Genomic DNA, 70,795 nt, shown 5'->3' on the forward strand with positions numbered 1-70,795 from the left:
TGTGTCTCCCCGTGAGGTCAGCTCTTGCTATCCTTCCCACCTGGGCTCCACAGCTGTGATTAGCTGGATGATGCCCCACATCCAGCTGTCCTAACCCCCAAACCTATGGCTATGCTGCCTCCCATTGTCAAAGTGGCTTGGCAGGTGGGATTCAGCCAAGGACCTGAAGATGGAGAGATTGGCCTGGATTGTCTGGTGGGCCCAATGTGATCACAAAGGTAGGTCTTCCTAGGAGAGAGGCAGGAGAGTCAGAGTCAGAGAGGAGGAAGCAGAGGCTGGAGGGGTGCGGGGCCAGGAGCTGAGGGATGCAGGTACCTCTAGAAGCTGGAAAGGGCGAGGAATGGATTCTCCCCTGCGGCCTCCAGGAGGAACCACCCCTGCCATCAGGTACCCCGCCTTTAACCCCATGAAGCTGATTTTATACTCCTCACCTCCAGAACTGGAAGCGAATACATTTGGGATTTATGATGCCATGAGGTTTGTGCTGCTTTATAACAGAAGCACCAGGAGACCCCGCAGGGGAGGCGGCAGGGGCAGGATTCTCTCCCCGAATCCTCCCAACTCCCCCACCTGGGCTCACATCCTGTTCTATGACTTGCCAGCTTCACCGTCTGGGGTAGCCCCCCATCCCCTGTTCTCAGAGCCTCGATGCCCTCTGGAAAGTCGGGCTTTGGTCCCTCCCTGCAGTGGTAGGTGGGGCACCAGGTGTCGGCGGAGATGTGTGAGTGGACCCCAATAAACGTCACCCTCTCCCTGCCCCCATCTGAGAGTCAAGGGCTTGGATTAGCTGCACCTCTCAACCCAAAGGAGGTGGGCGTCTCTGCCAGCTGGAGCACCGTGGCCACTGCCCGCAGAGGGGCACCGTGGTGGTGCCTGCTCCCCACTGCTTCCCGTGTGCCGGCTGCTGCCTGCTCCTTTGTTTCTGCCCCTGTATCAGCGTCTCCTTCCCATCTGCACACCCAGATGCAGTGAGCAGGGCCTCCTGGTGCCAGGGGGAGGCCATAACAGCAGGATGGAAAAGGAGGGGCACCCCTGCTCCCCTCTAACCTGCCTTGAGATTTTTAGCTCTGAAGTTGCCTGCAAATACAGCCTCAAAGAGCTGCAGCCACAATTTGGAGGTTGGTTGCCTGGAGGGGGTGCTGGGGTCTCAGAGTCTCTGGGTGAGGACAGGGGACTGAGCTGGGGGCCTGCCTGCTGCAGAGGAGGGCAGGGCCTTGCGAGGACTTGGGCCGGCAGCAGTGTGACCACAGGCGGGACAGCCCAGCAGGATGTGGAAGAAGGTGTCTTTTGCCTCCCAGTTCATGGAGGCAGTCGGGCAACTGTGGGCAGACAAGGACGCCAGCCCCACTGTTGGGGGTGAGCAGCTCCAGTCCGGGTATGGGTCCTCACTTATCCTAACCGCAGGCCCGGGAAGGAGGTATGACTGTTTAAGTCTCTGCTGCTTCCTCCTTGCATGGCCAGGTGGGGCGTCCTCTCGGGAGGACCTCAAGTGGGTGAGGGAATTGGCACTGACAGAGGGAGGCTCCTGCAGTCACAGCCATGCCTGGGACCCTTCCACCACACCCCAGGCCTAGAAGTCCAGGCTGGGCCCCACTCTTGGCGCTGGGTGACCTTGGGGACATCTGGCTTCTCCCTGAGCCTCAGTGTCCTCATCTGTGCTATGGGTGTTGTCTTCTCCACCGTGTTAGCATGCAGTGAAGTGAGATGGGCTGGGCACAGGGGTGGTTGTCCCAGCTCCTCGCCTGGGTCTAATTTGGTGGCCCCGCCTCCTGGTGACTTTCTGACACTTGACTTTCCTGGTCTCCTCTTGCTGGGATGCCAGCATCGGAGGCGCCTCACCAACTCCTCAAACCCAGCCCTGGAGATTTCTTCTCCCATCTCCACCTGCCTTGGCCCAAGTGTGACTTCCAGTTGCTTCCAGCCCTTGATTGCCCTAAAGCATCCGCTCTCATAGGTCATGGTGTGCCTCAGGCTCTGCAGAAGGTTCTAGATAGGGGGACATGGTAGTGGGGAGTGGACAATTGCCTCCACCAGCCTGGTGTGGCATCACTGATCTTAGAGCTGGTCCAGGAATTCTCACCACCAGGAATTCCTCAGCTCGAAGGGACTCAGCCCGGGGCCCTGTGTGGTCTTGATCCACCTCTCTCAAAGCCCCTGTCTCCCACTCGGTGGTCTGAGCTGTTGTCTTCTCTTTGGCCCTCTCAGGAGCCTCTAGGAACAGACCTCTGGGAAAGCCACACTCTCACCAGCCGTGGGTAAAGGGGGTGTTGGCAAATCCTGGTAGTCTCCCTGGAGAGGAGCTCCGTGACCAGCTTTCATACAACGGCCCCTTTCCTCCCTCCCTTGGGGCCTCTTGACATGCCTGGCGTCCCACAGGGTGCCGGCTGCCTTGCCTGCAGCCCCTTAGCCCTGGGCCAGTGCTGCCCCTGCCCACACTCACAGGGTGGCCTCGGCAGCCCAACCCCAAGGTCTACCTGGTGGTCCTTTTACCACCCAGAATACACCCAGGTCCTGGCCTGGAAGCTGTCTCAGCCCCAGAAGCTCTCTCAGCCCTGGAGCCATGACACTTTACATCCATCCCAAGAAGCTGGCTGCCGTCATGAGGGATGGAGAGACTTGGAGACCAGCTTGGAGCTTGAATTTGACCTCACTTACTTGCCATATAGCCTTGGACAAGTTGGCCAGTCTGATGTGAGCTTTGCCATTTGCCAAGTGGGGCTGCAGCCCCTGCATTGTGAGGTCGGCTAACTGTGCAAGACGGAGCAGACGCTTGGTGCCAGTGCTTACATGGCTGGAGGGCCCAGAAGGTCTGGCCTGAGGTCTGTCTGGCCTCTCTACTAACTTGAGGGTCCCCTCTGGGACTGTATCAAGCGTCTGCAGATGCCACGAGTGGTCGGTGGCTGGTGGTCAGCGTGGCAGGCTTGGTCCAGCAGATGGACTTAGGTATCTATCATGGAGATTTTGTGCTGAGGTGGCAGTGGCCTCTTGAGCTATTACTGTTGATTTCATTTCATGAAAATAAGTGTTTAATGAAAAGAAATATGAAAACTTCAAAGGACTAACAAGGATGCAAGTTTCCACCTCACAAAATTAATTACATTAACATTTTGGCATATTTGCTTCTAATTTTCTTTCTCTCTCCCTCCTTCCCTCCTTTTCTGCCTCCTTCTCTCTCATCCTTCTCATTGGAAAAAAACAAAACAAAACAAAACACTCTACAGTTTTTAATAAAGCGATCCATGCTCATTGTATCAGTCAGGAGAATGTGGGTTGTGTTGCAGTAACAAACAGCCCCACATATCAGTGATTTTAAAGCCTCTCCTCTGAAGTGACAGCTCTCATTTTCTCACATCTCATTTCTACATGCATAGGCCAAAGCAAGCCACACGGCCATGCTTGGTGTCAAGGGGGACAGGAGGTGCATGACCCCATCATGTGCCCCAGGGAGAGATCTGGACACTCAAGTGATCACCATACTCAGCAAACAGGACACAAATAAGGGAGGAAAAAAGCAATATTGAAGGTGTAGAAAGTACCCACATCCTGCTCTCCAGAAGTAACCATCTCTGATAGCATTTGAGCATCACTCTGGACAAATGAAGGGAGAGAAGGAGACTTTTTTGAAGATGTTATCTCACTATAAAAGATGACTAATGGGCCAGGCACTGTGGCTCATGCCTGTAATCCCAGCACTTTGGGAGGCTGAGGCGGGCAGATCATTAATCAGGAGTTTGAGAACAGTCTGGCCACATGGCGAAACCCCATTTCTACTAAAAATACAAAAATTAGCCGGGTGTGGTGGTGTGTACCTGTAATCCCAGTTGCTCGGGAGGCTGAGGCAGGAGAATCACTTGAGCCCAGGAGGCAGAGGTTGCAGTGAGCCGAGATCGTGCCACTGCACTCCAGCCTGGGCAACAAGAGGAAAACTCCATGTCCAAAAAAAAAAAAAGATGATTAATGAACATATTCTATTTAATTTTTGCATTCAAGTAAAATGAAGAAGAATTTGAAGAAATTGTGAAACTTCAAGTAAACTATTTCTTCAAAGATCTCTCTATGAATTTTTTTTAAGAAAGCTTCTGGGCCGGGCGCAGTGGCTCAAGCCTGTAATCCCAGCACTTTGGGAGGCCGAGGCGGGCGGATCACAAGGTCAGGAGATCGAGACCACAGTGAAACCCCATCTCTACTAAAAATACAAAAAATTAGCCGGGCGCGGTGGCGGGCGCCTGTAGTCCCAGCTACTCAGGAGGCTGAGGCAGGAGAATGGCGGGAACCCGGGAGGCGGAGCTTGCAGTGAGCCGAGATCGCGCCACTGCACTCCAGCCTGGGCAACAGCGTGAGACTCCGTCTCAAAAAAAAAAAAAAAAAAAAAAAAAAAAAAAAAAAAAAAAAAGAAAGCTTCTGAAGAACATTAAAGGATGAAAATCATGGTCAGTATTTACTCTCTGACTTGTGCTGATTTCAGGCGGGGTCCGCAGGCTCCCTGGAGGGAATGTGAATCCAGAGCCCTCCTTCCCCTCCCCTCGCCCCTCCCTTCAGTTAATGGTTTTTATAGTTACATTATCATCATTTTACAATATCTTACTCTAATACATTTGCACTATTTTTTGTAACCACAATTCCTATAATTTTTTGTTATTAGTTGTATCATTTTTGTTTTTTTCTTGCTCTGTGGCCCAGGCTGGAGTGGTGCGATCTCAGCTCACCACAACGTCTGCCTCCTGGGTTCCAGAGAGTCTCTTGAACGCAGGGTTGGTGCACACCTGCATGGTCACACCTGTATGCAGTGCCACCCCTTCCCAGGCTGGCTGTCAGGGATTTGAAATCACTCCTGGCCCTAGGAATGGGCGGCTGAGATCAGGTGGAGGAAGGTTATGAGAAGAGAGGGTCCCAGGAGCCCAGAGGCCAGGCTGTTGGGAGGATCAAGCCTGTGGCCATGACGGTCACCAGGAATTCTATCAGGAGTGGTGTTGAGGGGGTGACAGTGACTGTAATCCTGAGTAGCTGGGATTACAGGTGGCTGCCACCACGCCAGGCTAGTTTTTGTATTTTTAGTAGAGATGAGGTTTCGCCACGTTGGCCAAGCTGGTCTTGATCTCCTGGCCTCAAGTGCTCCACCTGCCTCAGCCTCCTAAAGTGTTGAGATTACAGGCGTGAGCCATCATGCCCAGCCACGAGTTGTATCTTTACATGCATTGGACATTCAGCAGTTCTTTAGCTGGTTGAATTTTATTGTGGCTTATTTATTTTTTTCCCAGAAGGGTGCATGGGTGTGTGCTCCCTAATTTCTTCTGTCTGTTCAGTTTATTTACCATACAGTAAGTGACATCCCGGAAGTGAATAATTTTGCAAGCCGTGCTTTCTTTCCTTCAAAGCCTGGTGCCTCATGGCCTTAGGAAGCAAAGGTTGCTGTGCAGAGCCTGAGGCAGGGAGTTCTCCTTGCAAACGATTTTCTCGTTTATCCTAAATGCTGGAAGGATTCTTTTTCCTTGAAATTCATAACTTTACTAAGAAATCTGTGTGGAGCACTCTAGCGGATTTTCCTGAAATGTGGAGTGCTCGCTCTAATTTTGGATCCAATGCCTCCTCCCTTTCCAAGCCTGTCTCTCATCTGCTGTATTTACTGCGTCATTTGCAGCACGTATCAGGGGCTCTGAATCAGGGACGCCAATTTTCTTTGAGTTGTGCTCATTCCCCAAGTCTAGGAACTGTTCTCAAATTCCCTTTTATCTCTGTCTTTTCAACTGCAATCACTATGGTTATCTCAAGGTTTTCCTCTATACCAGTAATTCCACGTTCATCAGTGTCTAGTCGTCCATTTAGTCTTTCACTAAGTATTTATCAAGTGCCGGCCAGGTGCCAGGCAAAGATGGTATTGGGGCAAAAGCATGGCAGGACAGGGAAGGCCTCCCTCTTGGAAGTGGTGGGGATAGAGAGAGGACTGGTGAAATAAACAGCACATCCAGCACGTGAGAGGTCCACAAGGGCTGTGAGGAGCATGAACCGCGATGGGGAGGGGGGCCGGGAAGGCTCCCTGGGAAGGGTATGTTTGAGCAAAGCCGTGAGGGAGGTGAAGTCCTTTGCTGCTTCTCGTCTGTTAGGTCCACAAGGATGGACTGTCCCACATTTCTTTCCTTGGGTTCCAAATCTCCCTTTTAATCTCATTCTGCTGGCTTCTCACCTCTGGGAGTGTTGCTTTTGTGGAATTCATGTCCTTAGCCGTTTGTTCTCCAGCGTGAAGCCACTGGGAGGCCACACCTGTTTCTGGCTGATGCGGTCTGGGTTGGGCTGTTTGCCTCGCTTTTGCTTACGAGATCCCCTCTTCCTTCTCCCTTCCTCTTCGGTGCCGCCTGCTTGCGCGGTTGCCATGGCATCGTTTCATTCCGCTCATGCTTGGGCAGCTTGGTCCTGACCATCTATTTGTTCTGGGGAATTGGCATATTTGGTTCCGGTTTCTCTTTTGATGTGTTCTCTCTTGTTTTCCTTTGAAAATCGCATCTTAGAGTTTGCAAAATGATGCACACTTACCATGGGTGACTTTGGAGGCACCCCTGTGATTGGCCCCCACTTTTCCGGAATGCCTCCAGCTTCTGCCCACGGTGGGTGTCTGGCTGCAGCCCCTGTCTCCGAGCACAGCGGAGGAAATGCTGGCTGGACTGGAAAACCCGGCTTGGTTTTCTCTCTTAAGATGGTGTTAAATGTCTACACTGCAGCTCACACACCTGTGTAGGAGCCTCTGTGGGGATCCCACAGAGTGCCGTCTGCAGTTCCTAAGTCTTCACGCCGTGTGAAGAGGCTCAGCCCACAGTTCACATTCGCCATTCTGGGTGCCCGTGCCAGAGCCGGGTTCACTCCTCTGTGGTCAGAAAGCGGTGAAACTCAGAACACCACCCACCTTGCTGTGTTTGTTCGGAATGAGGGGGCAAGGATGGTGGGGGCTGGGGCATGAGAGCGCCGAGCTGGAAAGGCGGGGCTGGCGGTGAGTGCTTTCCACTGAGCAGGAGCTCTGTGCTTCAGTGGCTACGGATGGTGAGGCACAGGGCAAGGTGAACGCAGGGTTGGTGCACACCTGCATGGTCACAACTGTGTGCAGTGCCACCCCTTCCCAGGCTGGCTGTCAGGGATTTGAAATCACTCCTGGCCCTGGAAGTGGGTGACTGAGATCAGGTGGAGGAAGGTTATGAGAAAAGGGGGTCCCAGGAGCCCAGAGGCCAGGCTGTTGGGAGGATCAAGCCTGTGGCCATGACAGTCACCAGGAATTCCATCAGGAGTGGTGTTGAGGGGGTGACAGTGACTGAGGAGAGGTGTGACCTGGGGGTGAGCCGCAACTGTTGCAGGGAGGGTAACAAAGTCCACCAGCATGAATTGGGTGAGTGTGGGGCGTTCAGGACAGAGGGAGGGAGAATGGTATAGAAGCCACAGTGAGGGACAAGGAGACCACCATGGCCAGTGGGATGTGGCAGAGGGAACAGCCCCCTGAGAGCAGACCCCATGGGGGTGGCAGGGTCCTTGGAGACGGACTGGATTTAACTCGAGCAGAGTCTAAAGGTGTAGGTGGTTTTGTTGACAGTTGACTGAAGCCCGGGGGGTGTCGTGGAGGGGAAGGGAGAGGAGCCAAGGGGGGCACTGTTAGGGGAGGGATGTGCAGGGCCTTACAAGGCAGAGGGTGATGGGGTCCCTGGCTTCTCGTGAGGACTGATGCCATCAGGACATAGGGCAAGATGAACTTCATCTCAACGCCCAAGTCAGATGACGATGGCGGCGGGGTGCTGGAGGGAAGCTGTCTTGCCCCAGCCCATAGGGCTCTGAGGCAATCTCCCGGCTCCTGCCGCTGGAGCATGGGCCCCTGAGGACAAGCATCTCATTCCTAGTGGGTGGGTTTTCTTCCAGCCCTGACGATGGTCGACCCCTCCATGGCCTGCAGGGCAGGGCAGGCACTTGGCTTCTAACCCATTTTATCTTTAGCTAATTAATGCCAGTTTACGATTCCCCTGTCTCTTCTCCTTCCTGCCCTCCCTCCTTTTCTCCGGTCCTGCTTTTTTTTTTTTTTTTTTTAAATTACTTTTTTTTGAGATGGAGTCTTGCTCTGTCACCTAGGCTAGAATGCAGTGACTTGATCCTGGCTCACTGCAACCTCCGCCTCCCTGGTTCAAGGGATTCTCCTGCCTCAGCCTCCCAAGTAGCTGAGACTGCAGGCGCCTGCCACCATGCCCGAATGATTTTTGTGTTTTTAGTAGAGATGGGGTTTTGCCATGTTGGGCAGGCTGGTCTCGAACTCCTGACCTCAGGTGATCAGCCCGCCTCAGCTTCCCAAAGTGCTGGGTTTACAGGCATGAGCCACCGCACCTGGCCTCTCCGTTCTTTCTTTTCCTAGAGTGACTGTTTTCTATCACCGCATCTTTATTCTACCCGCCATTTGTGAATGTTCTTTACTAGCAAAGCTGTAACTTTTAGGCCTAAACCCTACTGAATGTGTTATTTATTAAGAGAGAATAAACTGCTGTGAAGTGTCAGGGCTTACATGGTTTTGAATCTTGGTCCACTCATTATCTGAGTGACCTTGAAGGAATCGCTTGGCCTCTCTGAACCTCAGTTTCCTCGTCTGTAGGAAGGAGGCAGTAGCAGTGCATAATTTGTGCAGCTGTCATAGGGATTCGCTGTGCAGTCCTTCACACGGGTGTGGACCAAAGCTTGTGCCCAGCAGAGGCCAGCTGCTCCCCTGTGGCCACGTGCCAGACCCTCTTCCTCACTGACCTCACCAGGCACTCAAGTTCCACATGGCAGGCTCTGTTTGCTCCACACCAGCCTCCCCTAAAACCCTCTCCTCCAGGCAGCCTCCGGGCTTGCTGGCCAGGTTCTTAGAGGTGCCAGAAACTACCACACTCAGGGCTACAACCCGTCAGTCTCCAAAAGGCACCCTCCCCTCATCTCCTTCTTCATTGGGTCAGAGAAGATGTGGGCTGCCATTTGGTGCCAGGCACTGTTCTGGGGGCCTGAGGGAGGTCTGAGATCAGGACAGACAGAGCGCCCCCCACCCTGTGGAGCTGCTGATCTAATGGAGGAACCAGACTACCCCGCATACAAATGCATATCTATATAAAGCATAGAGCAGAGGGGTGGAAATGGGTCCTGGGAAGAAACATGATGCAGGTGATGGCGGCGGGCGGGAGGACCAGGATGCTAGTGGAGCTGGCAGGTTTAGACAGGGCGGTCAGAGAGGTGACACTGAGCAGAGACTTGCAGGAGGTGAGGGAGGGGCCCTGCCAATACCCAGTACCCTGGACAAGTGTCCAGGTGGCAGGAACGGCTAAAAGCAGAGACCCTGAGGCTGGCGCGTGCCTGGAGCCAGGTGAAGGGGCGGTAGGGGGTGGGTGTCACGTAGGATCTCCAGGGAGTGGGGTTGGAGTAGAGGCTTGTACGGGGGTGTGACAGGATGGATGTGCTAGGATCTTAGCAGCTGCTGCATGGAGAGGAGACCTGTGGTCTGGCTGGGTCGGGGGCGGTAAGGGGCGATGGCGGGGAACCGTTAAGAGCTTGCAGCATCATACAGAAGAGCTGCTAGTGGTTCTGCCTGGGGCCATCGTGGGGGGATGCAGAGAGAAATAAGGGGGGAGGGCCGATCATGTCTGAAGCCTGTGACACTGGCCATGTCCTTGATTTGTCCCCTGGGAAGGGGTCTTGAAACAGGACCCCACAGAGTGATTGAAAGCAGATTTCACCTCTCAAGGCTCTCTAGGAAGTAGACGGTTGCACAGGTCCTTGCCCCTCATCCTTCCTGCCCCCCTCGCGACCCTGGTCCTAGCCTCAGAAGTGCAGTTCCCGGCTGTGCACTGATTTGCTGAGTGACATGTGGTGGGTCACTTGCCTCCTGGGATAATCAGTTTCCCCACTGGTTCCATGAGAGGTGACTGAGGTCCTTCCAGCCTCCCTGGTGCCTATGACAGGAGGAGAGGAGTCATCAGCACCAATTTCCTGTTATTATGTGTCTGTTATTACTGGAAACAAAGAGCGGCGTCTGTCCCTGTCTCCGACGATTAATGAGAGCCCATCCTTGTTCATTTCCAAGATCAAAACACAAGCAGACCTCCTCCTGCGGCCATTCTCTCTCTCTCTGCTTCCCTGGGCATCAGGGCAGAGAAGGAAATGGCGCCATCTCTTCTGGCTCTGACTCAGCCCCTGTCAGTGGCTCAGTTCAGCAAGTGTCCACCGAGGCCACTTGGCTGGGTGCTGCGGACACAGCCAAGCCAGACGCGGTCCCTGCACTTGACAAGGGGCTCATCCAGTGGGATAAGCAGGCAGTGCACACGATATCACAGTGGGTGGGTAAGAGGTGTGCAGGTGGCCAGTAATGGGGGTCCACCTTGGGGTGGGAACATGGCTTTTTAGCTGAGTCTTAAGTGATGCTTTAGGTTTGGACAGTGAGTGGGTAGCAGGGGAAGGGAACTCCAGGCAGGAAGCAGCAAGAAAGGCATCAAAGAGCAGGAGGTGGAAAGAAGTTGGATTTCAGAGGGGCGGAGGGTACATACGAACAGGAAGGTGTCCACACCAGCCTCCCGAGAGCTGTGATGGGAGGCTTGAACCAGAGGTGGTGGCTTTGAATGACCTAGTCCAATCCCCTTCCTTACCTCCCTGTAATGTAGAGACTGGAAAACAAAACTTTCAAATTCCTAGGTTCCCTTACAGCCAGACACATGCAACCGTGTAACTGAGCTCTGGCCAGCGAAAGGTGGGTGGAATTCGTTGGAGAGAGCTTCTGTCTTCTAATAAAAAGACAAAGCCTTCCAAGGAGATGGTTTGTAACTTTCAGCCTTTAGCTTTTCTCTTATTTCTGCCTGGAATGTGGATGTGATGCTTGGATGCACAGCAGCCATCTTCTGACCATGAAGACAGAGACAATCTTGAGGCTGGTGGAGCAGGAAGCTAGAAGGAGTCGGGTCTGTATGAGTTTCCTGAGCACCCCACCAGCCCTGGGCTGTCTCTTCCTGAGCAGCCACATGGTATGACTGACCACACAGGAGCTGGTGGAGGTCAGAGAAGTCCCTGCCCTGCTCTGGGAGCAGCCTGTGCCTGAAGGCTATTTAGGGATCGTCCAGACTCCGAGCCTCCTGCTAATGTCTGCCACCACTTTCTCCAGGGACCTGGTTTTGCTAACTGGGGTACCCTCAGGGCCTGGCCTGGGGAGGGTGCTGGATACCTTTTTACTGCAAGAGGGAAGGATGGCAGTAGCACCAACGGGATGAGGAGCTTGGGAGCTGGAGCGGGAAGGGGAGAGGTGGTGGGGAAGGCTGGGTTTCAGTAGCAACACCGTGGGTCTGCTGGATCAATGGGTGGGGTGTTGGGGTCTGGGCTGGAGAGGGACATTGGGATTTGTGAGTAGAGAGTGGGCAGGAGAAACAGTGAGGAAAGGAAAGGCTGCCATGGGCTGCCCACATTTAGGCTCAGGAGGAGGCTGGGGAGCCAGGAGAGATGCTGTTGGCGGCAGGAGGTGACTGAGCGCTGTTCCCCCAGGAAGGCCTTTGCTGGGCGAGACTCTGGAAGTATCCTGGGGCTACAGTCACAAAGGAGCACACACCTGGCCCTTAAAACAATGGATGTTTAGAACTTCCGGTACTATGTTGAGTGGGAGTGGTGAGAGAGGTCATCCTTGTCTTGTGTCAGTTTTCAAGGGGAATGCTTCCAGCTTTTGCCCATTCAGTATAATATGGGCTATGGGTTTGTCATAAATAGCTCTTATTATTTGGAGATATGTTCCATCAATATCTAGTTTATTGAGAGTTTTTAGCATGAAGAGGTGTTTAATTTTATCAAAGGCCGCTTCTGCATCTATTGAGATAATCGTGGTTTTTGTCATTGCTTCTATTTATAGATTACATTTATTGATTTGTGTAGGGAAGGAGAGCATGAAGACAAATAGCTAATGCATGTGGGGCTTAAAACCTAAATGATGGGGTGATGGGTGCATCAAACCACCATGGCCGTGTATACCCATGTAACAAACCTGCACGTTCAGCACGTGTATCCCAGAACTTAAAGTAAAATAAAAAACAAAAACAAAAATGGATGTTTATTCTCTCAATCTGCTGGAGGCCAGATGTCCAAAGCCAAGGTGTGGGGAGCGCAACGTCCCTCCAAAGGCTGGAGGGGAGGAGCCTCTCTGCCTCTTCTGCCTCTGCTGCCTCCAGGCGGTCCTCGGCTGGAACACATCACTCCCATCTCTCCTCTCTTCACACGGCCGCCTTTTTTGTGTGTCTGCGTCTTTTATCCTCTTTCCATAAGGACCCCAGTCATTGGACTTAGAGCCCACCCTAGATGCAGGATGCTCTACAGATCTTGAATCCCATCTGCAAAGACCTTATTTCCAAATAGGGTCACACTCTGAGCTTCTGGGTGGACATGAACCTTTGGGGCAGGCTGTTCAACCCACACAGGGACCCCGTGTCAGGCGTGGGCCCCGGGGGTTGCCGCCCCCAATCCTGCGTGGCAGCTGGGCTCCGAACCTCCCCACCCTGGCCACTGGCTTTCTGGGTTCAGCCCCTGCCAGGAGCCACCGTCCACTGACGTCTGTGCCGACTCTAGCTCTGTTCCACTGTTTCCCATAATTAAGCTCCCAGGCCTGAGAAAATCTCCCCTGCTCTTCCGGAGAAACGTGGACAATGCTGATAATGAGTTCTGCCTTCCGAAATTACTTGTTTCTGAGCATTAGAAGTAATTTTCTGTCTGGGAATAATTAACTCAAAGACCTGGGTGAAGCAAGCTAAAAACAGGGGAAGTGGGTGGTTGAAAGGACTGTCTGGAGAGGACCTTGAACAAAGCCTTCTGCACTGGGAAGGCACGTCTGGGCCACGCAGAGGCCCCAGGGACCCAATTACCCCTGGGGTCTCCTCCCTCTACCACTCACCCGATGGTTCCGTGGGTTCTGATGCCTTCCAAGGGCTTCCACTCTCCAGTGCCTTCGGGAGGAAGGGAGGTGCTCAGGGTGACCTGGGGATTGGGACTGAATGATGTGGGTTCAAATCCTGACTCCGGCATGGCTGGCTGCAGCCTCAGCTTCCTCTTCTGCAAAAAAAGGATAATGGGACAGGCCACCGGGGCGGTTGGGTACGAGGGTCATGTGGAACAATGCGTGTGATATGTGAGCCAGGGCCCGGTATGTAGTAGGTACTTAGGAAAAGTGGCAGAAGTGTGGGCTGAATGAAGAGAGGAGTTAAGACGAATGGGAAAAGGTACAAGGTCTGGATGCGATTCGATTCCAGCTACTTGCTGAGCAAGCCACAAGACCTGGGGCAAGTCCTGTGATATCCCTGGGCAAATATAAAATGAAAAATAATACGAACAGAGTGGCGGAGAGGTGAGATGAGATGTGAAATTATCTTGCAAACTGTAAAGTGCGATCCTTCTGTGTTTTACAAATAACAATAGGAAAATCCCAGTGTCCACACCCTTCCTGCTAGGCTAGCCTTTTCTTGTTACCCTGGTGGTTCTCAAAGTGGGGTTCCTGAGCTAGCACGCATCAGCTGGAAACTTGCTAGAAACGCAAATTTTAGGGCTCCACCCCAGAGCCGATGAATTTGGAGCGGGGTGGGCAATCTGTGTCGTGGCAAATCCTCTAGGGGGTTCTGATATGTGCCAAAGTTTGGGACCCACTTTTATCATGTGGGTCCCCCTTTTCCAGCTCGGAGACCCCCAAACGCATTTGACTTCTCATCTTAACCCTCTTCTGAGCCTCCAGGGCTTCCTAGAGGAGGTGGGGCAGGAACCTTGTTCTGAAGGGTGATGTGGCTGAGGTTGCCTGATGTCCCCCCAGCACCCACTCTCCATTCTTCAGGGGTCAAACAGGCCTGGAGCTTTGGAGAGTCATACGGCTTTGGGAATAAAGCACTGCCTTTGCCAGCTCTCCTTACAGACAGACGTAGCCTCAGGATGACGTTTCGGCTAAGAAGATAAGCAGACTTGATGCTTAAAGGGAATTGGCTCAGCTGGGGGAGTGGCCCTTGTTTACTGTCTGCTTTTCCTCTTCCTTCCAATCTACAAGGAGAATGTGATGGCTGGAGCTCCAGCAGCCATCTTGGATCATGAGGTGACCTTGAGGACAGAAGCCATGTGTTGAGAATGGTGACACAGACGTAGCAATGCCAGCATTCTGGATAAAGGACCAGCCATCACTCCAGTTCTGAAGGGCTCATTTCTGAGTTTTTAAGGATGGGGAATGAGCTATTTCATTTAAGCTTCTCTTATTTCGGGTTTTCGTGTTATGTAGCTAGACCTATTCTGACTGGTGAAGTAGGGAGAGAGAGCTTCCTGTGGGCAGTGAGGTGCCCCTGGAGGATGCCAGGTGCCTGGGGGCTGTAGCTCAGAGGAGAGATTGAAGGGAGCAACTAGAGTCCAATGAGGGGCTCTGCAATGCCCAGGCCCGAGGTGATGGGGTCTTAGCTGGACATGATTGTGTGAACATCTTCTCCTGCCTCTGAGCCAAAACTGTCCAGCATGCAGTGTGGTGAAGACTACAAATGAGATTGGGCAGGGATTTGTCAGGGGATCGCATAGCTCTGTTGACATCATAAGCCGTTAGGTGGTACCTCCAGGTAAAGGAAAGGGGAGGCGCTCTTGTCATCAGCTTCCCAGAGAGACAGAGACCAGCTGAGTATCAGGGAGATCAGGAAGGGACAGAGAGAGCCAAGGAGGCCACAGGAAATCTCCCAGGAGTCCCCAGGCTGGATGCCCCAGGGAGTGTTAGGGATGAAGCCAGGCTTCAGGGCGGGGAGTTATGCTCTCAGGAAGGATTCGCTTCTTTATTTCTTCCTTGATTCAGGCCCCAAACCTGAAGAACAAAGCCTTCTCTGCTGCCCCTTGCAGGCAAGTGGCCCGATGGGAACGTCGGCTCATGTCTCCTCTGCTCCCTAAGGTTTGACCCAGGGCTTAGGAAGAGCTGGCCCAGGACAATTACTTAGAAATGCTGAGACCTGGAGAATCCAGAGCCCAGGCTCTTTCCTCTCACTCCTCATTCTACAGATGAGGAAACTGAGGCCTAGAGGGGGACAGCAACTTGCCCAAAGTGCCCGCAATGCTATAGGGGTGCCAGGACAGCACCTGCTCCCAGCTCCCCCTCCAATGCTCCTGGTGTGCTGCAGGCTGTGACCCGGCTTTCCTGGAGCCTGTCTGTACAGGCAGGGGCAGGTGACACCTGAGACCTACAGAGGGGTCTCTGCTGGGAGCCAGGCCCCGGGAGGGAGGGGCATTGAGTGGCGGGGAGGGGCATGTGCGGGAACCCACCACACACAGGGACTCTGAAAAAGATTTTGTAACTCCCGTGGAGCCCTGGCGTCACTTCCCAAAGCTAGGAAGGGAAGGCGTAGACGCCAGCGAGAGTGGGGAGCCAGGCACAGCAGTTTCTGCGGAGCTTCCGACTTGCACTTTGGGCCTCAGTCAAGTTCAGGCTCCGAGCACTGCACATCAGCAGTGGGAGGGGAGAAGAGCCAGGAATGGGGGGAGCCCAGCTGTGAAGTCTCCACGGGGAGTGGTGCACGCTGGCTGGTGGGTGCTGTGGCTTGTGGTTCCAGCTCCTTCTGGTCTAGGCTGTGCCAGCCACTGGTTCCCTCTGCCAAGCTCAGCCTTGGTCTATGGCATAGTAGCCCTGACCGGGGACTTCGGGGGTGTGGAGGGATTGGGGCAGCGGCCGGCATGGGGGAAAGGCTTCTTCAGAACAAGGAGAGCACGTCAGGACGTGAGACACATGGGCAGCGATGGAGACGCAGGGAGAGTGGGGGCTGGAGTTCCACGCCATACCAGGGAGGCAGACAGAAGGGCCGGGTTTGAATGTGCCACGACCTTGGGGTGAGGTGGCCCCGACCACAATTAACTCTAAGGGGCATGGACTGGAGGACTAGAGGGTGTTCCAGTCCCGGGACCTGAGTCAGGGAGCGCAGAGGCCATCCTGCCTGAACTCAGCTCATGCAGGCAGCCCACTCCAGCCCTGCTGGCATCCTCCTGTGATGGGGAGCTCACCTCCACACAGGCGGTCAGCCCCTCATGGGGTCCCCCAGTCCCTACTGAGCTGAAGTCTGCCTCTGTGTAGGATGCCTCTGGGATCTTAACTTCAACCGGCCTGGAGTTATTCCCAGGACCCAGCAGAGGAAATGGACGCGCCTGCCACTGTTTAGTCGTTTGCTGGTCTCCCCTAGGGTTCTGTGTGCTAATGACAATGGCCTGCACTTTCTGAGGGCTCTGGGACAAGTGCAGGGCTGGGCACCTCTCCTGTCTGAGGTTGTCAATTCCTCACAACAAATCCAAGAGTCTGAGATTTCCTCTCTGTTCCGTAGAGGAGATCGTGGAAGCACAGAGATGGGAAGTGACTTGCTCAGGGTCACTCGGCTGGTCCACGGAAGCAGGATCCCAGCCGGGGTTGGGCAGCGCCACCCCCTGTGCCCTGGTGTGATCTGATGCCCATTTCCCCTGCCTCTATGAGGACCAGGCTCCCGCTGAGATTGCCCATTCAGTCCCCACATGCTCTGCAGGGAATGTGCTCTTAGTTCTGGACAACCTCACTGAGTGGTTCTGGCCCATCTTCCATCTTCAGGCTGGTGCCTCAGGGTTTCTAGGGCCTAGACTGCACCCCCAGTGAGAGAGGATCCCCCCAGCTTTGCACTCCTTTCTAGCAGACCGCAGCTGGCCACACAGCACCTGGCTGCCCTACAGCTCCCTCGGGCTCCAGCCCAGCTGGCTCCCAACACGCTTCTGCTCGGGGCTTGGCAAAATGGCCCTGCTCGTCCAAAGCAGGCGTCCTGCTGAGCCTCAGATGCCTGCAAGGCCAGTGAGGAGCTGTTCCTCCCACACACCTGGCCACACAGGACCCTCACTGCACAGGCCAAAGCCATCACAGGCTCCCCTTTCCCAGGGCTGGGGACTGGCTGTCTCTCCTCTCTGCTCCAGCCACGGTGGCTTCCTGGTGTCCAGTGCATCAAGCTCACTTCTGCCTCAGGGCCTTGGCACCTGCTGTCACCTCTGCCTGCGATGCCACTGCTCCAGCTACTCTCACGCTCACTTCTCCTAATTTGAGCATCTTCCCAAATGCCACCTCCTTGTAGGGCTTTCCCTGGTCACCCCATCCCCCGTGGCCTCGCACCACCTCACATCTCTTCTGACCGTTATCCTGTTCTAATCTCTTCTTAGCACGTGGCAACACGTCCTCTTCCTCCCCCCTCCCTCCTCCTCTTTCTCCCTTTCTCCTCCCTCTCTTCCTCCCCTTCTTTCTCCTCCTCCTCCCCCTCCTCCTCTTCCTCCCCTCCTCCTTCTTTTCTTCCTCTTCTTCCTCCTCTCTTCTTCTTCCTCTTTCTCCCTCCTCCTCCTCTTTCTCCCCTTCTCCCTCTCTTCCTCCCCTTCTTTCTCTTCTTCCTCCTCCCCCTTCTCCTCTTCTTCCCCTTCCTTCTTCCCTTCTTCCTCTTCCTCCTTTCCCTCTTCCTCTCCCTCCTCCCTCCTCCTCTTCCTCCCCCTCCTCCTCTTCCTTCTTCCTCCCTCCTCCTCCTTTTTCTCCCCGTCTCCTCCCTCTCTTCCTCCCCTTCTTTCTCCTCCTCCTCCCCCTCCTCCTCTTTCTGCCAACTCTTTCTTTTCTTCCTCCTCCCTTCTGCTTCTTCCTCTTCCTCACTCCTCCTCCTCTTTCTCCTCTTCGCCTCCTTCTCTTCCTCTCCTTTCTCCTGTTCCTCCTTCTCCTCCTCCTCTTCTTCCCCTTCCTTCTTCCCTTCTTCTTCTTCCTCCTTTCCCTCCTCCTCTGCTTCTCTCTTCTTCCTCCTCCTCCCTCCTCCCTTCTTCCTTTTTCTCCTCCTCTTGTTCCTTTTCCTATCCCCCTTCCCATCCCCGTCTTCCTCCTCCTCTGTGTCCCAGCAGCACATCAGCTCCAGGAGAAGGTGCTCTTGTCCGTTCTGTCTGCTGCTGGCTGTTGGGCCCTAGAATCATGCCTGTGCACAGTAGGCATTGGGCGAGTGTTTACTGACTGTGCAGTTACATGTGCCTGGGGGTGTCGTGAGATGGAGGAAGAACGGATCTTGGTGCCAGACTCTGTAAAACCGTGTGATCTGGATGACTCGCAGGGCCTCCCTGAACCCCAGGATCAACTTCGGTAAAACTGGGGAAAGGACACCGATCTGCCTCGAAGATTCCACTCCAGGTGGGATCTAGGTGGCAGACGCCCAGTGCAGGGCAGCTTACGATGCACCCCAGCTTCTCAACCAGAGCCTCCCAGGCTCCCCACCTAAGCCTTCTGTACACCACTCAGGCGTCCACAACACGTTTAATTTGATTTAGGGAGGGAAATCTCTATTTTTTTGGTGGTGTTAGCATTGACCGTCTATTTCCTGCTTGGGACTCAGTGCCGAGTTGACATTAATGTAGAAAAATTAGTATTATCAGGGCTGCCTTCGGAGCCATCTCTCACACTGCAGTCTGCGACACGTTAATTAAACTTGATAAATGCTCTTGTCTAAAGATAACTTTTGAACAAAGGATCCAGTCACCTACTTATTAGCTGGCTACATGCTCTGGTAAATTGCCTGGGAGGCTTTTGGAACTCCCTGGGGACTGCGGCTGGGGACTGCAGGGCTCTGTCTTGGGGAGAGGGCTTCTCGGCTCTCCCAGCTCTGGGGACGGGCAGTGGCACTATGACAGGGGCACCCCACACGTCCTGGGGGCTGGGGAGGGCACTGTGGACCCGGAGGGCAGGATGGGCATCTCAACCCAGCTCCCACCAGGGGCTCTGTCCTCTTCTGATTTGCATTTCCCTTCACAAGCCCCTTCCGGCTCAGCACCCTGCCCTATCACCATAACAACCCCATCCCATATGGACCATCCATCAGGCAGCCCATCAATATGACTGCTGCCCCTGCTGTGGTGTGGTCCTTGGGGCCCATCCTGCGGTGGTATCATCTCCATGCCATTCAGCTACCAGTTCTCCTCTCCCTCCTTCTCTTTCTCCTCCTGCGTCCTCCTCCTCCTCTTCCTCCCCACCCCCAGTGATCTCGGCTCACTGCAACCTCTGTCTCTCAGGTTCAAGAGATTCTCCAGCCTTAGCCTCTCAAGTAGCTGGGGTTACAGGCAGGCACCAGCATGCCTGGCTAATTTTTTTGTGTTTTTACTAGAGGCGGGGTTTTGCCATGCTGGCCAGGGTGGCCTTGAACTCCTGACCTCAGGTGATCCACCTGCTTCGGCCTCCCAAAGTGCTGGGATTACAGGCGTGAGTCACCACACCCGGCTGGCAGAGTCAGTTTCTAAGGAGAGGGAAGGAGGGGCACTGGGCAGGCCCTTGGCAGCCTGTGCCAGGAAGGCTTTCCCGTCTCTGAGTAATTCTCTTTGTAGCACGAGTCAATCGCAATTTTATATTTGCTTTATTCTTGACTGGTTTGATGACCGTGGGCTCCACAAGGGCGGGGGTTTCTGTGTTTTCTACATTCCCCAGCAAACAGTAGGTGTGTAATAAAAATTTGTTGAGTGAATGAATGAATGAACACTTATCTCTGTGTCCCTAGGCAAGCTCCTTTCCTTCTCTGGGCCTCAGTTTCCCCATCTATAAATCAGGCCATCTTTAAGCCTCCTCCTGCTTCTCAACCTTATGATTCTGCCCTCACCCAGAGCTCCAAAGATCAGACAGAGTAAGGTGGAGGGAACCTTTACTAGGCACCACCTGTGTGCCAGGCCCTGTGCAGGGCAATGGAGTTTGAAGGTGGATCTGACAATGTTCTGGTGCTCCAGAGACAGGGTAAGCAATTCCACAGTGCAGCTTGTGGCAGACACAGGGAAGCCCCTGGGTGGTGGAAGCCGAGAGGAGGCACCTGGCCCTGGACGGAGGGTCAAGGAAGGCTGCAGGGGCCTGAGTGATGGGTGCAGAAATAATAGGAGGCAGGCCAGGCGCAGTGGCTCACGCCTGTAATCCCAGCACTTTGGGAGGCTGAGGCGAGTGGATCACCTGAGGTCAGGAGTTCAAGACCAGTCTGGCCAACATGGTGAAACCCCATGTCTACTAAATACAAAAACTAGCTGGGCGTGGTGGTGGGTGCCTGTAATCCTGGCTACTCAGGAGGCTGAGGCAGGAGACTCGTTTGAACCTGGGAGGTGGAGGTTGCAGTGAGCTGAGATGGTACCACTGCACTCCAGCCTGGGTGACAAAGTGAGACTCTGCCTCAAAAAAAAAAAAAAAAAAAAAAAAAAGAAAGAAAGAAAGAAATAATAGGAGGCAAAGTTTCCAGGCAAAGGGAGCTGCCTGTGCAAAGGTCTGGGGCAGGAGAGAGCATAGGTCCCATTCTGTTGGTGTTGCCTTGAGGTGGGGGATAAAAGAGGACATTGAGGCCTGAGAGGAAAGTCCAGGATAAATCAGAGAGGCCCAGAGGGCAGTGGGGAGCCATGGGTGAGCTTAAAGCAGGGGAGTGGCGTGCTCAGAATTGTGCTTCAGCGTGAGCAGGTTGACTCCTCTGTGAAGGCTGGCCCAGAGGGCCAGAGGCTGAAGGGTGGGACGCGGTGCAGAGATGGCACCTGGACTCACCAAGGCAGCCTCCATTGGTGACTGGATACAGGAGGCCTCTGCGCTTGTTCATCATGTGTTTTCCTGGCCCTTAATCCACTTACTCCTCTAGATTATAGTCCCGGGGGTAGGCATTGGTGCTAGGTCGCAGTGATGGCCCCACTTTTCTACCTTCCCTGGAGCTGCCCGTTTCACCAGGGCTGGGTTGGCCTGCCCACTTCTCACTCTGGGCCTGGCCCTGTGATCCATGTTGGTCAACAGGACAAAGTGGAAGTGGCTGTGGCCCATCTTGAGCTGGAGTCTCAGGGGGCTGTGTACCCTCTGGTTGCTCTCCTGTGCCTCTGCCATTGCCACAAGGACACACCCAGCTCAATCTGGGAGGGTGAGGAGCACTCAGCCTCATTGCCAGCAGCTGGCTGCCCACCAGACATGTGGGTGAGCTCCGCCAAGACCAGAAGAATCGCACCACAGAGCCCAGCCAAAACTGCTGAACTGTGAGCCAAATAAACACTTATTTGAAGCTCCCAAGTTTGGGGTAGTTTGTTACACAGCTTTATTGTGGCAATAAATACAGTTTTCTGTCTTCATTTTAAAGACTATGTCTTTTGAGTTCTCATGGCCAGGGATCCTGCTCTGAGGTCTACGTGATTTGCCTGCACTGTGTGACATCCCAGCACCAATCTCAGAGGCCTTGGCTCCTGGGGCACAGGAGGGCAGTTTTGCCCAGCCCTTGGCTGCAGCAGTGCTGCAGCCTCACCTGTATCAGTGTGGCTGCTCCACTCTGCTGGCTGTTCACTCATTGCCACTCCTGTGGTTCTGGCCCGGAGTGACAGCATCATTATCTTCAAGATGCAGCAGTAGGAGTCTTCATTTGATTGTGAGCCTCACGTCTCAGAGCAGAACTGACTCCTGCTGGGAGGCAGGGCTGCATCCTCTTTGTGAAGCTGAAAATGAAAAGGAAAATGTCGTTGGGGGTTACGAAGAATGCGGTGGCATTTGTGACAGATGGCAACGCAGCAAAGTTTCCAATCATCGGGCTTGAAGCTGTTCTTTATTTGTAACTTTGCCTTTTCAGTGCAGATCAGTTTGGGCCTCGTTATTTCTCTCCAGGCTGATGGCAGAAAGCCGGGTGTGGTCCTGGTGGCCACAGGCAGGGTTCGAGCACCCTCTTTTAGCTGGCCTGTTCAGCCTCACCTCTGACGCCGTCTCTGCTGTGCTATGGTGTAAGGAAGAAGCCAGAAAGCAGGCGACGTGGGTTCCAGCCCCAGTTCTGCCTATTACTGGCCATGTGGCCGTGGGCATGTTATACTCCTCTCTGGCCTTGAGGTTGTCATTTGCCACCCTCTACACCGGCTGCCTTTGGGGCATGGGGGAGGAGACAGAAGATGTTGGTGGGAGCCAAGCCATGAGGCTCAAAAACATCAAGGGTGCAGAGAGGTCAGAGGGGGCTGAACACATTGGCCAGGACTCCCAGCTGCAGGAAACTCACCAGTCCAGCCTGCTCTGCTGACAAGACGTCCCTCCAGATGTCCAGAGGAAGTTCCAGAGGAAGTCTGCAAGCTTGATTTTCTGAGCCTCGGTTTCCTCTTCCATAAAGTGGGTAGGGCTGTGGCAAAAGTTCCATGGCACGAGGCACAAAGAGTGCTCACCTAGGCCAGCACTTTGTGGGCTCTCTGGGGACACGGGCCATTTTCTCCTCCTCCCGAGGCAGGCCAAGCTCCAGGAACCAGAGAGGGTACTCAAGGGGCGGCCCAGTAGGGCTGAAGGTCTTCCCAGTTGCCCTGTGCAAACTTGGGGGCAGGTGGGTGGTGCATGGCAGACCTGGCGTTCCTGGACATGGAGGCAGCCCATGGCCACAGCTGTGCTGAGACTCAGGCCACTCAGTCCATCCCTCTGCATCCCTCTCCCCCTCCTCCCTAAAGCCCTGCAAACCTGCCTTCGTGGCCCTTCTCTTCCCTGATGAGGCTTTGGAACGAGCTTCTTTTTTTAGCTTCTCCAATCAGGCCGGCATCGTGCTTGGCTATTGTTAGCATCTCAGCTCGACGTCTCCTTCAGAAAGTGATGAGATCATCCTCCCAGAGGTCCACGGTCACCTTTCCACAAGGCTCAGCAACGTGCAGACCTCCCCTCCCATCCCCTACTCTGGTCGCAGGACAGGGACAGTGACGGCACTGAGAAGAAGAGTCAGGGACTGAACTAGGAGCAGGAAGGGAACTGGGAGTGAATGATCAAGGAGGATCTACCGTGGGCTCCAGTGTCCTCTCTGCCTGCCAGCAACCCTTCCTCGCCTCTGGGGCCAGCACTTTGTTTTTCTCTCAAGGAACCAGCTCGCCTTCTGTGTCATGCTGTACTGACCCCCACGCCCCACCAGCCCATCATGCACTGTGTTCCCCGCTGGTTCAGTGATTGTCTCCCAAGCAGGATGTGTAACTGTCCATTCTCCTTAAACAACCTGTTTTGTTGGAGTGAAAAGTTTGCCCTCTTAAAAACAGGAGTTACCAGGTTCGCTTGCAGCTAGGAGTGGCCATGGACATAAGAGAAAGTCTGCCAGTTTGATTTCCCATCAAAGGGGATGGTCTCAGGGCACACACCCTTCTTCCTTCCTGGAATGTGGATCTGATGCCCAGAGCAGGAGCAGCCACATTGCAACCATGAGGATAAAAGGTGCAAAGACTGGACTTACTGAGAAAGATGGTGGCAGACACACACACACATACATTTGCCTCTTCTTGAGATCCCACTAAAATGATGGTAAAGATCACTTTACAGACACTACCCTCAAGCAGAAAGAGAAAAGGGGAGGAGGCCCAAGCACCATTTGGGAGACTGGAAACCTGGTGGATGAGCCGTAACCCACTAGGTGAGCTTGAGAAGCTGAAACACGGCCAGCAGCATGCAAAGCTGAGAAGCAACAACGGGCTGGGAGGCTGGAGATGCCAGATACTTCTGGAGGGGAGTGAAGGGGGATTGTTTCAAACAAGAGCAGTTAGTCTTCCTCTCATGGGAGGGATAGGGACAGAGACAGCTCTCCACTCCCACTGCTTGCACAGCTGGGAGATTGCCCCTCCCTGAGCCTGGCAGAAAACCCCAGATTTATTTTAAGAAAGGGTCGGGCAGAGGCCTCTGGATTGGGGGATGCCACTCCAAAAGCAGGGCATGTACTGAATATTGGAGACCCCCGCCTCTTTCTCCTTGCAGCCCCCGGAACACCGGCAGCCAGGCCTCACATGCAGCAGGCGGGAGCTGGGAGATCATTTTGGTTGGGGTCAGTTCCACTGACCTTCCAAGTGGAAATCCTCACACTCTGACCCCCAGTGACCCCGCGGGGAAGCGCTCTGCCAGATCACCTGCAGTGGAGACCACAGTCAGAAAACGCTACCCAAGGGCTCAGCACTTCCAATCAGCTTCTTTGTTTTTTAAATGAAGTAGACATTTAAATGATGTTTATATTCAGTGAAGTGCACAGATCTTAGCACAGTTTGATGAATTTTGGCAAACTTACTCCCGTGTCACACGCCTCTCTCAAGGTAGAGGACATTTTCTACAGCTGTAAAATCTCTCACCAGGTCACCCTCCCAGTGGATCCCAGGCTCTAGCACCTGCCCTCCCCACCCCCCACAAGCCGTGCTGTTCCAATTTCTATCAGCATAGAGGAGCCCTGTCTATTCTAGAAATTCATATAGATGACATCACACAGCACATACTCTTCTGTATCAGGCTTTGTCACCTAGGAGAATGTTTTTGAGAGTCATCTATGTGTTGCAGTTTGCTCCTTTCTGTGGTTAAATGATATTCCATGGTTTAGAATGGAATATTTATCCACTCTCCTGTTGATGGATGTTTGAGTTCTTGATAGTTTTTGGCTATCACAAATAAAAGTGCTATGAATATTCTTGTACAAGTTTTTATGTGGACACATGCTTTCATTTTTTAATTGAATAAATAACTAGACATAGAATTGTGTGGTCACATCGATTTTGTTTAACTTTATGGGAAATTGCCATATTGATTCTTAAAGTGGTTGTACCATTTCACATTCTTACCAACAATGTATGCATTCTAGTTGCTCCATATCTTTGTCAACACTTGTTAGGGTCTTTAAATTTTAGGTATTCTGGTGGATATGTAGTGGTATCTTGCTGTGATTAAAATGTGTACTCCCCTCCCCCAATGACTAATGGTGTTGAAGATCATTTTAATGTATTTATTTGCCATTTATATATCTTTTTTGGTGAAGTGTTTGCTTAAATCTTCTGCCCATTTTTGGGAAGTTTTAATTTTTTTTTTTTTCAGACAGAGTTTTGCTCTCGTTGCCCAGGCTGGAGTGCAATGGCGCGATCTCAGCTCACTGCAACCCACACCTCCCAGGTTCAAGCGATTCTCCTGCCTCAGCCTCCTGAGTAGCTGGGATTAAAAACATGCACAACCACGCCCAGCTAATTTTTATATTTTTAATAGAGACAGGATTTTACCACATTGGCCAGGCTGGTCTAGAACTCCTGACCTCAGGTGATCTGTCTCCTCAGGCTCCCAAAGTGCTGGGATTACAGGCGTGAGCTACCCTGCCCAGCCAGATTTTTAAAATTATTGAGTTGTAAGAGTTTTTTTTTTTTTAACCTCTGAACTTTTTATTGGCCTTCTGCTCCTCAAAGGGTACCCTGATTCTGCTGCCTTAATGTCTCAGAACTTTGGTGTCATTGGTCTCAGAAACCACTTTGCCATCCACTATCTGGCGGGTGGTGGTCATTTGGATGGTTTGCATGGACGTGCTGCTGTCCAGGGCATGGAGATTGAAGTCCTCGCCATGTTCCAGCAGGTGGCAGTAGGTGGCGATCTCAGCCTCCAGCTTGACCTTGATGTTCAGCAGGGTCTCGTACTCCTGGGCCTGGTGCTGTCCCTCTGCCCGGGTCTGTGCCAGCTGTGACTCCAGGTGCAGCAGGATCCCGTTGAGCTGCTCCATCTGCAAGGTGTAGTGGGGTCTCCACCTCCCTCAGGCTGTTCTCCAAACTGGCCTTCAGACTTCTCATCGAGTCCAAGTGGATCACCGAGGACTGGACTGTACATCGCAGCTCCATGAGCGTCATCTCAGCAGTTCCAACCTTGGCAGACTGTGTGGTGACCACTGTGGTGCTCTCCTCAATCTGCTGAGACCAGTACTTGTCCAGCTTCTCTCCGTTCTTCCGAGCCAGCTTGTCATTTTGGGCCCGGAGAGCTGCCATGATCTTGGCGAAGTCCTGAGATTTGGGGATCTACCTCCACGGTCAGCCCAGAGCTGGCAATCTGGGCTTGTAGGCCTTTTACTTCCTCTTCATGGTTCCTCTTCATGAAGAGCAGTTCCTCCTTGAGAGCCTCAATCTCTGTCTCCAGCTGCAGCCGAGTGACGTTGGTGTCATCAATGACCTTGCGGAGTCCATGGATGTCGCTCTCCACAAACTGGCGCATGGCCAGCTCTGTCTCATACTTGACTCTAAAGTCATCAGCATCAAGACAGGCGTTGTTGATTTGCAGAACAATGCAGGCATTGTCCACAATAATTGCCAAGCTCTGAGCCCTCAGGTCCTTGATGGTCTTGAAGTAACGGCTCCAGTCTCTGACCTGGGGTCCCTTCTTCTCCAGGTGCTCCCAGATTTTGCTCTCCAGCTTCCGGTTCTCAGTCTCCAGGTGCCTCACTCTGTCCAGGTAGAAGGCCAGGCGGTCGTTCGGGTTTTGCATAGTCTCCTCGTTCTGGGTGCCTCCCATTCCTGCCAGACCCCCGGTCATCCCCGTGGCCAGGCCCACGGACCCTATGCCGGCCAGGAAGCTGGTGGAATGGGACACGGAGATCCTGGAACCAGAGCTCCCAGTGCCTGTATAGACGCTGGCTGCACTGCTGACTGGCCGGGCACTATAGCTGGGCTCCTGGGCAGAGCCCAGGGACCTGTAGTTGGTGGAGAATGTGGAGTGAGTGGTGAAGCTCAAGCTGTCCGGGGAGGAGGGCGAGAGGACAGGACTCGGGCTTCGCCGAGCAAGAGTTATTTACATAATTCTAGATACAAGCCCTTTGTCCGATGCGTATTTTGTATGTACTTTCTTCTAGTGTGTGACTTTCCTTTTCATTTGTGGAACAGTGTGTTTTAGGGAACAAACACTTTTAAGTTTGATGCAGTTCAATTTATCCAATTTTTCTTTTTATAATTTGTGCTTTTTGTAATATATTTTGCCAAACTTGAAGTCACAAAGATTTTCTCCTATATCTTCTTGAAAAAGTTTTACTTTAGCTCTTACATTTAGATCTACAATGCATTTCAAGTGACTTTTTGTATAAATGTGAAGTTTCAAGTTTCATTTTTTAAAAACATACGGCTGTGAAATCATTTCAGCACTTTTTATTGAAAAAGTTTATTTAAACGTTTGTTGAAAATCAATTGATTATATATGTGTGGGTCTATTTCTACAGTCTGTTTTCTATTGATCTATATGTTCATCTTTATGCAAATTCCACAGTCTTGATTATTGTAGCTTTATAATCAGTCTTGAAACCAAGTGTATAAATCCTCCAACTTTGTTCTTCTTTTTCAAAACAACTCTGGTTATTCTGAGTTGCTTGCATTTTCATATTAATTTTAGAATCGGCTTGTCAAATTCTACCAGAAAAGCCTGTTGGGATTTTAATTGGGACTGTGGCACATCTATAGATCAATTTGGGGAGAATTGACATCATAACAATTACGTTAGTTTGGGTTTTCTCAGGGTTCTTCTGTTTCCAGAGAAACAGAACCAATAGTATATCTATGTATCTGTATACAGCTAGTCAGATGGATATGAGAGAAGATTTATTGTAGGGATTGGCTCATGTAATCATGAAGGTCAAAAAGTCCCATGATGTGCAACCTGCAACCTGCAGATGCAAGAGTGCAGGTGCTGTCATTTAGTCTGAAGGCCTGAGTACTGGGTAGGGGCAGAAGAATGCTGGTGTCTGTTTCAGAGTCTGATGGCCTAAGAACCAGGAGCTCTAGTGTCCAGGGATAGAAGAAGATGGATGTCCCAATTCAAGGAGGGCGGGGAGAGAGAGAGAGAGAGAGAGAGAGAAACAGAAACAGAAAGAGAGAGAGAGAATTCATCCTTCCTCTGCATTTTTGCCTACCCACATTTATAAAGGTGGATGTCTTTACTCTGTCTACTGATTTAAATTCTAATCTCGTTCAGAAACACCCTCCCATATACACCCAGAAATCATGTTCTACCAGCTACCTGGGCATCCCTTAGCCCAGGCAAGTTGACATGTAATAGTAACCATCACAACAACGTTGAGTCTTTCACTCCATGAACACATTGTATCACCCTATTTATTTTGGTCTTTAATTTCTCTTGCCAATGTTCCATAGTTTCCAGTGAACAATTCTTGTTTATATCCTCAATAGTTCATGTTATGCTATGTTAAATGGTTATTTTCTAAAATTTCAATTTCTGATGGTTCATTGCTGGTATATAGAAAGCAATTAATTTTTATCTATAGATTTTGTATCCTGAAACCTTGCCAGACTCACTTATTAGTTCTTGTGGGTTTTTGTAGATTTGTTTAGATTTTCAACAGAAACAGTCATGTTGTCTATGAATAAAGATAGTTTTAGTACATCCTTTCCTATCTGGATGCCTTTATTTCTTTTTATTTTTTGTGCCTCAATACACTGGTAAGCACCTCCAATACGATGTTAAGTACAAGTGGTAAGAGTAGGCATACTTGCCTCATTTCTGATTTGGGGGGGAAGGAGGAAGCATTTAGCTTTTCATCATTGACTATGATATTAACTGTGGATTTTCCTTAGATGCCGTTTTTCAGGTTGAGAAAGTAATCTTCTATCTCTAGTTTGTTGAGTTTAAAAAAGGAAAATCAGGAATGGATGTTGGATTTTGTCAAATGCCTTTTCTGTATCTATTGAGAGGATTATATTGTTCTTTGAAAATATTTTTAACTAATCGATAAATAATAGCTGTGCATATTTTCGAGGTACAGGTGATAATTTGATACATTTACATAATCAAATCAGGGTAATTGCAATCACAATGGATGGATATTTATCTTTTCTTTACACTAGGAACATTCAAATTACTCCCTTCTAGCTATTTTGAAATGTATAATCAATTAACATTAATTATAATCACCCAACTCATCTGTTGGACACCACGTCTTATTTCTTCTATCTAATGTTTTTCTTATTTAGCCTTTTAAGATGGTGAATTACATTGATTTTCAGATGTTAAACCAAGCTTGCCCTCCTTGGGTAAGCCCCATGCTAACAAGGTGCATTATTCTTTCTATCTGTGTGTGTGTGTGTGTGTGTGTGTGTGTGTGAATTTAAATTTGATATGCTAAAATTTGTTTAAGAACTTTTGTGAGAGATGTTGGTTTGTAGTTTTTTTTTTTTCTTGTAACATTTTTGTCTAGTTTTAATATCAGGATATTGCTGGCCTTACAGAATGAATTGAGGTGTGTTCCAACATTTTCAATTTTATGAAAGAGTTTGTATAGAACTGGCATTATTTCTTCTTTATATGTTTGGTAAAATTCACAAGCGGAGCCATTTGGACCTGGAGTTTTCTTTGTTGGAAGGTTTTTTTTCACTACAAATTAAATTTCTTTACTAGGTATAAAGTTATTTAGGTTGTCTATTTCTTCTTGAGTGAGATTCGGCAGTATGAACACTTTCAAGGAATTTGTCGAAAGTTTATCTAAGTTGTGTGACGTATTGGCATCACAATGTTCATATTATCCTTTTAATGTCTGTAGGGTCTGTAGTGGTATCTCCTCTCTCATTCACGATGCTGAAAACTTGTGTCTGCTCTCTTTCGGTCATGATTAGTCTGGCTACAGGTGTATTAATTTTAACAACTTACTTAAAAGAGCAAACCTTTGTTTCTATTTATTTTCTTTGTTTTTCTCCTGTTTTCCAATTAATTAATTTCTGCTTCTCATCATTCCTTTTTTCTACTTACTTAGCTCTACTTTGTCTGATTTCTTAAGATGCAAGTTTAAGTCAATTTGAAAACTTTCTTCATTTCTAATAGGAGCATTTACCAATAAAAAAAATTTCCCTCTGTGCACTGCATTAGCTGTATCCCACATATTTTGATATGTGAAGTTTTCATTTTCATTTAGTTAAAAATGATAATTTCACTTGTGATTTCTTCTTTAAATAGTGAATTATTTAGAAATGTGTTTTTTAGTTTCAAAATACTTGGACATTTTCCAGGCATCTCCCCATTATTGATTTCTAATTTAACCCAATTGTGGTCAGAGAATATACTTTGTCTGATTTAAACCCATTCCAACTTTCTGAGACTTGCTTTAGGGCCCAGGAAATTGTCTATCTTGGTAAATGTTTTGTGCTACTTGAAAACAGTGTGCTTTCTGCTATTGTGGGTGGAGTGCTTTATATGTTGATTAGGTTATGTGGTTGATAATGTTCAAATCTTTTATATTCTACCAATTTTCTATCTAATCATTATATTATTAAACAGGAGTAATGAAATCTCCAGTTACAACTGTAGATATGTCTATTCCTTCTTTCAGTTCTGTTCTGTCAGTTTTGCTGTATGCATTTTGAATTTCTGTTAACAAGTGCATAAACCTTTAGAATTAGTTGTCTCTTGATGCAGGGACCCCTTCATCATTAAACGACCTTCTGTATTATTGGTAATATTATTTTCTCTAAACTCTACCTTTCCAATATTAATATCCACACTTTGAGATTTTTGAGGTTAATCTTAAGAAGGCATATATTTTTCCATCTTTATTTATTTATTTATTTATTTTTTGAGATGGAATTTCACTCTTGTCACCCAGGCTGGAGTGCAGTGGTGTGATCTCATCTCACTGCAACCTCCATCTCCTGGGTTCAAGCGATTCTCCTGTCCAGAGTAGCTGGGATTACAGGCACCCGCCACTGTGGCTAATTTTTTGTATTTTTAGTAGAGACAGGGTTTCACCATGTTGGCCAGACTGGTCTTAAACTCCTGACCTCAGGTGATCTACCCGCCTTGGCCTCCCAAAGTGCTGGGATTACAGGCATGAGCCAGCACGCCCAGCCTTTTTCCATCTTTTTACTCTTAACCTATGTGTGTCTTTATGTTTAATGTTGACGTTCTGTAATCAGTATATAGAGTTTTACCTTAAAAAAAAAAAAACAAAAAAAAACTTAGCCGGGCATGGTGGCTCATGTCTGTAATCCCAGCACTTTGGGAGGCCAAGGTGGGCAGATCACCTGAGGTCAGGAGATTGAGACCAGCCTGGGCGACATGGTGAAACCCCTTCTTTACTAAACTACAAAAAATTAGCTGGGCTCGGTGGTGGGCATCTGTAATCCCAGATAATCGGGAGGCTGAGGCAGAAGAATTGCTTGAATTCGGGAGGTGGAGGTTGCAGTGAGCCAAGATTGTGCTACTGCACTCCAGCCTGGCGATAGAGTGAGACTTTGTCTCAAAAAACAAACAAACAAACAAACAAAAAACAAAAAACCAACAAAAAACTGAAATCAGTCTCACAATCTTTACCTTTAAATTAGAGTGTCTGGACTACTTACATTGAAGGTGATATAGTTACGATTGAATTTAAATCTTTTGCTTTGCTTTCTCTCCCGCTACTTGTCTCATCTATTCTTTGCTTCTCTTTCCTTCTTTTGCCTTTATTGGATATTTTAATAGTTCTACTTTATTTCCTCCATTGGCATATTAGCTACCCCCCATCCTGTGTTTTAAAAGTAGTTGCTCTAGTATTTATTGTAGACATCTTCAACTCATCACAGTTAACATTCGAGGACTCCTGCACCCCTTCACATGGAGTGTGAAGCTCCCACGACAGTGCCCTTCCCTTTACATCTCTCTGCTTTTGCACTAGTACCGCCTTGATTTTACTTCTACATTTATTATAAATCTCACAATACATTGTTATTATTTTTGCCTGAAACAGAAATAATCTTTTAAAGGGCATAAACAATTTTAAAAATGTCTTTTACATTTACTGACATGATTATCACTTTTGTTTTGTTTTGTTTCTGAGGCAGGGTCTCACTGTTGCCCAGGCTGGAGGGCAATGGTGTGACTTGGCTCACTGCAACCTCAGCCTCCCCAGGCTCAAGCGATCCTCCCACCTCAGCCTCCTGAGTAGCTGGGACTACAGATACATGCCACCACACCCAGTTAATTTGTGTAGTTTTTTTTTTTTTTTTTTTTTTTTTTTTTAAAGACAGGGTCTTCCTATGTTGCCCAGGCTGGTCTCAAACTCCTGGGCTCAAGTGATCCTCCTGCTGTGGTCTCTCAAAATGCTGGGATTACAGGTGTGAGCCACCGTGCCCAGCCTGATCCCCATTTTTGATGGTCTTCATTCTTAGGTGTTTATTCAGGTTTCTGCTTAGTATGTGCATCATTTTCCTTCTGTCCAAAGGAGGTCTTTTAGCATTTCTTGTAGTGCTGGTCTGCTTGGGATCAAATCTGTCAGTTTCTTACGTTAAATTAAATCTTTACCTTGTCTTCATTAAAAATATATTATCTCTATATAGAGTTCAAACTTGACAATTAATTCTCCATCAATACTTCAAAGTGATGGTGTCACCCATCTTCTGACCTCTATTGTTTCTTCTAAAAAGCTTTCTGTAACCTTTGTCTTTGTTCTTCTGTGTGTGATGTGTCTTTTTTTGGTCTCTTGCTGCTTTTAATGCCTTCCTTTAACAACATCTGTTTGCAGAAATTTGATTATGAGGCACCTTGGTGTGTTTTTCTTCATGTTTCTTATGCTTGAGTTCATTGAGATTTTTGGATCTACAGATTGACAGTTTTCATTAAATTTGAAAAAAATATGACCACTATTTTTCCAAACATTTTTTTTGTGTCCACCCCTCTTCCCCATCGCTTTTCTTTTCTGAGATTCCAATGACATGCATATAGGTCATTTCATGCTTTGCTCATTATATTTCACTTATTTTCCCATGTTTTTTGATAACTTCTTAGTCTTACATATCCATATTCACCTGACTTTTCTTCTGTGTTGTCTAATTTGTTGTGTGTTTTTAATCTCTTAAACTCTGTCTTAGGTCTTTTAAAAAACTCTTTCATGTCTGTTATTATCAGGTGCATGCTTGCCTTTATTTTCTTGAACAAATAGAGTCTATTTCTTAGGGTTGTATTAGTATCTTTGTCTGATAATTCTATCATCGATGTCATTTCTGGGTCTGTTTCTACTGACTGATTTTTCCCCATATTATGACCTGTCTTTTTCTACCTCTTTGCATGGATGCTGATTTTTGATTAGGTACAAGAAATTGTGAACTCTCATTGTTGGGTGTGGTTTAATTAATTAATTTCACCGGTATTCCTTTAAATATTTTTTACAAAATTTTCTGGGCATTAGATCAGTTACTTGGAAACAGTCGGATCCTTCTGAGGCTTGATTTTAAGCTTTGTTCCAGTGTTTTTTTTTCTAATCTGAGGTCACTTCCTCACATGCATGCACTGATCAGTACTCAGCTAAAGAATGGAGGGTAACCCCTTGGGGTTATAGATATAGGTATAGTCAGTTGTTTGGGCAGCATTTGTTAAAAAGATTTTTCTATCCCTAACTTGCTTTAGCACCCAAGGTAAAAATAAATCAATTGACCGTATAAATGTGAGTTTCTGTCTGGCCTCTATTCTGTTCTAGTGCTTTTATTGGTCTATGTTTATGCCATTATTGTACTGTCTTCACTATCATAACTTTATAGCAAGTCTTGAAATTGTATCGTAAAAGTCCTCCAATCTTATTTTTCTTTTTGAAGACTTTTTATTAGCAATTCAAGGTTTTCCAATTTCTGCTTACATTTTGGAATCAACTGTGATGATTCTGAAGGCCCTCACGGAAACCAAGCAGATGTTGAAGCCATGATTGTACAGCCTGCAGAACCATGAGCCAATTAATTCTCTTTTCTTTATGAATTATTCAGTCTCATGTACTTCTTTATAGCAATGCACGAGTGGTCTAACACAGAAACTGTACTGAGGAGTAGGTCTCAGATGAGACTTTAGATCGGACCTGCAGTTTCTGAGTTAATGCTGGAATGAGTTAAGATTTCAGGGGACTATTGGGAAGGTGTGATTGTATTTTGCAGTGTCAGAAGGACATGAGATTTGGGGGGGCCAGGGGCAGAATGATGTAGTTTGGATATTTGTCCCCACCCAAATCTCACGTTGATTACCTCCAATGTTGCAGGTGGGGCCTGGTGGGAGGTGATTGGATCATGGGGGCGGATCCATTATGGCTTGGTGGTGTCCTCTGGATGGTGAGTGCGTACTCATGAGACCTGCTTGTTTAAAAGTGTGTGGCGCTGCTTCCGCATCTCTTTTGCTCTGCTCTTGCCATGTGCAGTGCCTGCCTCTCCTTCACCTTCTGCTGTGATTGCAAAGTTCCAGAGGTCCTTGACAGAAGCTGAGCAGATGTTGGAGCCATCCTTATATAGCCTGCAGAATTGTGAGCCAATTAAACCTCTTTTCTTTATTTAAAAAAAGAATCAACTTTTAACTTTAAAAATGACTGCTAGGTCTGGGTGCGGTGGCTCACGCCTGTAATCCCAGCACTTTGGGAGGCCGAGGTGGGTGGATCACTTGAGGTCAGGAGTTCAAGACCTGCCTGGGCAATATGGCGAAACCCTGTCTCTACCAAAAATACAAAAAAAAATAACTGGGCATAGTGGCATGTGCCTGTAATCCCAGCAACTCAGAAGGCTGAGGTAGGAGGATCGCTTGAACCTGGGAGACAGAGGTTGCAGTGAACTGAGACTGCTCCACTGCACTCCAGCCTGGGTGGCAGAGTGAGACTGTTTGAAAAAAGCAAAAAACAGAAAACAAAACTAAAACATAACAAAATAACTGCTGAGATTAAGATATTTTAGAAAACAGTGTCATTGAGCTATAATCGACATACAATAAATGACACACATTTAAAGTACACAGTTTAGTAAGTTATGAAACGTGTGTTCCTGTGTGAGCCATCATCACAATCAAGACAACGGACATGAGCATCAGCCCAGGAGTTTCCCTCTGACTCTTCTGTTTCCTTAATCCCCAACCCACCCTGGCCCCTAGGCAGTCACCGATTTGCTTTTTGCCACTATGGAGTGGTTTGTCAAGATTTTGATTTGGATTGCATTGAATCATTAGATAAATTTGGGGCAAATTGCTATCTTATAAATATTAAGTCTTCCAATCAGTGACCATACTATATCTCCTCATTTGCTTATTTCATCTTTATTTTATCTCAGTACACATTATTTATTATTATTATTATTATTATTATTATTATTATTATTATTAGAGATAGAGCCTGGTTCCATTGCTCAGGCTGGAGTGCAGTGGTGTGATCTTGGCTCACTGCAGCCTCCACCTCCCGGGTTCCAGCTATTCTCCTACCTCAGCCTCCTGGGTAGCTGGGATTACAGGCATGCACCACCACACCTGGCTAATTTTTGTATTTTTTTTTTATTAGTAGAGACGGGGTTTCATCATGTTGGCCAGGCTGGTCTCGAACTCCTGACCTCAGGTGATCTGCCTGCCTCACCTCCCAAAGTACTAGGATTATAGACATAAGCCACCGTGCCCAGCCAGAACACATTATTTTATAGCCTTTAATGTAGAGGTTTTACACATATTTTATTAAATGTATTCCTAAGTATTTGATGTTTTTTATGGTATTGCAAAAGTATTACTTTTAGTATCAGTCATTACAGTGTATAGAGATTTGTCTTTCTCTATTGCCTTTTTATCCTGTGACCTGCTAAATTTGCTTACTAGTAAAGCAGTTAAAAAATCCCTTAGCTTTTGCAACATATATAATATTATCTGTGAATAAAGACAGGTCTATCTCTTCCTTTCCATTCTGTAATCTTAAAAAAAATTTTTTTTTCTTGCTGAGTTTTCCTGGGCAGGCCCTCTGGTCTAATGCTGAACAGAAAGCTCACATCCCTGCCTTGCTTGAATCTTCGGGAGGAAGCATTTGTTCTTCACTGTGATGTGTGAGGCTAACTGTAGAATTTTGTTTTGCTTTGTTTGTCCATGCCTTTAATCAGGTTGAGGAAGTATCTTTTCAAACTTTTTCCTAGTTTGCTAAAAGTTTTTTTCTGACAAACGACTGTTGAATTTTATCAAATGCTTTTTCTGCATCTGTGGATCTGGTCATAAGGGCGGTCACCTTTAATATTTGGATGTTGATTCATTTTGTAATGAATGACGGTAATTGAGTGTTGAATGTTGAGATCTGAAAACAATATTTCATCTATTCCCCCCCTCCAGTTTTATAATGATTAACGGCAGCAGGGCAAGTGCAGTACTGTCGTGGTTGAGGGCAGCCACTCAAACCAGCTCTGTTAGAGCTGCACAGTCAAATATGAGCAGCAACCCAGGGTCACCAGATGAAAGATGTGACCAAAATAAACTATCAGCAAGAAGCAACTCGGAGGAAATGACACTATGGAAAGAAAAGAAAAAGTTAAAAATACCATCACTGATCTGCTCAGAGGAATAAGACATCCTTCTGTCAGAACAAGCAGCCATAAAACAGAACAGGAGTGCTTAGAAAATAAAAATATTACAGAAATGAAAAACTCGACAGAAAAGTTGGAAACTCAATATGATCCACTATGGTAGAAAGCAGAACAAAAAAGACACAGAGGGCCAGGGACGGTGGCTCAGGCCCAGCACTCTGGGAGGCGGAGGCGGGCCGATCATGAGATCAAGAGATCGAGACTATCCTGGGCAACACGGTGAAACCCCGTCTCTATGAAAAATACAAAAATTAGCTAGGCGTGGTGGTGCCTGCCTGTAAGTTCCAGCTACTCGGGAGGCTGAGGCAGGAGAATTGCTTGAACCCGGGAGGCAGAGGTTGCAGTGAGCCGAGATTGCACCGCTACACTCCAGCCTGGTGACAGAGTGAGACTCCGTCTCAAAAGAAGAAGAACAAAAAATAAAGACCCAGAGAAAATAGAAGAGAAAAGGTAAGAAAATGAGAGGAAAGCCCAGAAGTTCCACAAGGAGAGAACAGAAAGGCAGAGGGAAGCATTTCTCAAGGAAACAATGAAAACATTTTCTACCTGCAGGACCACTGATTGCCCAGAAAAATAGATGAAAATCAACCAAGACCAAACAGATGACCCTGACATTTCATGATGCTGGGGACAGAGAAATGAAGCTGGGGGATGCGGAGGAGGAGCTGTATACAGAGGATGGGGGAAAAGAATATCTTCTAACTTTTCAATAGCAATTTTGGGAGTGAGAGAACCGTGGAGCAATTCCAGGAGATTTCTACACTCAGTGTGCCGAAAATTACTGTTGTGAACAAAATGCCTTTATCCATGAAGTCTGGCCAAGAAGCTAATTTGCAGGACTTGAGCAGCAGACGGGGTGTAGTAGCCATTAATTCCTGAAAGTCTCTGATCAATAACAGGGTTTTGCGGAAGTGCCCAGTGGGTTCCAGTTTATTTTCAGTCTTTCTTCTGCACCCACACTCTTCTTCCTGCCAGCCCCACTGACCACCTGCAGCCCCAGGCCCGTCTCGCCCATCTCAGAGGCAATGGCTTCTCCCAGACCCTCCCTAAAACCCCTCTGGCTTGTTCTCACATCTATGGTTGGATACGCTTGGCTTCAGGGTTTTCCTGCAAGCGTGACTTCTCCACCTGTGTGGACAACAGGTGGCTAGTGACCCTCTGCCCATCTAGACCTTCCCTTTTCCGACCCCTCCCACTATTGTGCAAGGTCTAATTTCTTTCTTTTCTGTTTTCTTTCTTTCCTTCCTTCCTTCCTTCCTTCCTTCTTTCCTTCTTTCTTTCTTCTTTCTCTCTTCTTTCTTTTTTTCTTTCTCTTTCTCCTTCCTTTCTTTCTCTCTCTCCTCCCTCCCTCCCTCCCTTCCTTCCTTCCTTTCTTCCTTCTTTTTTTCTAAGAAATGGAGTCTCGCTCTGTCACCCAGGCTACAGTGCAGTGGCACGATCTTGGCTCACTGTAATCTCTGCCTCCTGGCTTCAAGCGATTCTCCTGCTTCAGCCTCCCCAGTAGCTGCAACTACAGGCACTCACCACCATGCCCGGCTAATTTTTTGTATTTTCAGCAGAGACGGGGTTTCACCATTTTGGCCAGGCTGGCCTCGAACTCCTAGCCTCAAGTGAACCACCCTCCTTGGCCTCCCAAAGTTCTGGGATTACAGGTATGAGCCACCATACCTGGCCACAAGGTCTAATTTCTGCAATAACATCCATACTAGCTCTGCTCCCTAACCAATCACTGTCTAATAGAATTTTTGGCATCTTTGGAAGTGTTTCCAGGGAACAGAAACATACGCATAGAAATCTAGAATTGATTTTCTGGTTTGACTAGATTTAAAGGCATTAACAACCCCATGGCCAGAGGTAATTAGGAGATTTGTCATCCATGGCATGTGTTGGCAAAGCAACTACTTAAATCATCACCCAGGGTCTCCCAGACCAAGTGCCTATAGAGGCCAGGCTTTGAGTGACTGAGAAGCTGCAGCTGAGAATGTTTTTAGTGGCCAGGAGGAATAAACGGACAGTGGGTCTGGCTGGCGACATATAAGTGTTTTGGGGAATTTGGAGAAGGAAATGATAGCTCAGGATTGTAAATTCCCAGCACAAGGTCCAGGTTGGGAAGACGAGCGTGTCTCTGACTTCCGGGAAAGACATCTTCATCTCTTGTAGCCACAGGATTGAGAGATTTTGAAAACCAGTCCCCAAGTCTAATCTCGCAGGTGAATGCAGTTGAAGAATGCAATTAAATTCACAACACCTCGTATCTAAATTAGAATGATTGGGAAAAAGCAAGACTGACTCTCTCTCTCTCTCTCTTTTTTGTTTTGAGACAGAGTCTCGCTCTGTCGCCCAGGCTGGACTGCAATGGTATGATCTTGGCTCACTGCAACCTCTGCCTCCCAGGTTTAAGCAATTCTCCTGCCTCAGCCTCCTGAGTAGCTGGTACTACAGGTCCCCGCCACCATACCTGGCTATTTTTGTATTTTTAGTAGAGACGGGGTTTCACCGTGTTGGCCAAGCTGGTCTTGAACTCCTGACCTCAGGTGATCTGCCCACCTCAGCCTCCCGAAGTGCTGGGATTACAGGTGTGAGCCACCATGCCCAGCTGGTATAGCATCATTCTGAAGGCTCCTAGGATTTTCAAGCTTTTCAGAATCGCAAATTGACATTGGCTTCTACTTAAAGTCACCAGCTTCGCTAGCTCCTCACAAGAGAGTCAATCTGTCCTCTGAAGCTTCAAAGCTAGCCATTGACTTGTCTTCTCTAGCTATACACTAGATGGCATTTTCTTCCGATAGAAGGCTATATTATTTACATTGGAAATCAGTTGTTTAGTGTAGCCACCTGCATCGATGATCTCAGCTGGATCTTCTGGAGAACTTGCTGCAGCTTCTTCATCAGCACTTGCCGCTTCTTGCACTTTTACATTATGGAAATGGCCCCTTTCCTTAACATGTTGTGGCTGGTAGGATCTGCCATCCACATCATTCAAACTTCACATCAGCAAGAAGGCTGTTTCAATTTCTTAGCATTCTGTGTTCATGGAGTAGCACTTTTGTTTTTGAGAGGAGTCTCACTGCATCGACCAGGCTTGAGTGCAGTGGTGCAATCTCAGCTCACTGCAGCCTCTGCCTCCTGGGTTCCAGTGATTCTCCTGCCTCAGCCTCCTTGGTAGCTCGGATTGCAGGCATGTGCCACCAGGCCTGGCTAATTTTTGTGTTTTTAGTAGAGATGGTGGTCTCATACTCCTGATCTCAGGTGATCCACTCGCCTCATCCTTCCAAAGTGCTAGGATTATAGGCGTGAACCACTGTGCCCAACTTGGAGTAGCACTTTTAATTTCCTTCAATAACTTTTTCTTGGCCGGGCGTGGTGGCTTACACCTGTAATCCCAGCACTTTGGGAGGTTGAGGCAGGGGAATCACCTGAGGTCAGGAGTTTGAGACCAGCCTGGCCAACATGGTGAAACCCCATCTCTACTAAAAATGCAAAAATTAGCCAGGCGTGGTGGCACGTGCCTGTAATCCCAGCTACTTGGGAGGCAGAGGTAGGAGAATCTTTTGAACCTGGGAAGCGGAGGTTGCAGTGAGCTGAGATGGTGCCACTGCACTCCAGCCTGGGCGACAGAGTGATACTTTTTGTTTGCATTCACAACGTGGCTAACTGGTTCAAGAGCCCCAGCTTTTGACCTGTCTCAGCTTTTCGCATGCCTTCCTCACCAAGCTTAGCCATTTCTAGCTTTTGATTTAAAGGGAGGGACATGGACTCTTCCTTTCATTGAACACTTAAAGGCCATTGTAGGGTTATAATTGGCCTATTTTTAATATTACTGTGTCCCAGGGAATAAAGAGGCTGGAGGATAGCAAGAGAGATGCGGGAAAGATGGGTCAGCGGAACCCTTAGAGCAAACACAACATTCCTCCATTAAGTTGGCCGTCTTCTGTGGGCGTGGTTTGTGGCGCCCCAAAACAATGACAATAGCGACGCCAGGGATCCCCAAAGGTGTAGTCACCACGCTAGGCAAGGAACCCAGCTGCTGTGCTTGCTTTGGGCAGAGGAAATACAGGATGAATACAGGCGAGGAGGCCGTACACGCCAGGCACAGCCATGTGAGCGGCGGTGGAAGGGAAGAGGGCCAGTTAGGAGTACTTACTTATGCTGTTGTTATTAACCTTTTCAATCAATTAACCAATTATTATTATTATTATTTTTTAGACAGAATTTTGCTCTTATTTCCCAGACTGGAGTGCAGTGATGTGATCTCGGCTCACTGCAACTTCCACCTCCCAGGTTCAAGTGATTCTCCTTTCTCAGCCTCTTGAGCAGCTGGGATTACAGGCACCTGCCACCACGCCCGGCTAATTTTTGTATTTTTAGTAGAGACGGGGTTTCACCATGTTGGCCAGGCTGGTCTTGAACTCCTGACCTCAAGTGATCCACCTGCCTCAGCCTATCAAAGTGCTAGGATTACAGGCATGAGCCACCATGCCCGACCCCCATATTAACCAACTATCATTTCCGTCTTCCATTCCCCTGTTATCTTACATAAGCTGTGTTCATCGTGACTGGCCTTACATCTTGATGTTTAAGTCACAGGATGTCAAAGAGGGAGTGTGACTCAGCCAGAAGGGGAATTGCCCCCTCCACAGATGGAGAAAGTCTCTTTTTGAGGCTGGGAGGGTAGAAGGTTAACATACTTTAGATTTTAATAAGGAACAGTTGCATCGTGTGAGGAAGCAGCCTGATTTCATCACTGTCTTTATTAGGAAGTTAAATATAGTGAGAAGGGGCTTGTTTAGATGGCAGGCTGACAACTTGCGGGCTGTTGGCAGGCAGTGCTCCTCTGAGCGTCTTTGTGATCTGAGATGGGGAGAGACTGCTGCAGAGGTGTTCTGTGAGTTTCAGGGAGTCCTCACTCTTCCTCACCCTGGGTCCTGCTCGTGCTCCCCACCGCTGACCCTGCTGCCCTGGCAGTGGCCCTGGGTTTCCCCACAGAGGTAGCAGCTGCAGAGGCAGCAGCTCCTGCAGCCTCTTGGCCAGACCTCCCCCTGCATCCTGACCCTTGCAGCTGGATATGCGTGACTTTCTTGTGACTTCCTTGCAAGCTCTGAGCTGGGCTTCAGGACGGCTGGCTGCTGAGTCTGTCCTGACTCGCCCACTCCCCTCCTCCCCAGCTCCACTCCCCTGCTCTTCCTCGGACTGTGCAAGGTCTCATTCCTATGATGGGCCCCTCCTCATTGTGGCTCATTGTGGCTTCCCTTCCTGGACTGAACTTGGCCTAGGATAACCATTCAAGCCACTGATCAGCTAGGAGAGTAGAATACAGATATTTCAAAGCCGGGTGCGGTGGCTCACACCTGTAATCCCAGCACGTTGGGAGGCCAAGGTGGGCGGATCACAAAGTCAAGAGATGAAGACCATCCTGGCCAATGTAGTGAAACCTCGTCTCTATTAAAAATACAAAAATTAGCTGGGTGTGGTGGTGTGCTCTTGTAGTCCCAGCTATTCGGGTAGTTGAGGCAGGAGAATCACTTGAACCCGGGAGGCGGAGCTTGCAGTGAGCCGAGATTGCACCATTGCACTCCAGCCTGGTGACAGAGTGAGACTCCATCTCAAAAAAAAAAAAAAAAAAAAAAGATATTTTGAGCTTTGCAATATAGCAAACATTTAGCTTGTATGAGCTCTTTCTCATGAAGCTACTGGAGGATGTTTTCCATCAAAATAAGCAAAAATCAAGAGAGAAAGATATAGGACGATGGACACAGACAATCCCACTTAGGAAAGAGGCGAAGGAGTGTCCGGGGCACCAGCTTGCACTGAGACATTGCGGACCACAGCCCAGCGAGAGCTGTAGCCTGCTGGGGGCCCCGGGGAGAGCTTCGAGAAGAGAATGCCTCAAGGGGTAGACAATTGATAGGGAGTTTGGTAACAGGAACTTGGGAACAAGCTAAGAACAAAACAAAGCAAAGAATATTAACTTCAGAAAGACAAAATATTGTGTAAGGAAGAGTACATAGCGTAGTGTACTCTGCAATCAGCTGTGAATAGCATTTTCATAGTCATTGTTATGTGAACACTGATGATTGACTCTTTTTCTTTTTTTCTTTTTAAGCTAGAGTTTCACCCTGTCGCCCAGGGTGGAGTGCAGTGGTACGATCTTGGCTCACCGCAACCTCCGCTCCTGGGTTCAAGCGATTGTCCTGACCCCGTCAGGGGGAAGGAAGGGGAGACCCTGTTGGCATCACTAGAGAATCTGGGTCAAGCCATGCCTGAAGCTGGTCAATCCAGGGCCCTCTGCATTTTAGGAGCCAGTAAGTTGCACTTTTTCCTTAAGTCAGTTTGAGCTGGGTTCTGACCTGGCTGGTAACAGACATCACACTGCATTCTTGCATCAGCTTGGCAAGTCGCCACCTGATCTGTAGTTTACTGATGTGGGCAGTGAAGCTGGAGGAGGAGAGGGTCAACGTCTGCTCCCTCCTGTCTCTGTGACCCTCAGATATGAGGTAGGGCCCGGGGCACGAGCCGGGCTATCACTGCCTCGAGGCCCGTGGTCCTCACCGCTGGCCGCCTCTGTGCTTCTCCTTTCTCTAAGAAGCCCCTTGGTGGGAGAAGCCGCCCTCATTCTGGGGCAGACACCTGCAGGTCGCTCAGCCTCGGCTGCTCTCAATCCCAGCAAGAGAGGCCTACTACTCGGAAGTTTTCTTTGCCATGAGTGGGACTTCGGATTTTTTCTGTAAACCCGTGAGGCAGCTCAGCTTCTCAGAGAACTCTCACGCCTCTGTGGGACCTTGGCCAAGTTCATTAACCTCTCTGTGTTTTACTTTTCCCATCTGTAAAATGAAGTGGGTGGATTAGACCAGCACTATAAGAGAAATGGCATTTGAGCCACATACAGAGTTTGTGGCTAAAGTTTTCTAGGGGCCATGTTTAGAAAAGAAATAGGTAAAAGTATTTTAGTAATACATTTTATTTAACCCAATGTATTCAAAATATTGGTACAACATGAACTCTAGATGAGTTGTTAATGAGACAGTTTGCAATTTTTTTTTTTTTTTTTTTGACATAGAGTTTCGTTCTTGTCGCCCAGGCTGGAGTGCAATGGTGAGATCTCGGCTCACTGCTCCCAGGTTCAAGCCATTCTCCTGCCTCAACCTCCCAAGTAGCTGGGATTACAGGCATGCACCACCACGCCCAGCTAATTTTGTATTTTTAGTAGAGATGGGGTTTCTCCATGTTGGTCAGGCTGGTTTCCAACTGCTGACCTCAGGTGGTCCACCTGCTTCAGCCTCCCAAAGTGCTGGGATTATAGGGGAGCCACCGCGCCCGGCCACAGTTGGTTTCTTTCTCACGAAAGGTTTAACACAAGTGTGTAGCCCTACTGGGTGGTCCCCAATACGGTGACTCAGGGACCCAGTCAGGCCACTTTCATGTTCTCCAGTGAGGAGGAGGAGAGAGCTGGGCAGGGCCTGGCTGTGCAGACCACCCTATCCCATTGGGCAGACCTCAGGAACATGGCTCTCCCTTAGTGCAAGGGGGGCTGTGGGTTGGAGTCTTCCTGGGAGCTGGGAAGAGGAGCTTCCAGCCAGTGGCTCTGTCTGCCTCAGGGCCTTTGCCCATTCTCTCCCCTCTGTTTGGAATGTTCTTCCTTTCCCTTTTCTGCAGATTAAGTTCTACTTATCTCTGGTGGGATGCAGTGGCTCATGCCTGTAGTCCCAGCACTTTGGGAGGTTGAGGTGGGCAGATCACCTGAGGTCAGGAGTTCCAGACAGTTAGAAAGCAACAGGTGGACAGACAGCAACAAGGGGGCATGGGAGCTCAGGTTGGGAAGGACAGCCAGGTCGGGAATGCAGGAAAGGGCATGTCCAAGCAGGGTTCTAAAGGATGAGTAGGAGTTCACCAGGTAGAGGAGGTGACTGAAAAACATCCCTGGCAGAGACCAGCAGGGACGAAGCTCTTGAAGGTTGCAAGGGCACAGGGCATGGGTGTGAGCAGGACGGGATGTGGGACTACAGGTCTAAGCAGAGACTGGGTCCTAGAGAGCTTTGAACGTCAGGACTGTGAGTTTGGACCCAGCCCTGGAGTCCTGTGGAGCTGTTGACAGGGATTAAGAAGGGAGTGACATGGAACTGTAGTTCACAGAATGGATCTCAGGCATGCAGAGCGATCCACATGCCTGAGAGTGATCCCGGACTGGACTTCAGAGTTGGAAAAGACAAGCCATGTGCTGAGGCTCACGTCTGTAATCCCAGCACTTTGGGAGGCTGAGGTGGGCAGATCACCTGAGGTCAGGAGTTCAAGACCAGCCTGGCCAACCTGGTGAAACCCTGTCTCTACTAAAAATACAAAAATTAGCCAGGTGTGGTGGTGGGCACCTGTAATCCCAGCTACCCGGGAGGCTGAGGCAGGAGAATCGCTTGAACCCGAGAGGTGCAGGTTTCAGTGAGCTGAGATCCTGCCATTGCGCTCCAGCCTGGGCGACACAGTGAGACTCCGTCTCAATAAAAAAAGAAAAAGAAAAAGACATGGCCTGCCTTCAGGGAGGCCCCTGTCTCATGGGCGAGGTCTGAGTGGCCTGCGTACCCTGGAAATTAGGTGGTAGCACCCCTGTTTACAGATGAGGATCTCAATGCTCAGAGAAGTGAAGGAATTTACCCAAGTTCACACAGTGTAGAGGAAAGGCAGCCTGGAGCTGACCTTTAGCAACGGATCACAGCTCCGGGCTTCTGTCTTCTCAGTCGTCAGGTGGGGACGCAAGACCCAATGACTTGCTGGGATGCCGAGAGGTGCGGGTGGATCTGTTTGGCCAGCGCCCGACACAGGGTGTGCTCTAACAGGGGTTCATGAGCGTGCACCCTTTCCTCTCCTCCCCCTGCCTCTCCAGCCCGGGAAACCCAGACTCCCTGGGGGCATTTTCTCAAGAATGTCTCCCAGGCCAAGTCCCCCTCTACTTCCACCCTTACTAGCCCCAGAGAATCAGGGTGGGGCCGGGGGATCAGTGAGACCCCAGCCTGGGCTAAGGGTGAGGCTGGTTCAGCCCCAATAATGATGGCAAACATCAACGGAGCCCATGAGCCAGGGGTGTGGTCACCTTGTCACATCAAACCTCAGATTAGGTAAATTCTATCAGTCCCATTTCACAGGTAAGGGGAAATTGAGACTCAGAGTCCCATCCAAGGTCACCTGGCTGCTAAAGGGGGAGCTGGAACCCAAACTGCAGGTCTTGAAGGCAAATCCCATGCTCTGCCCTCTACACTCTCCACCCAGAGTGAGCACAGCTCAGAGAGAAGTGCTGAGCCCAGGCTTGGGGGTGGCCAGGATCAAGGTGGAGGGCTGGACCAGGCACCCCCAACCACCGGCAGCAGCAGATCCCACACACCTGAGACCACAAGCAAACAACACATGCGGGATACCTGGGCCAGGTGTAGCTGATTTGCATATTCTGTTTCCAGGCCTCTTGCTGGCCTTTCCTTGGGGCCTGCACTCAGTCACAGTGAGGGAGGTGGTATCTGAACCCAGGTAGGTGTCACTCCAGGCCACACGCATCCCCTGCTGCAGGCTGCCCGAAGCTCCCCCTTCTTGCTATGGATCCCTGGCAGGGGGCTTAGGGCTGGCACTTGGGCCCAGGTGAGCTGGTTGGAGACAGGCTGAGGTGCCCATGCTGGGCTGTGGGAGGCAATGGCACCCTGTCCGGCCAGGGTGGACTTGAGCTGGGAAGAGCTGGTCTGAGTGGCTGTGTGGTTCAGAGGCACCTGCTCTGCCCAGCCATGGGTCCACATTTTGTGGGTCACTGTGCCGAAGACCCACATGCTCCCCGATGTCCTCACTGTCTCCCCCGCTCTGCCCACTTCAGCCCCTAGCACATGTGGAGGGGACCCCATTGAGTGAGTGTCCCTCTGTGCCACCTGCTTGGATGTAGTCTGGGCTGGACACCCTGAGGACAGAGAGGCAGGTCAGGCCCAGGCCTTGCCCTTGAGGAGCCTGGGGCGTGTAGAGGAGCTGGAACCTGTGTGCTCAGGTATCAGAGAGCGGGACACGGGGCTGGGGGAGCCCCTGGAGGAGGGCATGTTTCAGCTGGGTTGTAAGGATGAGTGAAATTTCACCTGGAAGAGGGGAGAGGCCAGTACATGCTGAGTGCGGGGTGGAGTCAGCAGAGCTCGCAGAGGGCACCCGGGCTGGACAGGGCTGAACAGGGCTCACCTCCCCCATGCCCCAGCCTCAAGCATTCTCCCTGCTTCTTCCTGGACGGTCAGGTACCCCCATGGCTTTAAGCTCCTTGGGTGTGCTGGGCTTAGTCCCCTCATCACTACCTTGATCCTGAACCCTTTCCTGTCCCCACCTGCCCCCACCTCCTAACAGATGGCCCCAGGCCTCTCCATTGACACACTGCTGAGCAACGCTGATGAAGCAGAGGTAAGAGGGTGTCCTGGGCGAGAGCAGGGACCCTGGAGTCAGGCTGCCACTGTCCCCTCCAGGCTCTGCTTCTCAGCTGTGCAGCCCTGGACAAGTTACTTAACTTCTCTGTGCAAACTCAGAAGGTGTCAGGAAGTCGGGGCGAGGAAGCTTTCAGGCAGGTGGGCTGGGTGGGGTGTGGGGACAGTGGAGGGGCGGGTAGGCAGTGCAGGACTGAGGCTGACTGGGGCAGGGATGAGTAGTGACAGCTTCTCTGTGTGGCGCTGCCTCAGGGGTGGGGCTGGCTGTGGGGTCAGACCAGGGTGAGGCAGGAATGGAGCCCGGGCTCCGTGGATCCACGGAGCTGCTCTTAGATTGAGAGCCATGCTGTCCCCAAGGTGCACCCTTGGCCCAGCCCAGGCCGGCTCTGGGATCCGGATGGTTGAGCAGTAAACGTGCTGCAGGTAAGTGAGGCCTCACCTTCGGGAGGAGGCAGGGGCAGAGGCCCTGCATGCACGGTGGCCGGCAGACTGGAACATGCTGGTCCTCTCGGGAAGGGAACCTGGCGATTGCTGCTGCAACTGCCTGGTGCACCTGCACTTTTTTTTTTTTTTTTTTTTTTTGAGACGGAGTCTCGCTCTGTCGCCCAGGCTGGAGTGCAGTGGCCGGATCTCGGCTCACTGCAAGCCCCGCCTCCCGGGTTCACGCCATTCTCCTCCCTCAGCCTCCCGAGTAGCTGGGACTACAGGCGCCCGCCACCTTGCCCGGCTAGTTTTTTTGTATTTTTTAGTAGAGACGGGGTTTCACCGTGTTAGCCAGGATGGTCTCGATCTCCTGACCTCGTGATCCACCCGTCTCGGCCTCCCAAAGTGCTGGGATTACAGGCTTGAACCACCGCGCCCGGCCTCACCTGCACTTTGACCCACCAGCCCCACTTGCAGGAATCTGTCCTATAGAAACCCCTGCCCCTCCCCCACCCCCACAGAGCACCCCTCCGGACAAGGGCATCCCGGCAAGGAAATTCACAAAGCATGACTTATAGTAGCAAAAAAGAGAAATAGCCCCTGAGTCGATCCATAGGGGGCTGACTGGATCAAGTGTGGAGCAGAAAAAAATTAGGAAGACTACCATTTGTCAAGAAGACTATGCCCCTAAGTGAAAACAGCGGCTCAAAGTGCTACACTCTGAGTAAGGACATAGATTTGCTATATTTGCATGAAGAAACACTTTTAGAAGATGCAAAGAGAAATGAATGAAAACGACAACTTCAGAGGCAGGGGCAGAGTGCTGCAGCCTGCCTAAGGTTATAATATGGAAGTTAATTCATGTTTTGAATGGAGTTATATTTATTGTTTATTTGAAAGCTTAAAAGAGTAAAATAAGAACATTCATTAGAAGGCTTCCCTTGAGAAAAGCATCTGATTTTCTCCACATTCTGCTTTTGCTATGAGCCTTGCTCTCAGCCCCGCCTGACTTGGTGATGTTCCTGGGCCGTGGGGAATGTGAGATGCTAAATGGATGCCCACGTGGGGTCTGTGTGGGCAGAGGGAGAGTCTGAGAGGGCAGGGATGGCTGCTCCCAGGCGAGGGAATGTTGCTGGAAACTGGCAGCCAGAAGTGAGGGGTCTTATGTGCAGGGACTTTACAGCTTCCCCTTTAATCTGGACAGCAGTGCCTTGAAGGAGGCTCTGTGATGCCCATTTCACAGATGAGTAAACCGAGGCTCCTAAAAGTGAAGTGACTTGCCCAAGGCCACATGGCTGCAAGGCAGCAGGGTGATAAGTCGAACCCAGATGAGTCTTCCTCTGCAGCCCACACTGCTGGCCAGGAGCTGGGACCCAGGAGCCCAGCGGTCACACACAGGGGAGGGGAAGGGACTGCTCAGAGCATCGGAGCTCAGCTCCCACTTCATGCCCGTGTGGGTTCTGCCCCCGTCTCTTCAGGCTCAGAGCAGGGGCCAACCTTAAAGGCTCTGATGCATCTGGCTGGGGTTAAGGCTGAGCCTGAGAAGGTTCTGGAGACAGAGCCAGAGCGGAGGCACATCACTGTGGGCAGAGCTGAAATGAACAGGCGCGGGGCATGGGCATAGGCACAGGAGCCCAGCATGGAGCAGAAGGCTGAGGCTCCTCCTGGTCAGGTGCTGAGGAGAGGCGAGGGGCTGGCACTGATGCCCCTGCCTGAGAGCCATGTCAAGGAGAGGCAGGGCAGAGCCTGCCAGGCTCCATCTCCCCATAAACTGAGAACAACTGCTCCCTTGCTTGCCATTTATTTATTTATTTATTTATTTATTTATTTACTTACTTACTTACTTTTGAGATGGGATTTCGCTCTTGTTGCCCAGGCTGGAGTACAATGGCATTATCTTGGCTCACCGCAACCTCTGCCTACCAAGTTCAAGGGATTCTCCTGCCTCAGCTTCCCAAGTAGCTGGGATTACAGGTGCCCACCACCATGCCCAGCTAATTTTTGTATTTTTAGTAGAGACGGGATTTCACTATTTTGGCCAGGCTGGTCTTGAACTCCTGACCTCAGGTGATCCACCTGCCTCAGCCTCCCAAAGTGCTGGGATTACAGGCGTGAGCTGCTGCACCTGGCTGCCAACCACTCCTAAGGTCTGCCGTGAGCGCGCCAGCCTGTGTCTTCCCTACATCTCCCTCATGGGCCCCAGTGGCGGGAGTTGGTCCTTTCTGCAAGTGAAGCACTCGAACCTCTGTGCGTGCTCTTGGCCACCAAGGATTTGAGGCTAACAAAGTGTTCTTGTATCTGGCCTAGGTTTTGTGAAATTTCCCTCTGACGCTGCTACTCTGATGGTTGGCATTTCCGGGCTGACTGCAAGAGGCCATCCTGGTGGGGTTGGACCCCCTTCGCTCTGGCTGGTGAAGTCACTGCTCGGGACACCCAGAATCCTGGCTCCTCCAAGTACCTCAGCCTGCGTGGGTACGGGTGCACTGTCTGTGAGCACTGACTGTATATCGAACCCTGGGCAGATCTTGGGTGGGGACACAAGCAGCCTTATGGCTTTCATAACCCCCGCGCCCGCCAGGCTCCCAGGAAAACCCAGGCCCTCAGCTGAAAATATGCTGGAAAAACTCCCCGGGACCCTGGCGTCAACACCACCCTCTCTTCTTTACCATCACTTCTTTCCCTGCCTCTCAATCAACGCTTCCATTCTGCACTCTATTAACCAATACTTGTTCTGATGCTGGAATTATGAGGCCTTTCTTCTTGATCAGGCCAACTCCTACTCATCCTTCAAAACCCAGAAATGCCACCTTCTTCGTGAACCTTTCCCAGTTTCCCAAAAGCAGGCACTCCCTCACTCCTGGTGCTGCCAAAACACTGTGTGAACGAGGGAATGACCCCAGCTGCCCTGGAGAGTTTCCCATGGGGATGAGGGTGCTCTCTCCGTGGGGATGGCATCAAACAGAGAGCCAGCAAGTGAGGACTGGCCATGCTCATCTATAGGAGCACGAATGCAAAGACCCTAAGTGGGCAGCCTGCTTGGCAAGTGTGAGAAACAGCGGGGAAGCCAGGAGCAGAGAGCAGGGTAGGGGAGAAGCTGGGGAGGGAGGAAGAAGTAGGAGTGAGGTGACACAACTGAATGGCTTGGTGCAACACACCGCACAGTAATGACCACTGTAACCCTCCCATTCTCATAGCAGCCATGTGGGAACTTAGACCCCGGGGGCAAGGGACAGGCTCAAGGGCACACAGCCATCCAGTGGCAGAGTCAGCATTGAACCCAAGGCTGTCTGTCCCCGAGTTCATGTCTTGTGGCATCACCTTGCAGCATCCCGTAAGGGGCAGAACAAGAGGCTGAGTCCCATGTCCCCACTGTCACTCCCACCTGGCTGGTTACCCTGTAGACCTGGGGCCCAGGTGGGCCAGGCTTCCCGCCTAGGAGGATCCCTCCTAACCCCAGTTGGCTTGGCTGGCTTGGCTCTAGTCTTCTGCCTTTATTTCCACATAAACAACTCCACCATAAATGTGAGGGATGCCATCCCTGGTTGCTGCTCCTACATAGTCCCAGGCCAGAGAGAGGCTCTTGCCAATGCCAGTGTATTTGGTGGAGGCCATGCCGGCCTTCCTGGAAGACTCCTGTGCAGAGTGGGTGGTGCAGGTGCCACTGTGTCATAGTCATCTGCCTCTCCAGCACCTGCAGCTTGAGTATGAGTCTTGCCACTCAAGGGGCTATGTGCCAGGCCCTGTGCTGGACACTGTATACATGGAGCTGACCCTCAGGGTCTCGTGGTCAGGGGGTGGACATCAATGCAGACCCAGAGGGTGACCACACAATGTGCTCAGGGCTGTGGCACAGGAGAGCTCAGGAAGGGGAGAGGGAGCCCAGAAAAGGTTCCTAACATTGTTGGGGAGGGGGTGAGGCAGGGTGGGGCTTGGGGGTTTTCTCTTGCTACAGAAGAAGCAAAACTGATCCATCATATTAAAGCACAGGATGTCAGTTCTACTCCTTCCTTCTATCCATTCATCCATCTATATGCCCACCCATCAATTCACTTACCCATCCTCCCATCCACCATCCATCCATCCATCCATCCATCCATCCATCCATCCATCCATCCATCCATCCATCCACCCACCCACCTACCCACCTATCCACCTACCCACTCATCCACCCATCCATCCATCCATCTACCCACCCATCCACCCACCCACCTACCCACCTATCCACCTACCTATAGATCCATCCACCTACCCATCCATCCATCTACTGACCCATTCATCCATCCATCCATCCATCCATCCATCCATCCACTCACCCACCCATCCACTCACCCACCCATCCACTCACCCACCCATCCACCCTATCCATCCATCCGCCTATCCATCCATCCACCTATCCATCTATCCACCTACCCATCCATCCATCCACCTATCTATCCGTTGGTTCATCCATCCATCCATCCATTCACCCACCCACCCACCAACCCACCCACCCATCCACCCTATCCATCCACCTACCATCCACCTATCCATCTGTTTGTCTGTCCATCCATCCGTCCATCCATCCACCCATCCATCCATCCGTCCATCTCTCCATCCATCCATCCACCCACCCACCCATCCATTAACTTATCCATCCATCCACCTACCCATTCATCCATCCACTGTCCACCTACTCTTCCATCCATCCATCCATCTATCCATCCGTCCACTCACCCACCCACCTACCCACCTGTCCCTCGAATAGTTGTGTCTGCTCTGTGCCATACTCCAAGGATGCTAAGCAAAGTTAAACCTACTACTTGGCCTTGACCCCTTGAGGACCTCAAGCCCTAGGACTTGGCACTGACTTTCCTCAACTTTTGTTGGCCTTGATGGTGGAGCAGATGGAGGTGATGACAGGTGATGAGCACACAGTGTGGACAGAGGGAAGAAGGGCAGGGGCTGAGAGCCCAGAGGCAGTGCCCAGGGGCACGGTAGACTCAGGAGAAGACATCTGAGATCAATCTAGTTAGATCTGAAGGAGGACTCCTGGCAAGGGGTGAGAGAAAGGGCTTCAGGCAGGGGAGAGAGGTCAGCCCAAGCCAGGGCAGGGCAAGAGGTACAGAGAGTTGAGTCAAGTTGGGCCAAGTGTGCTGGGTCCATGAGGCTGGAGGAGTGAGCAGGGCCAAACTGAGGCTGGCCTGGGGTCAGGCTGCAGGGTTGGAGGCAGCTGTGACAGCTGGACCTGGAAAGGCCAGGATCTGCCTGGGTTTCAACGCTGACCCTTCACCCAGGCCCTCTGTGTGGGCCACTTCAGGTTAGAAATGATGGGCCAGGCACAGTGGCTCATGACTGTAATGTCAGCACTTTGGGAGGCCGAGGCGGGTGGATCACCTGAGGTCAGGAGTTCGAGACCAGCCTGGCCAACATGGTGAAACCCCGTCTCTACTAAAAATACAAAAACAAGCCAGGTGTGGTGGTGTGTACCTGTAATCCCAGCTGCTGCTTGGGAGACTGAGGAGACTCGCTTGAACCCAGGAGCTGGAGGTTGCAGTGAGCTGAGATTGCACCACTGCAGTCCAGCCTGGGCAACAAGAATGAGAATCTGTCTCAAAAAAAAAAAAAAAAAAAAAAGAGATAAATAAGTTGTCCCTGATGAATCACCAGTGCCTGGTAGAGCCCAGATCTGAGCCTGTGCAGCTTGGCTCTGGCACCCAGATGTTTATTCACACTGGTGGCAGAGATTTGGCTCTATAAGCCATTAAATACCCAGATAATGGACTGTCTGCAGCCCTTAAAAAGACACAGTCACACAGGATAAATGGTCAGTCCTCACCCTTTCATTTTGCTGAACAGCCACTGTAGATGGTGTCCCACACCCCCATCCCCTGGGCACACCCACCTGACCAGTGCAACACGCACTGCCTGTCACGTGACCACGGCCACGCGCACCCCCCGCCCCTGCCATTCCAGCTAAGCAAATGCCTTAGAGCCCCTGTACTTGATATTGACCTTGAACTCATGATGATTTCTGAAAAAGGTCATGGACTTTCCAAAGCGTCCACCTATAAAACACTTGCAAGCCTTCATGCATCCATGGTGGCCATTATTTTAAAGGGTATTACTTCTTCTTCTTTTTTTTTTTATTTTTGAGACAGAGTCTTGCTCTGTCACCAGGCTGGAGTGCAGTGGTGTGATCTCAGCTCACAGCAACCTCCACCTCCCAGATTCAAGCAATTCTCCTGCCTCAGCCTCCCGAGCAGCTGGGACCACAGGTGTGCACCACCACACCCAGCTAATTTTTGTATTTTTAGTAGAGACGGGGTTTCACCATGTTGGCCAGAATGGTCTCGATCTCTTGACCTTGTAATCCACCTGCCTCGGCCTCCCAAAGTACTGGGATTACAGGTGTGAGCCACTGCACCCAGCCTATTATTTCTTGATGTAGAGAAGAAGCTCTGTATCTGTGTGTGTGTGCGTGCCTGTGTGTCTCTGTGTGTGCGTGTGCATGTGTCTGTGTGTGTGTCTGTGTCTGTGTGCCTGTGTGTATGCCTGTGTCTGTGTGTGTGTGTCTGTGTGTGTGTGCGCATATATGTCTGTGTGCATGTGTCTGTGTCTGTGTGTGTGCATGTGCATGTGTCTGTGTCTGTGTCTGTGTGTGTGTGTCTGTCTGTCTGTGTGTATGCCTGTGTCTGTGTGTGTGTCTGTGTGTGTGTGTCTGTGCGTGTGTGTCTGTCTGTGTGTCTGTGCATGTCTGTGCGTGTGTGTCTGTGTGTGTGTCTGTGTCTGTGTGTGTGTGTTTACAGAGAGGGATAGGGATCCCAAATTTGGAAGGAAGAAAAGGAGGGAGGGAGAGAAGAGAGGGAGATAGAGAAGGGAAGACAAGGAAAGCGAAAAGAAGGAAAGTAAATATCCTCCCACACATAGCTCTGTTGGGTTGTTTTGTCTGTTCTGGCCTCACATATAAATGTCATCTTGGAATGGGTTATCTTTTCTGTCTGGTGTTTTCCACTCAACACTGAGAGCGTCATCGCCGCTGCTGCCTGTGTCTGTGGCACTTGCGTTCTTGTTGCTGTGAAGTATTTCAGTGTATGGCTCTCCCAAGTGCTCTTCTCCACCAGCTGTGATGGGCATACGGGTGGGCTTCTAGTCTGAAATGGTCATGAACACCCTAGTGGGTGTCTCTGCACCTGCAGTGAGCAGCTGTGTGCATTTCCGCCCTCTGCAAACATCCCTCAGAGCGGGATGGCCGGGTCAGTGCGGGGCTCAGGTTCAGCTTAGTAGATATTGCCAAGTGGTTTTCAAAATGGCTGAGCCGGTTTCCAATCCCTCCAGCATTTATTTCGTCTACAGGACAGAGGCTGTGATGATTGCAGGGAGGAGCAGAGACTAGAAGGGGTATGGAGGAGGTTTTTTGTTTGTTTGGTTTGGTTAGTTCGGTTTTGGTGTTGGTTTTGGTTTCAGAGACAGGGTCTCACTCTGTCACCCAGGCTGGAGTGCAGTGGCGCGATCTTAGCTCACTGCAGCCTCCACTCCCCCCCAGGCTCAAGCGAATCTCCCGCCTCAGCCTGCCCAGTAGCTGGGACTACAGGTGTGCACCACCACACCTGGCCAGTTTTTTTGGTATTTTTTTGTAGAGATAAGGATCTCACTTGGTTGCCCAGGCTGGTCTCGAACTCCTGGGCTCAAGCAATCCCCCACTCCTCGACCTCCCAAAGTACTGGGACTACAGGCACGAGCCACCATGCCGGGAGGCGGTTTTTGAGGTGCTGATAACATTGTATCCAGATCTGGGTGCTGGATACATGGGTCTGTAACCACTGACAATTCACCCAGCCGCACACTTAGAATTGGTGCACTTTTTTGGATACATATTATACTTCAATATGTTTTAGAAGAAATGTGTCCATAAACACAGATACATATACACAACTCTGCAGCAAGGGGTGTGAACAATTAAACAATAATAAATATTTGTTAAAGATACAGGGCTGCTTGTGGTGGCTCATGCCTGTAGTCCCACTACTTTGGGAGGCTGAGGGCGGCAGATTGCTTGAGCCTAGGAGTTCGAGACCAGCCTGGGCAACAAAGTGAGACCCTGTCTCATAAAAAAAAAAAAAAAAAAAGATACATGCGAATCAAATGTCCCCATATCCTCTAGTTATTGCCATCTTTTCTCTTAATAGGCAAATATGTACGGGTCACATGCTATGTGCCAGACACTGGGTATACAGTGGTTCACTAGACAGTGCTTGCACACACAGGGCACACATGCTAGGGGCAGAAAAAAATCATAGACGAGTAGCCAGACGGGCACAGCTGTGATGGCAGCTGTGATGTGTGCTCTGAAACAACAGGGGTTGCAAAGAGAAATGAAGGATCTAGCCTTCACTTAGCCAGGGCGTCTAGAAAGAGCTGTCCTTGTGGGACCAGGTAGGCCCAGCCAGGAGGAAGTAGCGGGTAACAAGTATCCTGGGCGCTGGGAACGAGAGGAGAAGCTCTCAGCACATCCAGAGACCAGCAAGTAAGCTGTAGGCCTGAGGGCCAGAGAGCAAGGCAGGGGAACGGCACAAGGCAGGGTGAGGAGGCAGCTGGAGGAACAAGGAGCTGGAGTCTCATCCTAAGAGCAGTGGGAGTCACAGAGTGTTCAGGCAGGAGAGTAGCATGATTAAGTTTAGGTGCCAACCTGCACCTTCCCATGATAACCCCACACAGGCCACTGTCTCTCCTGGAGTTTCCTGGCCTCACCCTCCAAATGCCTGGCCAGTCACACTCACGGTCACACACCCCTAAAAGAAACATTGGGAGGAGCTGCACCAAAAGGCTGTCATTGTTGTCCCCGGGAGGAAGGGTGAGGCAAATGTGCCTCTTAATATGAGGTTTGCACCCACATTTTCTTCAAGTAATTCTTACATTTTGATTACATATTACATACAAATACATGTTTATTATATGTGAATGCAAATGCATGTTTATTATACATTAACATATAATTAAGATTTTATTTTTAACTTGGGGCAGTGAATATTTATGGTTCATTCAAAGGAATGTTTCTTTTTTTTTTTTTTTCTTTTGAAACGGAGTCTCGCTCTGTCGCCTAGGCTGGAGTGCAGTGGCGTGATCTCGGCTCACTGCAGCCTCTGCCTCTGGGTTCAGACAATTCTCCTGCCTCAGCCTCCAGAGTAGCTAGGATTATAGGCACCTGCCACCACACCCAGCTAATTTTTGTATTTTTAGTAGAGATGGGGTTTCACCATGTTGGCCAGGCTGGTCTCGAACTCCTGACCTCAGGTGATCCGCCTGCCTCGGCCTCCCAAAGTGCTCGGATTACAGGCATGAGCCACTGTACCAGACCCAAAGGAGGTTTTTGGAAAGGTGTGCAATGCATCCTGGCTTCAGCTAGTGCAGGAACAGGTCCTCATCCGTCCCAGCCTGGTATTTTTGCTGAGCAGGGACTCTGATCCAGGTACTTCTCTAGGTTCATGGGACACATCAATGAACAAACAAGTAGGGGTCCCTGTCCCTGGGGAGCTTGTCTTCCTGCAGGGAGAGAAAGATGGTGGAGCGTGAAGGAAGTAGACAGGTTCAGTGCTCGCAGTGCCGGAAGGAGGTAAGGACAGACGAGGCGGGTGGGGAGCACCCAGGGTGAGGTGTCCTACCCCAGGGTGGTCAGGGAGGCCCCTGGGGAAGGGAAGGCCTGCAGGACCCTGGAGGGAGAGTTCCTCAGGCAGACTCAAGGCTCTTGGGGGTGTGAGGGCTGCGTGCCTGGCAAGGTCAAGGGCACAAACAAGGAAGCTGGCATCAGGCCTGGAAAGGAGGCAGCAAGCAGGCCACAGAGGGTCACTTAAGGCCGTTGGCTCTAACTCCGAGTGAGATGGCTCCGGGTATCGTGCAGAGGAGAGAACTGACCAGCCTCATTTTAAGGGACATTTGGGCCACTGTGCTGCAAGCATCAAGGGCAGCAGCAGGGACGCCCCCACAGCCCCTCTGCTGGCTCCAGGGGAGACGTGGGGACATGCTGGCCATAGCAGTGGGCTGCAGAGAGGCACCGCCGTACCTGCGTCAGCTCTGCTGGTGGAAGCTTTGGGATCCCCTGTGGGCCTTATGTGGGGAAATGAGAGAAAGAGGAGGGCAGTAGCCAGCTTCATCCCACCAGCGCCTCACCAGCCTGTACCCTCTATCACTACCATTGCCTGGGCGGTGGGTTTGCTACCCGCTACTGTGACCGTGGCCTGGGGGTAGCCATCTGGCCTTTGGAAACGGCAGCTTTCCCAGGCACATCTTAATGAGTCTACATCCCACCCTCAGCTTTTGGGGAGTCTCACGTCCAGACATGGCCATAAGGTGGCCCTGGCTTTTGCCACAGTGACGAGGTTGGGCACTGTGTCTGGATTATTCACCAGGACCCCCGCAGAAAGTTCCACTTGAGGCCACAGTACTTTTTTTTTCTTTTTTTGAGACAGAGTCTCGCTCTGTCGCCCAGGCTGGAGTACAGTGGTACAGTCTCGGCTCACTGCAAGCTCCGCCTCCTGGGTTCACGCCATTCTCCTGCCTCAGCCTCCTGAGTAGCTGGGACTACAGGCACCCGCCACCACGTCCAGCTAATTTTTTTGTATTTTTAGTAGAGACGGGGTTTCACCATGTCAGGATGGTCTCAATCTCCTGACCTTGTGATCCGCCTGCCTTGGCCTCCCAAAGTGCTGGGATTACGGGCGTGAGCCACCATGCCTCGCCTGGCCGAGGGCACAGTCTTACATTCAGGCTGGGAAAAGCTCTGCCTCTCTGAGAAGCCCCTGTGATCTTTTCTTCTCTCCAGGACCAAGAACCTGCCCCCATGGCCCATTCTTGGAGCCAGGCTTGACTGTCTTCCCAGCAGCTCTGTTCAGTGTGATGTACTCCCTTTGTGTGGTGCCTCTTGATTCCAAGACTCAGACTTACACAAAGTTGGGGGGCTTATTATCAGGATAATGCAGAAGCTTGGGAAAGCCTAAGAACGGCTCACAGCAGAGCTGCTGGGCTGGAGGTTTCCTGGGATTTCCACTCTACACCTCTGGCTTCATTCTCTCTACCCCATCCATCCCTGTGCAGGAGAAGCAGTTTCTCTCTGGGTGACAGGCTCTGTGCCTCAGTCACCCTGGTCCTTGATTTCTGTGTCTCAGCCCAGACCTGAATAGGTCATCTCTGTCCAAGGGCAGGAGGCGGCAGGACCTGGGCAGTTCGCACAGAACATCAGGTGGAGAGGGACAGGCCTGGGGCAGAGGCACAGCTGCAACCCCACCCCCGCCCCTGCTGTGCAAGAGTAGGCATCCTCTGCCTCTTCCTTCCTTTACTTAACTTTTCTGTTCTTATTCGGTGAACCATTTTATTTATTTTTTATGTATTTATTTGTTTGAGACAGTCTCACTCTGTCGCCCAGGCAGGAGTGCAGTGGTGCAATCTCGGCTCACTGCAACCTCCACCTCCCAGGTTCAAGTGATTCTCCTGCCTCAGCCTCCCAAGTAGCTGGGAATATAGGCACCCGCCACCATGTCCAGCTAATTTTTGTATTTTTAGTAGAGAGGGGGTTTCACCATATTGGCCAGGCTGATCTCGAACTCCTGACCTCAAGCAATCCACACACCTCAACCTCCCAAAGTGCTAGGATTACAGGCGTGAGCCACCATACCTGGTTAGCATTTTAAACAAGCCTGTTTTGGAAACATCTATGAAGCAGCAATGGTATTTCATCTCGTGATCTCATTGTATCTTCAGTAGAGCCCAGCAACAGAGGCACTGTATGTGCCCATCGTGCAGATGAGGAAACAGGCTCAGAGGGGTGAGGAGGCTTGTCCAAGGACACACAGCTATAAAGTGATACAAAGGATTCATACTAGTCCTTTCTGACTCCAAAAGCTGTGTGGGTTTTTTTTTCCCCCATATCAAGACAAACTTGTTCTTAAGGCTAATTCCAACCCTCTCTGAAATGTGGGGAAGAGTATAAATGCATCCAATAAATAAACAAAAGCATTAGGATGTCTGCCTTCATAAGGCCCAGCTGTCTGGGGTCGAGCTTAGGAAGAACCCGACGCTTCAGTTCTCCGGCAGAGCATGAGCTCCCGTTGCAGCAAAATGCCTCAAATGTCAAAACCTGACTTTAATTAGCAGAAATCGCTGGGTGTATGTGGTGCCAGGATCCATCTGGGATGCAAGGAGGCAACAGCTGTTTATTAGCTCAACAGCCAGAGGTGGGCTCAGGGAGAGTCCCTCCAATAGCCCTGGGGCCTGCCCACTCCTTCAGGGCTGTGGGGAGGTAGCCAAGCCCCTGGCATCCCCCGGCATCCCCCGCTCCAGGCGATGGAATCCCTGGCAGCAACATCACCTGTTTCTGGGGTGGGACATCCTGGGGCCTGAGATGCTAGAGATTCCTGGGGCTGGCAGGGGAGCCCGTGGCTGAGGAACTACCACCGACACGTGTGCCATTGGACTCGAAGTTGGAGAAGGTTTGATCCATGTCCCTCTTGGAGGCCTTTTTGAAGGACCCAATTATCCCAGACCTGGTGCGGTCGGCAGCTTGACCTGCTAAAACCCAAGGCTTCTTAAAAGCGTCTGACAGCCACTTGTCACCCAGAAGCCGCCAGCGTCTGAGCAGGGAGCCGAAAGCGCTCTTTTTCAATGCCAGTGAGAAGGTCGTCAGCAGCGGGACTGGAAACCTGTTTGCCTGTCAAGAATTTGCATTCACGCTGTTAATTCCTCAAGCTGCTCTCCACTGCAGAGAGCGGGAGGTAAAAAAGCCTACAGAGATGAGAGCCCTCTCCGATGAGTCACATGGCGTTAACCTTAAGTAACATTTGCACAGCGCTTTCGGCACACGGGCACTGCTTAAAACGCTGCATGCACATTCCTCTTCCAACTCCCTCAACAGCCCTGTGTGGCAAACAGTGTTGCTGTCATCCGCAATTACATATGGGACACTGAGTCATGGAGAGAAGTCAGGTGTCCAGGGCTGCACATCTAGCAAGTAGCAGAGCAGAGATTTGAACCCTGGCAGCCAGTCCTGGAGCCCAAAGGTCAGCCAGGACGTGCCTCGGTCACCTTTGCACCTGCCCTCATTTTCCCCACCTGAGTCCCTACCCTCCTGTGCACCAGGCCGACCTTCTCAGCCTCATGACTCAGCTCGACCCTGATGTCTTCCTGGAGGCTTCTGGGTATTCCAGGTGATTGGCGCTCCCTCCTGTCACTCTCTCCGTCAGCCTCAGCTGTCCTTCCCCGCCCATCCTCCCCAGCCAGCCTCTACCAGCCTGATTCATCTCTGCATACCCAGGGTCCCCACACAGTGGAAGCACTTCCAAAAGGCTGTAGGAAGGAGGGAGCCAGAGTGAGGAAGGGCAGCGGCATCGAATCTCCTGGTGGAATGGTTGGTCTCAGAACTGAGCAGCTATCAGCTGGTTTCACCACAGTCCCTGCTCCTAAGCACAGTGGCCCAAGCTGCTCAAGTCAGGCATGACTGTGCCCTGGAGAAAAATGACAGTCATGACAGTAGCTGACCTCAAGAACCACTCACTACGTGCAGACATTGTTGCGGGCGTGTCTGATATAAGTCACCCCATGAGGTAGGTAGGACCACTGTCCCTACATTGCAAATGCAGCAGTGGAGGCTCAGAGAGGCTAAGTCACTTTCTCAGGGTCACACAGCCAGGAAGTGGCAAGGCCGGGATTCAAGTACCAGGATGCCTGATCTGTGAGCACGGACACTTGACCAGTGCTCTGAGACGGCTCAGGCAAGGCTGGAGCACCCCCTCATCTGACAGCAACGCCCCTGCTTTCTCCACCGCCCTCTCTCCTGCTTCATACAGCCCTTCTGGAGGCTTCTGTGGGCTGCGCTGCCTTGCACTTTCTCCTTTCTCTCTGTCAGGGTCGTCCGTAGGCCTGGGGCCTTAGCTGGGATGAACCAGAGGCAATGCTAGCAGGGAAGCTCCCTGGGCTGGCCAAGGGGAGTTTAGTGGCAGCCTCATGGTGGGCAGCCCAGGGCAGGGCAGCAAAGCAGGGCACTCAGTGGACCAGAGAGGAGATGTCCATCGGTGGGAGAGGGCCAGGTAGGTCCAGAGAACCACATGATGCTCCCAGGGAGGGAATGAAGCGGGTATGCATGGCCTCCTGTCTCGGTGTGTCGTTTTATTTTATTTTATTTTATTTTTTATTTTTTATTTTTTGAGACAGAGTCTTGCTCTGTTGCCCAGGCTGGAGTGCAATGGTGCGATCTCGGTTCATTGCAATCTCCGCCTCCCAGGTTCAAGTGATTCTCCTGCCTCAGTCTCCTGAGTAGCTGGGATTATAGGCGTGCGCCACCATACCCGGCTAATTTTTGTATTTTTAGTAGAGACGGAGTTTCACCGTGTTGACCAGGCTGCCGCAACTCAGGAAAGCACAGAGAGGTGGGAGGAGCTGGCCTCCTTGAGGAGGTGATGTGGGAGCTGGGTTTTGAACATTGAATAGGGGTTCGCCAACTGGCCAAGAAGGAGTGTGGGAAGAGCATGTGCAGAGCTGGAGGCGTGGGGCCCGGGGTGTCTCTGGTGGGTGGGGGTAGTGAGAGAATGGCATGAAGTACTCAGCCCTGTTTTCACACTTTCTGACTCCCCCAGATTGTCTCTGGACTATTAAGAGAGAAGGTCCTGAGGTTAGTAGGGCACACAGTTCCTAGCAATGGTGGAAAAGAGAAGCAAGGGAAAGGGGAAGACCCACACCCACCCTGAGCAGGACCCGTGGGGAGCACCACCCTGTGCTGGGTGGGGGTGGGGCGACTGGGGAGGAGTGGTCCTCGAGGGGGTGTCGTCGCATGGAGCGTGCAGCATCAGCCTCTCGGGGGTCACCTTTAGCCTCAGCAGCACCCGGGCCCACGTGGTGGGCAATGGCGGCTCCTGACTCCCTGTGAGGATAGTGGACCCATGCGCAGCCGCCCATGTGACCACCCTCATCTCAGTGGTCTGGGTCCTCCTAAGATCCTGTAGGAAGAGGATGGAGCCCTCCGCAGGGCAGGTGGGGTGTTTGTGAGATCCTCCCTGATGCTAAAAACAGCAAGGTCCCAGGGGCACAGGACAGTGGCCGGATATGCAGCTGGGCGTCGATGGCCTGGACATCCAGTGTGGGCCATGACAAGGTCAGTGTTGTGTAGGGCCACCGAGGACCCACAGGCAGAGGCATGCAGCTGTCACCTGCGATTTGGATGGATGATTCTGGTGGTCCTGCCGAGAGTGAATGGCATGGGGAGACCCCACGTTGGGAGCCCCCCTCCTCAGGCACTCACATGCAGGGAGGCCTGAGCAAGGATGGGGATGGTCGGCGGGGTGGGGAGATGAGGGCCTGAGTCCATGAGGGCCTCAGAGGCCCAGCTGGCAGCTTGAACCCTTCCATCCCCAAGATGAGGATGAGCGGCTACAGCGCTGGGGTGAGCTGCCCCGGCCATGGGGCCAAGTAGCAGTGCAGGTCATTCATTCACTCAACAAACCTTCTTTTTAAAATTTTTATTTATTTATTCATTTATTTATTTATTTATTTGGTAAAAGATGAGGTCTTGCTATATTGCCCAGGCTGGCCTTGAACTCCTGAGCTCAAGCAATCCTCCTGCATCAGCCTCCCAAAGTGCTGGGATCATAGGTGTGAGCCACTGCACCCAGCCTCACTCAACAAACTTTCATGGAGGGTCTGCTAAGTACCAAGTAACATCAAACCAAAACAGGTGTGACCTCTGGCCCATTTGGGGCTGGTGGTCGGCTGGGAACATGACAGAACATGAAAACACACACAGGATACAGAGGGTGGTTGTAAAGTGAGCTATTCACGTTATCGAGGTGGCATTCACAATGGGGGAAAAGAAAAGGGCTGGAGGGAAAACAGTGGAGCACGGAGGAGGAGAATGGGGGGATCCATCTAAATGGGGAGAAGGGACCTCTGCAGGAAGGAATAAGCTAACGGCAAGGCAATCGCTGGCTGGGAGGGTGCCCAGAGCAGATGCTGTGGATGCAACTTCCTTCATCCTCACGGCAGCCCTAAGGCACACTACTAGCTGCCCATTTCACAGAAGATGAAAACAGAGGCCCAGAAAGGTTAAGCGCATTGTCTGAGGTCACACAGCCCAGGAGTGACAGGGACAAGTTTATGACCCAGCGTGGCCCTCAGTGACTCTGCTGCTCTGTAGGAAATACCCTGGGAGCCTGGGGTGGGGTCAGGCACAGGGCAAGGGTTTTGAGCAGAAGTAAGCACTCCTGGGAAGTGCAGACGCCGCGCTGGAGGGGAGACGCGGCACTGGAGGGGAGACGCGGCACTGGAGGGGAGACGCGGTAGTAGAGTGGAGACGCGGCGCTGGAGTGGAGACGCGGCACTGGAGGGGAGACGCGGCGCTGGAGGGGAGACGTGGCAGTAGAGTGGAGACGCGGCACTGGAGGGGAGACGCGGAGCTGGAGTGGAGACGCGGCACTGGAGGGGAGACGCGGCACTGGAGGGGAGACGCGGCACTGGAGGGGAGACGCGGCGCTGGAGGGGAGACGCGGCGCTGGAGGGGAGACGAGGCACTGGAGGGGAGACGCGGCGCTGGAGGGGAGACGCGGAGCTGGAGTGGAGACGCGGCGCTGGAGGGGAGACGCGGCGCTGGAGGGGAGACGCGGTAGCAGAGTGGAGACACGGCGCTGGAGTGGAGACGCGGCGGTGAGGTGAGACGTGGTGGTGGGGTGGAGACGCGATGCTGGAGTGGAGACGCGGGGCTGGAATGGAGACGCGGCGCTGGAGTGGAGACGCGGGGCTGGAATGGAGACGCGGCGCTGGAGTGGAGACGCCTCGCTGGAGTGGAGACGCCGCGGTGGAGTGGAGACGCGGGGCTGGAGGGCAGACACGGCGCTGGAGTGGAGACGCGGCGCTGGAGGGTAGACGCGGGGCTGGAGTGGAGACGCGGCGCTGGAGTGGAGACGCGGCGGTGGGGTGGAGACGCGGCGGTGGGGTGGAGACCCGGCCGTGGAGTGGAGACCCGGCCGTGGAGTGGAGAGCGCGGCGCTGGAGTGGAGACGCGGCGCTGGAGGGTAGACGCGGCGCTGGAGTGGAGACGCGGCGCTGGAGTGGAGACGCGGCGCTGGAGGGTAGACCCGGCGGTGGAGTGGAGAGCGCGGCGCCGGAGTGGAGACGCCGCGCCGGAGGGTAGACGCGGCGCTGGAGTGGAGACGCGGCGGTGGGGTGGAGACGCGGCCGTGGAGTGGAGACCCGGCGGTGGAGTGGAGAGCGCGGCGCTGGAGTGGAGACGCGGCGCTGGAGGGTAGACGCGGCGCTGGAGTGGAGAACGCGGCGCTGGAGTGGAGACGCGGCGCTGGAGGGCAGACGAGGCAGTGGAGTGGAGACGTGGCTGTGGAGTGGAGTGGAGATGCGGTCATGGAGTGGAGACGCGGGGCTGGAGTGGAGACCCGGCGGTGGAGTACAGACGCGGTGCTGGAGTGGAGATGCTGGGCAGGAGCTCTGAGCACCCAGGCCTTGCTGCATTGTGACTTCATGAGCATTGGGGGTGGAAGGTGTGGCATCTCCCTCTGGCCCCTCCCCACCTGTCTTCTACAAAAGGCCTGATCTTGGCATCCCATGGTGAGGGGTGAATTGTGTTCTCTGTGTTTTGCTCTGTTTGGGGACCATCGAGGGCATCTCTGAAATGGGGCTTGGATTCTGGAACTCAAGGTCTAGCACGCCGTGCTGTCACGGCACCCACCTTGTGTCCGTGGCTGGTTCAAGGGGGCACTTTTGCGTGAGGACTTCCCTCAAAATGCAAAACAGTAGATGCGACCTCATCAGGCTTGTCCTCCCTTTCAGAACAGCCCTGGAGTTAAATGCTGGATTCGATCTGGGACTCAGATCCTTAAGCTCATTGTAGACACCCACACCTCACGCCACAAATCTTAGGCTAAGCAAGATAATCCAGACACAAAACACAACATACACAAACGATTCCCTGACAGGACAGGCACAACCAAGCTCTGCGGATAGAGGGCAAGGTGGTGGTTATCCCTGGGGTGGGCCAGGGATTGACAGACCAGGGGCATGAGGGAACATTCTAGGGTGATGGAAATATTCTGTATCTTAAAAGGAGTTTGGCTTAATCAGGTGAATTTATTTATGAAAGTGAATTGTACTTAAGATTTGGGTCTTTTACTATATATAAATTGTACCTCAATAATAAAATAAAATGGGCATAAAAAGTTTGCCAGGTGAAGGGAAGGAAAGGTTTCTAGCCAGTAAAGATCAGAGGCAGAGGCATGGAGGCCTCGGGGGGAACGGTGTGCTTGGCAGAAATGGAATTATCTTGTTGGGCCAGATGATTAAGGAATTTGCTGTGGACCGAATGTTTGTTGTCACCCCCAAATCCACACGTTGAAACTCAAATCCCTAATGCAATGGTATTTGGAGATGGGGCTTTCAGGAGATAATTAGTTCACAAGAGTGGTGCTTTCATGATGGGATTAGTGCCCTTGGGAAAGAAGCCTAGGGAGTTAGTGTGTGTGTCCTCTCTCTCTCTTTCTCTGTCTCCCCCCCACCCCCTCTGCCGTGTGAGGACACAGGATCTTCCAGCACCTTGAGCTTGGACTTGCAGGCTCCAGAACTGTGAGAAATAGAATTCTGTTGTTTCAGCCCCATCTAATGCATTCTGTTCCAGCAGCCTCCCCACACTGACGAAGAGAGAATTTGATTTAACGGCAATCTAGTTCCAGCTTCCCATTTTACAGGTAAGTAAAAGGTCAGAAGGAGTGATAACTTGTCCACATCTGTGCAGTTTGCCAGTGGCAGAACTACAACTCCAATTTGGGGTGTTCTTCCACCGTGTGTGTGTGTGTGTGTGTGTGTGTGTGTGTGTGTGAGAGAGAGAGAGAGAGAGAGAGAGACTGGGGGAGTTTGGAGAGAGCGATGATTCCATTGGGGTCATAGTTGTTGAAGGAAAAGAGCAATTCACCCTTATCTGTGTTCATGCCCCGCAAATGGGCTAGCTATATTAAAACAACTCTTAATAAAACAAATGCAATGATCTGTGTTCATGCCCCCCAAATGGACCAGCTATATTAAAATCACTCTTAAACAAACATGCAGTTTCACCCCAGTCTGCCACTCCAAGAAGCCAACCCTGGGTGTTTGCCTCTACCTGCTCTCTGCCCTCCATCATTTGAGTAACAATTTGGCACAATGTTTCTGCACCAGGGGCTGAGCCACGCTCTCTACCTAACTTGCTCTTGCCATCCTCCTGGCAAGCTGCAAGGTGTGGTTATTGCCCTCCCCGTTGTAGGAGGAGGGACCTGCAGCTCAGGGGACTGAGGCTCTTTGCCTGCAGTTATATGACAGTAGGTGGCTGCTGGGCATCCCAGGCAGGTTGAAGTGCGATTAGGGTTTGGACCTTGGTTCTTGCAGCCTTGGCAGTTGCTTCTGCTGCTGCCTGGAAAACTGAACTCCCAAATACTTACGCGGCTGGTACCTGCTCCTCATCCAGGTCTCAAATCAAAGGTCAATGCCTTCATGAAGGCTTCCTTAACCCATTCCACCTCAGCCTCCAGCACTTTCCAGCACATTCCGTCTTCTATAGTCTTCAGAACCCTTGTTTTATTAATTTATCTTGTTTACTTATGTGTTTATTATCCCTATTAGAATGTAAGTCAAGGCCGGGGGCAGTGGCTCACGCCTATAATCCCAGCACTTTGGGAGGCTGAGGCAGGCGGATCACCTGGGGTCAGAAGTTGAAGACCAGCCTGGCCAACATGGTGAAACCCCATCTCTACTAAAAATACAAAAATTAGCTGGGTGTGGTGGTGGGCGCCTGTAATCCCAGCTACTCGAGAGGCTGAGGCAGGAGAATCACTTGAACCTGGGAGACAGAAGTTGCAGTGAACTGAGATTGCACCACTGCACTCCAGCCTGGGTGAAAAAAAATGTAAGTCAAGAAAGAAGGAACCTCGGCCAGGTGCAGTGGCTGATGGCTATTGTCCCAGTACTCTGGGAGGCCAAGGTGGATAGATCACCTGAGGTCAGGAGTTCGAGACCAGCGTGATCAACATGGAGAAACCCGTCTCTACTAAAAATACAAAATTAGCCAGGCATGGTGGCGCATGCCTGTAATCCGAGCTACTCGGGAGGCTGAGGCGGGAGAATCGCTTGAACCCTGGAGGCGGAGGTTGTGGTGAGCTGAGATAGCACTATTGCACTCCAGCCTGGGCAACAAGAGTGAAACAAACAAACAAACAAAAAATAAAAAAAAGCAAGCAAGCAAGCAAGCAAGAAAGAAAGAGTGAGCCTCATTTATATACTCATTTATATGCTCCTGTTAAACCAACATATATTGAATATATGTTGAATACATAAGTGAATGAGTAAAGGAATGAATGTCCCCTCATCCTGTGCCTTTCCACTAATTTCCAATAGTCTGCGCTTTCCTGCTATAGCCTTTTACTTGGGAACTTAGGTCATTTCCATTTTTGCACTATTGCATATCCTGTTACAATCAATGGGCATTTTTGTAAAATCATGACTGTGTGTACCCCATGAATAAAGACGCTTAAAACAACAACTAAGATGAATGTTTTATGAGGGTTCTTGTCACAAGAGGCCCCCCATGTTCCAAAGCCCTGCTCTATTCCAGGCTCCAGGTACACTCTTTCTTCCTGCCTCATTTTGTCCTTGCCTTGCTTTCCTGCTCTGAGAATCAAAGAGGAGAATCTTTTATATGCAAACGACGTGGTTTCACCAATAAGATGTAGAAAGAGCTCCACCCGGCCATGGGTTCTGCTATCTGAATTCCTGAGGTAAAGAAGAGTGGGCTCTGTTCAGCTCTTCTGAAACAAGAGCCAGCCAAGAGCAATTCTGAAATTGCTGCCCCTGGAAATTAAATCACTGTCTGTGGTGGAGATTAGTGAGTTGGTGATGAGCTTGGGTGTGGGGGCTGGCCTTCGGGTCGCAGCTCTGCCACTTGTGAGCTCGTGCAGCTGAGTGAGTCCCTTCAGCTCTCAGCATCTCCATCTCCTCATCAGTAAAATCGGGCTAACGAGGGGAGCGGCTACAGAGGGCTGCTGAGAGCATCACATGAGAGGCTGTGAAGTGCCTGGCAGCTGGTGTTTGCACTAGAAACACTCTCCAACAGGCAGTCTCGGGGCTCCCGCCACTGTCTGAGGTCTGTAATAATGAGACATTAGTCCTGAGAGCCTCTGCTCCCTGGGCTGCCCTCCTGGCCCCATGATCCCCCATATCCTACCTTCCTGTGGCCACCTGCTAAATCAGCCAGGTCCCTGGACCCTTGGGATTTAACCAAAAGGTCCTTAGAAGGGGTGACAGCTCCCAAAGATGTGACTTGGACACTGCACTTGCAGATGTAGCACTGCCAGGTGGCTGTGACTGCCAGATGCCACATGGCATTCTTCTTCATTCATTCAACTATGTGCCTGTGTGGTTGGAGACCCTGGGGCCCGTCCATCCATGGAAGACACAAAGGACTACCTGGACTACAGGGGTTGCCACTGCCCGCGGTGCTGCAGGGAGCACGGGGCTACCAGGTGGCAGTTTGTCTCTGTGCTATACTTTCACATCATGTTCCTCTAATTATTTCCTTGAGTTAATTTACATTTATCATCGTTACAATTCGCTGTGTTGTGCTCCTAATTTGCAGAAATGCTTCAGCAGCTCAGAACTGATCCATTAACGCACAACGGTGTGATTAAGACAGTGGAACGACGACAAGAACACAGAATGAGTTCGCGATCGTAAACCAAGTGAGAGGTGTCTGTGTTGGTCCTGGGAGGAGAACCTCCTGAAAGATGACTTTGCACAGGCAGCCCAAACACACAAGCATGAGTTAAAATACAGCAAGTCCCTATTTCTGAAAAATGGATTGCATCGTAGCAGTGAACTCACCCGTCAGACCTTGTACTTTGTTATCTGTTGTGAAGCTTTATCAAACAGCCTCCTGAAGGGGAGGAACGCTTCAACTCTTTTTCAAGGAAAGTGTGGGGATCTCTTGGGCAAGCAAATCGCATTTCAAGCACAAAACCAGGCGTGCCCATGCAAAATTGAGTAATTTCACGAATAAAGGCCGAAATGAGACAAAAGCAACATCAGTCAAAGTTGGTCGCTCTGTAGCCAAAGCAGAGGAGGTGAAGTGGCTGCTGAAGAGGCAATAAAAGCAACCCCCAAATTAATGCCAAATGTGGTGCTCAGGGAGAAAACTAAAGGACCGGCAAAATCCTCTATCAAATGGCACTCTGGGATATAACGTGGAAGAGCAATTCCTGGACGTGTGCCTGCCAGCAGTCACTTCTCTTTACGCAGGAAAACCTCTGAGGCAAAGAGGGTGAATTGGGTCCTGGCAGGTTCGGTATGAAGAGAGGGTGAATCGGATCCTGGCAGGTTCGGTAGGAAGAGAGGGTGCATCGGGTCCTGGCAGGTTCGGTATGAAGCATGATGGTTTTGAGGAAAGTGATCGTGATCACGGCCAGCATTTTGTGAGTATGTGCTTGGCCCAGGCAGTGCTAAAAGCACTTTACAGCATTCAGCCACATTTCCTTCTATTTTATTTATGTATTTATTTAATACGGATACTTTTATTATTTAGATTTTATAACTGACAAGCCAAGGGACATGGAGGCAGGCTACCTTGCCCACCGTGACACAGCTAGCTAGCAGTGGAGAGGTGCATGCCCTGCCAACTAGCTCCATACACACACTTAACCACCGTGCCAAACAGCTTCTGGCCAAACCTGAGGGAGAAGTGCCTTTCTCTTCCCTGACTTTTGAAAGCTCATGTTTCAGGAAAAGAGGTTTTTCACAGAGTTAAGTTATGAGGATGATAATTTTCTGGTAGCCATGGTGTGGACTGGAAAAGGCATGTTCCCGTTGGTTCTGACAATGTGTCACCATCTAATTCCCTGTAGGGGCAACCATCAAACCCGTGCCCTGGCTGGGCGTGGGGGCTCACGCCTGCAATCCCAGCACTTTGGGTGGATCACTTGAGGTCAGGAGTTCGAGACCAGTTGGCCAACATAGTGAGATCTCGTCTGTACTAAAAATACAAAAATTAGCCTGGCGTGGTGGTGCATGCTTGTAATCCCAGCTACTTGGGAGGCCAAAACGGGAGGATTGCCTGGGTGACAGAGTGAGACTCTGCCTAAAAAAAAAAAAAAAAAAAAAAAAAAAATCGGTGCCCTAACTTTGCCTCACTTCGAAGGAATTAACTTGAATCACTGACAGCAGGACGAAGCACAGCTGCTAAGGCGTCTGAATTCTCCCTGGGAGGTCATTGACAGCAGGCACCACATTCTCACGAAGAGATTTGAAACAAAACAGCACACGAGCCTCTGCTTCTTGACACGGATAAAGTGAGTGGACGTCCCTGCCAGATGCCCAGGGGCTCGAGGAGGATCCATTTAGTGTCTGTTTAGTACCAGGAAGGCCCCAGGTCCGTTGTTTCAGGCCAGGAAAGTCACAGATGCTTCAAAAAGACCAAATCACGGTGAGAACTGCTGGGAAAAGCAGCTGAGGATCAGACACAAGGGATCCCATCCACGAGCTGCAAGCAAACGTGAACGATGTCCAGAGCTGGGCACAGCGAAAAAGCGGGTGAGGAGCCCGTTTCCTGTTATCTTATCTCTCTCACAGCCTCCTTTCCAGCATTCGACTGAGTCTGGCAGTGGCAGAATCCGTTTTCTGCAAGAAATCTGTCACAAGTGACTGTCTCTTGTCTGATCTCAGCTTGTCTTTTCCAGAAGGAGCCACCGTGTGCTGCCTGCCATTGTCAAAGGTCGGGAATTGTGAGATGGGATTTTCTAATTCAGTGGAAATGAGGAGTTGGAAAGAAAAGGAATCCACAACTCAATCTCTCTGGCCTTGGGACCATAGCCATCTTGATACACATTTAATCTCTCAAACTTACAGGAAACAGTCATGATATATGACTTGTTTTT

General features: G+C 50.8%; 1 long non-coding RNA gene and 1 pseudogene across 2 annotated transcripts; both read right to left on the bottom strand.

Moving 5' to 3' along the window:
• Window positions 1-21,033: 21,033 nt before the first annotated feature.
• On the bottom strand, window positions 21,034-24,102 carry LOC107000688 (uncharacterized). Of its 2 annotated transcripts, XR_001447816.3 has the most exons (5): window positions 24,003-24,102; window positions 23,781-23,847; window positions 22,869-22,952; window positions 21,990-22,106; window positions 21,034-21,444 (listed from the first exon to the last, which is right to left on the bottom strand). It is a non-coding gene; the product is annotated as an uncharacterized LOC107000688 (long non-coding RNA). The 2 variants fall into 2 exon arrangements; XR_013400130.1 differs by lacking the exon at window positions 23,781-23,847 and having other exon boundaries at window positions 22,833-22,952.
• A 1,070-nt stretch (window positions 24,103-25,172) lies between these two features.
• Window positions 25,173-26,275, bottom strand: LOC716270 (keratin, type I cytoskeletal 18 pseudogene; annotated as a pseudogene).
• Between the last annotated feature and the right edge of the window lie 44,520 nt (window positions 26,276-70,795).

Source organism: Macaca mulatta, chromosome 10 (assembly GCF_049350105.2).
Source record: "Macaca mulatta isolate MMU2019108-1 chromosome 10, T2T-MMU8v2.0, whole genome shotgun sequence".
Classification (NCBI taxonomy): Eukaryota; Metazoa; Chordata; class Mammalia; order Primates; family Cercopithecidae; genus Macaca; species Macaca mulatta.